Here is a 60,948-nt window from a genome sequence, read left to right as displayed (position 1 = left end):
GCTGGAGCCTGAGCCAGGGCTGGAGCCAGGGTTTTCCTGAAGCAGCAACTCCCTGCAGGCCCAGGTCTGGGGGGCTGCTCTACTCAAGGCTGGATCTGTCTCTCCTCAGCCAGCTTGGCTTGGATAGTTTCCTCAAGTCTCCTCCAACTCCTCTTTGGACCCTCTAAGAGCTGCACCAGCCCTCTGGGGTAGGGACTCCAGCAGCAGCCCTCTGACTCCACCCTGTACTGGCTGCATGGTCAGCCACCACACTAGCTTTGCCAACCTGCCTTGCCCCTTCCTTTTTCGGGCCACTTTAACCTTTTGTGGGCCCTCACCTCATCTCCCGGGCAAGGGAAGGGCATGGCTGTGACTGCCAGAGCCTCAGCCTCAGGCTCACCAGATTTATTCCAATTTAAACACTTCAGAGTAAAAGTGTTTCCCCTGCTCTGGCCTCTGGAGCTGAATATCTGAACGGGAATTTCACCCCTGAGCTGCAGCTAAAATAAGACCTGGATCGAGGTGGTCGCTGGCTCTCGGAGGTGCCGGGTGAAGCCTACACGCTCTCCTGCCCGCTGGCTGCTGCTGTAGCTGGGAGACCCAGGGCTCTGGGCTGGGAGGGCAGCGTGCATCATTGGAAACATGGCAGAAAACACGTCCAGGCTTTGGTTGTCTGGGCCAAGCTCCTTTGGGACTCCGAGGAGATGCCGGCAGCCACATGTCCTGAGTGCACATCATTCCTGGGATGTGACATGGATGTTCAGCCAGGGCAAATTCACGTAGGTTGTGGCTCAGAAGCTCAGGAGCATCTCATGTCTTTGCCACCTGCAGAGAGAAGTGTGTCAGGTCTGTTTGAGGTGAGCTGACAGGTCTGTATCACCCCTTGGACAACTCCCTGCCTGAGGAGCCTGGGCAAGGGGCAGGAGCTGCTTCCCCTGGGCCAGCTGGAGAGGCTCCCAGCTGGCTGGTGCAGGTGCTCCCAGGTCACTGCACAGGGCTTCATAAGCAAGGATGATCTCGGATGAGACTGAAGTGTGTGGACTTGGCTGGGAGTTGTGTGCAGGGGCCATGGGCTGCAAGGGGTGAGTGCAAAGCATGTACAGGATGCAAGTGACACAGCAGGCTGCAGGGGACACAAAGGATGCAGCGGGACATAAGAAATTCAGGAAGGATGCAAGGGGTGTAAGGGATGTACAGGATGCTTAAAGGGTCGCAGCAGGCTATTAATAATGCATGCAAGGAAGCTGCAAGGGATTCAGAGAGTGCAACGGGATGTAAGAGTTGCAGTGGGATGTAAAGGATCCACGGGATGCAAGAGATGTAAAGGATATGAGTGTATGTAGGGGTTGCAGCAGCCTGGAGCCAACCCCTTCTATCCCTTGGCTGGGGCTGCCCAGTTGGCCCCCGTGTCCCTCTGAGTCTGCAGCCTGACTTTGGGCAGGGGCAGGGACCCCAGTTCGTGGGTCCTAGGGTCCCCCTTGCTGTGCCCCTGCAGTCACCAGCTGAGCAGGGGACAGCTGCAGGCTGCACTCCCTTCCCCTCAGGATATTTTCGGGGTCTCCAAGCCCCTTAGGGAGACAAAACACCCGTCCCAACGAGGTGGTTGCGGCTTCTCTGCTGCAGACGAGGAGCCCACTCAGCCCCACGCCCCGACCCCCACCCTGCATCCTGTGCAGCTCCACGGGGGGAGCGCGGCCAGCCCCCAGCAGCAGCCAGGGCCGATCATGTGGCTCCTAATGAAATCCAGATCCGGGCAGAGCGATGACATTGAGCAGTGATTTGTGCTCCCACCCAGACTAAACACGGGCAGGCGCGATGTGGCCGGGAGCACAGGCTGGGGATGAGTCAGGTACCCGGAGCCTCTGCCTGACTTCCGCCTGATTTTTCCTCCTCTCCTGCTCAAAACACTTGGATAGAGTGCCCTCGTTCTTTCCCTGCAAAAATATGGATTTTTCCCAAATGATGCTTGCAGATGCTGAAATAAAGGCTCAGGCTCTTGGATTTGCCCAGCGATGGCTCCGTGTGTTAGAATTCCCTTTGCTTTGTGCAGCTCATTGCAGCCAGGGATTAATTGGGATCCTGGGTCACGTAGAAACACTTCCACTGCTCCATGGGTGAGGGGGAGTCTAAAGTGGAGCCGAGTGGGTTTGCAGAGAGTGAGGCCGGGAGGTGCGGCATGCCCCCCCCCCCCCCGCCCCGATGCCTGCAGTGGGGTCCGGCTGCAGCCCCTCCCTGCGCACACCTGAGCGCGCTCCCTGTGCCCGTCGAGCGCACCTTGATGGGAACCCCATCCTCAGGATGGACGGGCGGGGCTGCACAGGGCCCCTGAGCTCTCCATGAGCTGAAGGTACATCCCCACTTTGAAGCCCACGCAATGCATCGCAGCGCAGGACAGGGCAGAGGAGGTGACAAGCCCTGAGTGCCCATCGGTGGGGACAAAATGGCTTTAGAGAGGTCCTGCTTGAAGAGCCTGGAGCTGCTGCTGGGATGGTGCCGGGAGGGGAAGTTCCTGCCAGACATCCTGCTGCCCTGCTTCCCTGCAAGTCCGTGCTGGAGCCCCCTGAAGCCCAGGTCCCCAGGGAAGGACCCAGAAGAGCACTTGTTGGATTCAGCATTACAAAACCTGGTCTGTGGGCACGGTGTTGAGAGGTGCCTGGGTGGCACTGCCATGATGCCAGCAGGGATGGGGCTGGCACCTGGGTGCTGTGGGCAGGCTTAGTCTCACCTCAATGTCCGCACCTTTGGCTCCTGGAGCTTAGCAAAACAGGTAAGTACATAAGTTTTTGTGTATATATACATACTGTGTTTGTGTGTACATAGATATATATTACCGTATACATAAAACTACAGAAGTATATAAATCTATGTTGTAAATGTGGAAGTATATGTACCATGTACTGTGGGAATATCTAGGAGAGTGTAGGTGTCTATATACAAAAATAAATATAGAAATAGAAAAACATTTACTCCTGGAGTATATAGGAGTGCATACAAATACATTTTTTATATGTTATACTTATATATACATATAAATTATATATAATATATTCTCCTATACATTCCAAGAATAAAAAAAATTATAGAATGTATATTGACTTAAAAATGATGTTTATAATATATACACATATTTTTATGTGAGTGCATATACTCCTGGAGTATGTATTTCTATCTATTTTGTGGCATCTTGGGCACGGGGTGCAGAGACAAAGCACTCCCCACCCCTGTGCCCCATTTTGTCATGAGGGAAAAGGCTGCACATACCCACCCAGAGGCTCCACCATCCCAAGGCAAAGCTGCAGGAGCTGGATCAAGGTGTCTGTGCCATGCCAGGGCTGGTGCTGCAGGGTCCCAGAGCCACCAGCCATGCTCACAGGGACCCCTGGGGCACAGGTTTCTCCTTCCTCCTGGATGCTGATGCTGGAGCTGCCATCCTGCAGGAGCACAGGGCCCATCCTTGGCTCTGCAGGTTTGGTGCTACTTGGGTCAGGAGCTGGTGGGTACCAGGACAGCACAACAGCAGCAGCTGATGGCCCGCAGAAGGCTTCTATTTCTTGCCACTGAAACACCACCACAGCCCTCCTCAAACAACAACTGTCCCCAAGAGATGTTGATGAAGTTGCCGATGGCTGTGCTGAGGAATGGGAAGTGATTCTGGCAGTGATGCAGTGACTGCACCTCTTTGAGGTCCCTCCTGGGGTGATCTGTGCAGCCTGGCAGCGGAGAGCCCAGTGCCAGCTGGGTGGTGGCTGCATGAGGACATCACCCATATGGCTTGGGGACATTGCAGTGTCCCCAGTGTGGCCATCCCTGGAGCCAAGTGTCCTGGGGAAGGCAGTCAGGACCCTGCATCCACTTTGTGAGGCAAAGAAGGAAATGGCCATTTCCCCACCTATAGCATAGCCACAGGAAGTGTCAGCTGCATATATATTTATATTCCTATAATTCTGATGGAGCTGCCTAAACTCCTTCACGTCCCCCCATCCAGCATGAAATTCCCTCTGACACTGCCATCCCCCTTCCTAGTGAACACTGAGAGAGAAATTTCCTATATAGTTTTGAGAGCTCTGGGTTGTCTCCTGTGTGCTTCGTTCTCACTGGAGTTTCCCTTCTGGGTTTATTTTTGGTAGGGCCTGAAACAAGAAATGAATTGTTGGCAGCAGGCTGGCTTTCATTGCTGCTCGCTGGCCAAGCCAAAACACGTGCTGTTGTCCAACCCAACAGCTCCTTCTCTACTTTGGGAAATCAGGAGGAAATGGGAGGAAGATCAGTGTTGCAGTGTTGGTGGAGGAGAGGATAAGCCAAAAGTGCCACTGTGCTCCTCTGATCCTATGGATGATATGCTGGTGGAACGGGGGGCTGGTGGCTCCATCACAGCCACTGCCACAACTTCTCCTCATCCATGGCCACCACGTTGTCACCAAAAGCCCTACCTGTCTGTCAGGGAAGGTGGATCCTGCTCTGTCTCTGAGGAAGCAGAACACCTGATTTCTCCACATTATGACTGGGTTCAGCTGGTTTTTCCTTGAGGTCAAAGTTTTCTGCCTGCCCAAAATAGCAGTGAAAAGCAGCTCAGAACAGCAAGTATGTATCATTTCCTGGTGGAACTCACAGCTGCAGGAAAACTGTTTGATGGTTTTCAGCCTCTGCTGATTTGTAAGCCCCTGAACAAGACCTGCTGACTGGTGTCTATCATGAGGAGCTGTCAGTCAGAGGTATCTGACATGCAGTGGTGGGAAGAAAGCCTGCAGGATGCCTGGAACCTGGAAAAGAGATTCATTAGCCCTTCCTGATACCGAGGTGTGACAGTGCCTCATCCACGTCCTTCTCATGGATGGCATCACAGGACATTACAGGAAGATTCTGAACTGTCTGAGCTGGAAGGACCCTGTTGAATAAAACCCTGGAAGCAACAGAGAACTTCATGGTGGACATCAGCTTATTGTTTTTCCTCAGAGCAAGGCAAAGCCCATAGTGGGAGCTGCTGGGAAGGGCACAGGCAGATGTCTGAAGGAAGTGTCCAGATGTGGTCTCCTTGTTCAAGAGGGATGTGAAGAAACTGGAGAGGCCTGGACAAGGAATATCAACATGCTCATGGGGCTGGCACACATTGCATCAGGTGGAGGGGGCAGGGCTGGGCTGGGGGAAGGATTCTGAGAACAGTCAGTGGATAAGATCAGAGAATCACAGAATATCCTGAGTTGAAGGGACCCACAAGGACCATCCAGTGCAGCTCGTGTCCCTGCCCAGACCCCCCAACAATCCCACCCTGTGCATCCCTGGCAGTGCTGTCCAAATGCTCCTGTACCTCTGGCAGCTTTGGGGCCAGGACCATTCCCTGGGGAGCTTGGGCAGTGCCCAGCACCCTCTGGGGGTGTTAGTCCCTGTTAATCAGCCTAAATTTCCTCTAACATAACTTCATGATAAAGTTGAACCCTTCTTGGTGGTGCTGAATGATGTAATGGGGTAAACAGTCACCAGCTGAAGCTTGGAAGATTCAGGTTCAATCTTGGAATAAAATTCCTCTCCAGGAGAGTGCACTTTTATTGCCTGCATTTAAGTCCTTTACTTCTCTTTTACTAACTTATGAGTGGTTATCAATCTGAGTGTCTTGGAAGCTTCTTCAGTTTGTCCAACCACAGCCTCCGTGGTGGAAGGAGGGGCTTGGATGCCATCCCAGGTCTCATGGATTCAGTGTCTCAATTTCTCTATTGATTTTCTCTGTTTTGTATCTGGCGACATTAAGCTCATTCATCCACTCCTTTTTCTGCACTGTGTGATGTCCCAGGACTAGTTTCAGCCACTGTCCTTCATCTTCCCAAATAAAACCTGAAGGAAAGGGGAAAGAGAGTGAAGGAACTTTGAAAGGTGACCAGAAGCCTGTGAAACAATGCTGTGATGTCATTCTTCAGCTTTGTGTTATGTGATGATGCTTCTCCGGACAGTGTGAGGTACTGTGCTGGCTCCAGTTACACAATGCTGAGCCATGCCCAGGTGTGGGCCAGAGCCCCATCCCCTCCTGAGTGCTGTACTGGGCTGGTTGCAGTCCTGGTTCCATGTGGTCTCATCCCATTCTGGTGTTCACCAGCTGCCTCCATCACCTCTGAGATTGCTGTGGTTGACCTTTTGGTCTGGTGGTCTTCTGGGACATCAACCCCCACTGTGGGAACAGGATGGCTCAGTGGTGGGCACCAATGCCCCCAGGTGCCCCGGAAGCAGACAGCCCCAATTCTAGTGTCAGGGAGAGTCCTGCTTAGGAATCTTGGTCAGAAGCTGTATAGGAGAAGCCTCAGCTTCTGGGCTGCCCCTGGGCTTGTCCCAGCCTTGTTCTCTGGCACCATCCTGCCTGGGGCTGTGTGAAGACCCCAAATGCTGACAGAGCTAGCAGGCCCTGGGCAGGGGGTTACTCCCATGCCCCCCCCCCCCCCCCCCCCCCCTTTGTGTCCCAGCACCCTGAGACCCAGGGGTGGGCTCTCTGCTCTCTTGAACCTCAGGGCCTGACCCAGGCTACACTGAGCAGTGTCTGACCACGGGACCAGTAAGCCACTGGGATAACACTGGATACTGGGGAAGGGAAGATCCTCATCTTGTCCTCAGGGCTCATCTCTGATGGCAGGTGAGCATGTGTAGCAGCAGCCCCAGTGGGGACCTGCCTCCCATTTGTCTGCTGCTTGTTACCACCTGCCTGTACTGCTGCAAGGTCATCCATCTCCCCACTGCATCCCACTCAGGACCAGGTAGCACCCAAGCAAGGCTAGGCATGTTGCCCGCCCACGGGAAGGTTGGGGCAGGGATAGATGGCACCCAGCTACAGAAGAAATACATTTTTATTAGGAAAGCGCTCTGCAGAGGTGCCAGGCTCTCTCATACCAAACTAATCCCTCCAACTCCATTGGATGGGATGCAGGAACCCAAAGGGCGTCCACCTCCATCCATAAATAGTGCTTCCTCCTGGCCAGGAGCAGCGCCGCGGCGGAGGGGAGGGAGGGTAGCATCGGTCGAAACCAGCTCGACCCCACTCCGGCATGCACCGGCAGTGGAGAGCTGTGCCTGGAGGGCTCCGGGGCAGGGGAGCTGCTGCCAGCGATGGACGTGGGGCACATCTCTGGCACTGCCCAGGGCACTAAGCAGCAGCTCCCTCCCTCTCCCGTGCTCCACGACCCCGACAGATCGGAGCGGAGCACGGGAAGCGAGCGTCTCGATTACTGCAGAATATACCGTGGGCACGTCTAGTACAACAAGCGCTGCTTATGCGGTCGATAATACTGCTACAAAAAAAAAGGGGGGGGGGGGGATACGCCAGACACGGAGCCCCCCGGGTTGGCGGCCGGGCCGGCTCCTGGCGGTCCCGCCCCGCGCGGGGAGGGCGGGCGAGCTTAGACCCGGGCAGAGAGCAGGAGCAGGGCACAGAGTAAGGGACCGGGTCCTAGGGCAGGGGGACTAAGGAAAAATGGGAGATGAGTGAGGTGGAGGGGGATAAAGGGAGGATCAAGGCTCTTCCAGTGCCCCCAGCCCAGTCCAGGCTCCCACGTTCGCTGGTTGTGCTGGCAAATGTCTTTCTTCCCGGCGTGCGGCCGGTGCGGGGCCGTGCCCGGTTCCCGGTCACTGCACTGCCTGAGCAGGCACAGCAGCTGCCCTGGGGGGCTCCAGGCTAGCTTCCCGGCTCTTCTTCCTGGGAGGCTTCTTAATGGGGGTTTTCTTGGCTGTCTGCTCAGTGGGGAGAGTCTGATCCTGGCCGCTGCCGGCACTTGGCTTCTCCATCCACTTGGGCTCCCCAGCTGCCGTCTCGGCGGCCGCAGGGATCAGTTTTTGCAGATGGGGAGAGGTGGGCAGCAAAGGTTTGCTGGTCTTCTGGCCGCCGGCGGCCGCCGAGCGCTTGGCTTTCTGCGGAGGGGTGGGCTTCTCCCGCTGGGCACTGACCCCGTTCGCCCGGATGCCTCCGTCCCCCTTGTTGAGGCTCTGAGTCTTTTCCTTCAGTTGGGCGGCCAGCTCGGAGGCCAGCTGGGGATGCAGCGGCTCGGAGCGGGGTTTGCTGGTGCCGGGGCTACAAGGAGCATCCCTGGTGTCCCCGGCCCGCCGCTCCGGCTGGAAGGCGCCCATCTTTCGGAAGGCGTTCTGCACCGCCCCGTTGATGGTCTCCATCGGCTCGGAGCCGGCTTTGCTCCTCTGCTTGGGTTTGGAGGGTGACTGCGGCTCCCCGTAGAGACTGGATTTGCCCTCGAGGACGCCGGGCTCCTTCGGTTGCTTCTGCGCTTTCTCCTTGCTCCGGGCGCCGCCCTTGTCCTCTGCTCTGCCCTGCACATGGGCCGACGTCTCGCTCGGACTCCTCTTCCTCTTGGCCAAACCCTGGCCTTGCTCGGGGCTGCCGGACCGGGCGGCCACTTGCTCTGGGGACTGGCTGGGTGCCGGCAGCGAGTTGGACTGGCCAGAGTTGTACCTGCCGTGGATCCAGGAGATTTTGGGCTTTGTGGCTGGGTCTGGAGGACGGGGCTTGGTCCTTTCCGGGGACGGCGGCTTCCCGGGGCTGCGGGGCTCCGCGGTGGCATCCTCTTCCTCCCTGGACTGCTTGGAGAGGCGGGCGACCCTGGCGTAGAGCGCGGCGCCGGCCGACCCCGAGCCACAGGAGGAGCGCTCGCTGTCCGAGGACTTGAGCAGGGGGGTCTCACTGCTGTCGGTCGGGAAGGCTCTGACAGAGCCCGTCTCCTTCAGGAACGTGTATTCTCCTGCTTCCTCCCCGCTGACTGGGGCCACCAGCTTGTCCCCAGGGCTGGCAGGTGTCCCTCTGTCCCTGCTGTCACCCATGCTCTCTGCGGGAAGACAGCACAGCAGTGTTAGGTGGGATGTGCCTGCGGAGGGGAAGGACTGAGATGCTCCTGCAGGAAAGTGTCCTACCAGTCAGGGTCCCAGTCAGAGATATCCTGGCTCTTAACCCTGGAGCATCAAATGCTGGAGGAGGGAGCTCTGAAACCGTATGGGAGGCATGACTGGAACCTGCACTCCTTCCTGGGGCATCAGGTACCAGGGTGACACGGTCCCCACCATGCAAGAGTGATAGCTCTCCATAGAGCAGGCCCCTGGTATTGTCCCTAAAGTCCCCTGGGCATGCACACTGCTCACCTTCATGGGGGACACAGTACACGGGCCCCTCGTCTGTGGTGTCAAAGGAGGAGAAGGAGCCGCGGGATGACCAGGATGGGGAAGGCTGCTCCACCACAGAGGGTGGCTCGATGAAGCTGCAGTTCAGGGTGTTTTCCAGGTCATGATGGGCCACTGTGAGGGCAAGGAACTGTTGTCAGTGTCAGTTCTGCCAAACCCCCCAGTCCCCGCTGCCAGCCAGGAGGGTGGGAAGCTGCACAGCTCCCCACTGCCCAGCTTCCTGCTGGGTGTCAGGGACAGGGACAGCCTCCAAGGCATGGGGACACTTCTTGCTGCACAGTCCCACAAGGTCCCTCAGCCAAGTGTCCACAAAAGCCATCAATCAGCAGTGGTGATGACCAGTATCCCCCATGCTTGCGCTGTGGGCAGCAGAGTCTGTTCAAGCCTCACACTTCCATCTATCTCCATCTCCAGCTGCCCAAATTGAGGATTCACATGGTGGAGGGACAAGTCACCCAAACCCTGCGTCCCACGAGGACTTGGTGACTGTCTTGGTGCTCACCCATGAGCTGCGCAACCCAGCACAGCCACCCTGCAAAGAGGGTCCTGGCACTGTGACTGTCCCCTTCCCAGGGAGAAAATTAGCTGCTGACTTTAATTCCACTAATTCCCACTTCAGCATCACTGTCTGAATTTTCCTTTTTCATGTGCTTTTGCACATGGATTCAGGATGATCAAAGGAAGCCTGCAGCAGAGGGGTGTGCATTTTCCCTATTCTGCCGTTTTTCAATCCCTTTGCCAGCTTCATCCCTCCTGAAGCTGAGTAGGAGCATCCCTCCCTTCACGCCCTGGCACTGCCCCTCTGCCAAGGGGCCACCCACAGAGAAGCAAAGTGGAAGAGAGAAACCACCAGAGGAAAAACTGTGTTAATAAAACAAAATAGAGAAGATGAGCAGTTAGGAGTTGTCTGGGCTGCAGTGCCTTTTTTTCAGCTTGATATTTTTTAAGGCTTTTTTCTGCATAAGCTCATGTCCCAACACATCCTGAGGTGCTTCCCCAGGTGCCCACAGCTTCAGCAGCCTCCTTGGGTACCCACAGAACTGAGGCAGCACCCAGCTGCTCCCAGAGAGCCATGCAGCAGTAGATGCACTTGTCCCCATTGCCTTCCACTGGCTTTTGTCCCCTGGGACAGTGACAGGCCGCCTCCAAAGCAGAGCAGAGGCTTGCTTTGGACGAAGGGCTGCAAAAGGGTGGTCCCAGAGGGTGCTGGGCACTGCCCAGGCTCTCCAGGGAATGGGCACAGCCCCAAGGCTGCCAGAGCTCCAGGACTGTTTGGACAATGCTCTCAGGCACAGGGTGAGACTATTGGCATGTCTGTGCAGGGCCAGGAGCTGCACTGATGATCCCTGTGAGTCCCTCCCAGCTCAGGACAGTCTGTGATTCCATGAAAACCCCATGCACAGAGAGGGTCCCAGCTGTACATGGGTATCGCCAGGTATTTTTAACCTTTGACTGAACATCCCAATTGCATCCCAGTCATGCTGCAACGGCCTGCCTGGACTGTTTGAACCTTGCAGCACATCCCTGATTTACAATAAAATATCTTTTAGTGTAATTGTGATGCCCACTGGAATGTTTATCCTTTACTAGGGAATCTGGCTTCAGACATGTAGGGCTGTTAAAATGACAGCAGTACTACACACTCACCCATGCATAGTTGGGCTTCTTAGAGCAAGGAGAAACAAAAACCCAAGCAGAGATATTTAAAGAGCAAATGGCCCAGAGAGGGGGAGGCAGCAGCTCCAACATGGCTTTCCTTGTAATAAAAACCAAAAAGAGAAAATTAAAAGCAGCCGTCTGGAAGCAGATGAAGGGAGATGCTTCCTGAGAGGAGGCGTGCCGAGGGCTGGGACTCACAGCCACGAGGCGACTCCAGGACTGCAGGGAGACCCATGACACAGCCAGATTATAAAATAAGGATATGTAGTGCACCTGGAAGCTTTGGGAGGCTTGGGGTCTCCAGCATGGTTGCCAGGGAGTTTTCTTCCCTGGCTGTTGGGGCTGAGAGAAATGTGGATGCTTCCCACATATCTCTACCTGTCACTGCTCCCCAAAATCTCCCAGAGCCACAGCATCAGGATAACAACGCCAGCCCTGCCTGCACAGTGGCCAGTTGGTCTCAAGACTGGGATGAGGCAGAGAACAGCAGCAGAAGAACCATGAGAGAGGGATCCCAGGGTCCTCCTGGCCATCCCCTCCCACTCATCCCAAGCTCCCCATGATCGGCATCACTCTTGGAGCTGGTGAGCTTTGCTGCTTGGGGAGGACACATGGTGGGGTGCTGGGCTCAGGTTAGCCCTGGCATCTTCAGGGTGACGTGAGCAAATCCCACACACAAGGGTCCACAAACGCTTGCCCTATGGCTGCTGGTGCGAGCCCAGGGTGGCCCTGCAGGCTGACAGCTCAGGTGCAATCCCTGGGGAGATGGTGTGGATCCAAAACTGGTGCCAAGGCTGGGGAGCAGTTTTGAGGGAGGACCCTGAGGCTCCAGGCACCCAATGAGCTCTAGTGGGGCTTCAAGACCTGCAGTCCCACCTGGGAATGTTCTGCTATGAGTAGGCTTGTGCTCACTGGTGTTTGAGCCCAGAAGAGAAAACCCACCTGGTGTCAGCAAACACATGGCCAGGACTGTGGGCAGATCCAGAGTGACCACTGCCTGGGCCAGCCAGCACCAGTTTCACTGTGACATCCCCACAAGGTCCTGAGCACCTCCAGCACTGGCTTGACCCTTGGGATGGGGTACTTCAGTAACCCTGGGACCCCCCTGCTGGGGCAGGACCAGCATGGGGAACAAATGGCCTCTGCAGGTGTTGTGGCTTCCACAGCACCACGTGCGGTCATGATGTGGCAGCCTGGTCACTGGGCATCAGGGGGGCAGCTACTACAGGCAACCCAACAGAGCACTGTCACCCTGGGGTCCCCAGACCCTGTGGGGGCTGGAGGCACTGCCAGACATGTGTCAGTGGGACTGGGAGCTGCTGGAGCCCACATGGACTCCACTGTGCCAGATAACACAAGGCAAGTTCTGACCAAAGCCTTTCCCTCCAGGGAGATGCCAACTCTCAGCTCCATGACAGACTCCAGGAACAGCCCCAGCCCTGCTGGGACCTGAGACCATCCTAAGCACCCTCAGCCTTTCCTTGGGCTGCTGCTGCCCTGTGCACACAGAGCAGCTGGACTGCTGCCAGCTGCCTGCAGGCAGCCCCCCTCACCCTCACTGCACACAGGCACCCTCTGTCCTCCCCCAGCCCTTTCCTGGCCCCTTGCACAAACACAGCCTCTATGAACCTCTGTTATCCTTGCAGCAGGAATGTTTCTTGGGCCCTAGCACACCCTGCTCCAGGTAGGGCTTTGCTGTGCCCCTCGTGGCGAGGGGTTATCCCCCCAGCTTGGGTGCTGAAGTAGTGCCTGGTGTGCTGGGATGGGGGTCACCTCTGTGTCCTGCCTGGGATGAGGGATTTAGCCTCAGGCTGAGCCACTGTGTGCCAGGATGTGGCCCCAGGGAGGGGCTGGGCTCAGGAAGGGGGCTGGGGTTGAAACGCATCCCAGCACAGGGCAGGGATTGCTGCCTTCACACAAAGTTTAGTTAATGGGGTTGCAGCAGATCCCCAGCTCCCCATGCTAGGAAGAGTTGCAAGGAGAGTTCAGAGTACAAGGGACAGCATTCCCCAGCTGCTGGGATGCAGGGGGTCCCCAACAGCCCTGACAGTGCCAGATCAGGGGCTCTGCCAGATATGAACAGCTCGCTACAACCCAGTTCTGTGCCTGGGCAGAGTGTGAAGCTCAACCCAAATCTCTGCCCCTCCATCCTCAACTCTGCTGCACATGGCAGGAGGGAGGGCATCTGCCCAGATGCTCTGGCTCCTGGGGTTACTTCAGGATCAAAGCACTAACAAGGCATCTTGCTGCGTAACAGAGACCATTCCTCTCCAGGGGAACCTCAGGAGAATAAACCCAAAACTACTCAGCAGAGCTCTAGAACCAGGTACAGCCTTTGCATCCTCACAAAGCAAAATGTGCTTGGACATCCAGAAGCTGCAGACAGAAAGGGCTGAGCTCCTGCGAGCTCACACCAACCACTGAAATGCTCCCAGGGATCTGTGTGTCCTTGCCACTGCCCTGCCATGCTCACCACCCTGTCTTGGGGCTGCAAAGGCTGCTCTGAGCCACACGTGCTTCCCTGACAGGAGTAAAACCTGGCTCTCTGCACCTTCCCCAAACCCCAGCGCCTTACCCATGACCTTGGGCAGCTTCTGGCGGCGCAGGGGGATGCGTGGGAGCTTCATCCCAATCCGGCTGAACCGCCCACACAAACGTCTTGGAGGCTTCTTGGCTGCTGCTTGGTCCTGGCTGGAGCTGCAGAAAAGGTAATGGCACTATCAGAGGCACTGCTCCCCTCCTGGGGTGGGGACAGCCTTCATGGGCAACAGAGACAGGCAGCAGCTCAGGGATGCTGCAAGTGCAAAGCGGTTTTGGAGTGATAAAGGGGTGGATGAAAAGCAGGAGTGTGCCCAGGCTGAAGGAGTTGAGGACCCACAGAGGCTGCTGCCAGCCCCAGGAACCAGCTTGCATCACACCAGGACGTCGAGCAGTGCCAGGGAAGGGTGGGAAGATTGGATCCAACCACGGCCATTGGCAGTGCAGCCCCAAAATACCTGCAATGTCTGGTCAAGACCCCAAACCTTAAAAAAAAAATCATCCCAACCCAAAGCCAAACGTGTGGCTTCTCTTTATTTGCTCTATGGTTTTGAAGCCTCTTGGGGCCACATTTTCGAGCAATGTTCCGCAGCTACAGGAGTGAGTGGCTTTGTGAGTTGACTCAAGGGAACCTGCAAGGAACCACTCTGGGACAGCTCCATGGGTCACCCAGTAGTCTGAGGACATTGTGGTCTGGGCACCCTGGGAGAGAGGAAACTGTCTGGAGCCACTTCCCCTCTCCCTGGGCCATTCCTCACCTGATGGGTTTGTGCTTTATCTGCAGGATCATTACCTGCAGCCAGCAGGCTCTCCAAACCAGCTGTGCCTGGCTGGGATTGAGCTTGCAGAGCTGCAAGGGGAAGCTTCTGGAAAATTCCTGTGCAGTGGCTGGTGGCACAAGGGGGTTTTCTCTACATCTGGAGGAGTTCCAACAGTCCCCTCATCTCTTGCTGAGCAGCACAAACCTTTCCCCCCGCCTTGAGTCTGTCCCCACTCCTATTATCATGGTAGGATGTTAACCTGGTGCTTCTAAAATGCTGTCAGCATCCCGACCTTGCTGCAGGAACCCATCCTCCCAGCTCTGATCATCCATCCCCATGTGGGACAGTCAGCATCCCCCCTGTCCCCTAGGCCTCATCCCTTGGCCCAGGTATTTGTTCTGAAGGTTTTGGCCGTGTTGTGTAGCCCTTGCTGTATTTCAGGGCCCGCTTTGCAGGTCAGCTCCAGACCCTAGTGACTGGAGGGGACTTGGCAGGTGTCCGTGAAATGATGGCCCACGAGAGAGAAACAAAGTCAGAGCAGGAGGGTGTTCCCCTGTAAGGGCTCACCCTGAGTCCCTCCATCAGCCCTGATGATGCAGCAGGACTGCTCAGACCCTTGTACCCATGTGGTGTCATGTGAGCAGCACAGTTCTGCCTCAGTTTCCCTGCACAACCACTGTCCCAGCATGGGCTCTGCATCCCCCTGTCAATCCCAGGACCCACTGATGTTCCACATTCCCAACCTGCAGAGATCCCTCCTGGCCCCGGCACTCACCCGCTGGCTTCGTCCTTCTTGCGGCACACGCAGCAGCAGCAGAGCAGGGAGAGCAGGAGGATGAGCAGCAGTGCCAGGAGGGCCCCTGCCCCGATCACCCCCATCCTCTGGTTGGCCTCTGCAAGGCAGACCCGTGGCTCAGTCCGGGGCCAGCGTGTGGCAGAGCCCAGCCCGTGGCAGAGCCCAGCCCCAGTGCCTGGCACTCACCCATGTGGCAGGCACCCGTCAGGGGGTCGCAGGCGCCATCGTGGCAGCCGCAGACTTCGGCACAGTTGGCTCCGTAGCGTCCAGGAGGGCAAGTCAGGTTACAGCTGGAGGGAAGGGCTGGATGAGAGTAGTGCATCCCCCACCCCAGGCACAACAGCGGGAGCCACCTGGCTGCCAGCTTCTCCCAAACCCTCCATGTTCCAGGGAGCACGCCTCCAGCTTGCTCCGACACAGCTCCTCCACACCCTGGGGGAACCCTTAATCCACAGGGATCAGGAGCCCATCACCCATGCAATGGCTTTGCCTCATCACTCAAGGGATTTGGCCCAGCTGGATCTCAGACACTCTTACTGCTCTCTGCATGTCACTTCACCATTAGACACAGTAATTAGGAAAGGTCATCAACCCAGCAGTCACATCTAAAGATACCCTGATGTCACTCACTCACAGGGATTTCAGCTCAGCTCAATGGTGATGTGGCCACGACACTCCAAGCCCCACCCCACACCAAGCCAGGCAAAGCCACAGTGGCCACAAGCTGGGAAAGTGCCCAGATTGACATTTTTTTTGCCTCCAAGAAGGAAAAACAACAAAGCAGCCCTAAGACCCTTCCAGTTTGGTTATGCCTGGTGCCAAATCTCCACTGCTGGTAAAATGACTTCCTGATGGTGTCATGGAGATGATGGGGACAAGCATAAATGGGCACCGATCTACAAGTCTCAAGGGCTTGAGCATGGAAAACGTGGTGTCAGCAGATCCATCCCAACCTGTCTCCCCAGCCATGGGCCAAGTACCGCAGAGCAGGACCCAGCTGGAGCTGGGACATGTTGGCAGTGTTGCTGGGCACCAAATCCTCTGCCAGCTGCATCCCAGCTGGAGTGGCTGCAGCTGGACGGAGCCAGTGGGCCCCAGCCCAAACCCACTCCCCTGGGGACACAGCTGCCCCCAGCCCTGGGCACCATGCCCCAAGGCTGCTCAGCCCATTTCACACTCCAACAACTTGCAAAGTGCCACCTTGGCCAAGCCTGGTGCCTGCTGTGTGCCTGTCATGTGCCAGTTGTGCACCTGTCATGTGCCTGCCAGGATGGGTGCTGAGCTCCTGTGTCTGCTGTGCTGCACAGGGCAGCTAAAGCAGCAGAACAGGAGCAGGAATAGTCCCCCAGCAAGGCCAAACCTCTCACCCCACCACTTGGCCCCACAGTTCTGCCCCAGGCTGAGATTTTGGGAGAGCAGAGGAGGGTGATTTTTTTCCAGGAGAGTCCTGATACTTCTGGGAAAGACAGAGAAGATAAAGCACTTTGTGAACACAAAAATATTTTAGCAGCTGCTCCTTTAGCATGCTCCTGACACAGAGCTGAGAGGACATGTTGTATGGCAAGGATGTTGCTTTTGCCTTCATTGCAGAAATCCCCTTTTTAGCAAAATTGTACCCTGCTGACAAAAACATTGGTTTGGATATAGTCGCAGGGATTTGCCTGAGCACCCAGAACGTTCCTGAGCCTGCCTGACTGCACCACTTGGCACAGCCCAGCTCAAGGTTCCAGCACCAAGGCTGCATCCTGAGCATCCCCCATCCCCACCTTCCCAGTGCTGTGCCAGGGTCTCAGAACAGGTTAATCCACACTCTGCCCTCTGGCACTGTGCTGAAAGCATCACCACACCCCCCTGAGACCCTCTCACCTCTGCCTTTGCTACCAAAGGTGGCCATGATGCCCAGGCTGGGCATCCTAAACTGGTGCCAGTGTCCAGCAACTGTTCCAGCACCACAGGTAGTTGTCAAAGCCCCAGCACACCACCCCCCAAAATGCAAATGCTCTCTGTTCTTATGCCTTGAGTGAAATGCCAGCATGGGCAAGATGCCAGCTCTAAATCCCCATCCTCACTGTCACCCTCTGTTAATTACTGGGAAAACCTGAGCACCACGCAGCAGGACCTGGGGGAGCTGTCTGCATGTCCCAGCTGGGTGGAAAATGCTTTCCTCATCTTTTCACACAACATTTCACTCCCATGCTGGGAAAAACTACCCGAGGATGAAGACCCTCGATGGCCCTTGTGCCCCTGGAGTGGGGGAAGGAGAAGCCTGGGGAAGACCCCAGCCAGAGGCAGAGCTTTAAGTGGGAGCCCCCCAGGAATGTCATCCCTGTGAGGCTGTTTGTAATTCTGTGATGTGGTTTTCTCTCTGTTTTTGGACAGAAATTCCACCCTTGACTTGAAAAACCCCAACAAACCACCACTTTTTGTTGATTTGTTTTTGCCAAACAGGCCTTTTCTAAAGCACAACACCCCTTGCTGCTCTGTGAGCTTGTCCTTCCCCCTCTGCTCACCAATCATCCCAGCTATTGCCCAAGAGTGCTTCTGCTGCAGGAAACCTCTCAGCTGGCAATAGCATAGGGCACAAGGGGGCAGGAGGTGCCTGAGCATCACCTGTGCCATGAGGTGCCCCCAAGCAAGCTCACCAGTGCCTCACTTACTATGTGCCATGGGAGCCGGGGTGGCAGAGGCACTGCCCAGTCTCGAAGTGGCACTGGCCATTGACGCAGTCGCTGCAGACGAAGGCGCAGTTCTCCCCATATGTCCCGTTCCGGCACTTGGTTTCACACCTGGGAGGGATGAGGGCAAGAGGCTGGAGCACCTGGGGACCTCCAGCATCCCTCCACATGCACGGAGACGGGGCTGTATATCACTGTGTTGGCTTGTGGTTTCTGAAGCCAGGAGAGGGGTACAGGGATGGACTGAGCCCACTGACACAGCCATGGAACTGGAGGGAGTCTGCGAGACCCCTGCCTATGCCCCTCGGACCCTGGATGGGTCAGTGGGGCTCAGCTCTCAAGCTGGGATGCTCTTCTGCAAACTACTGTGCCCAGGATCGGTTCAAGGGCTGCAAAACCCTTCAGTGACCCTGTTCCCTGGGAGAATCAGGGAAGTCAGGCACTGCTCTCCCAGAACCCAGTGCTGCACTCAGCTGCACTCACCGGTCTCCGATCCAGCCCGGATTGCAGTGGGAGCATTTGCCATTGATGTGATTGCAGGTGTGGCCATCCTTGCAGGGGGGACAGAGCTTTTCGCAGCCCTCTCCATAGAAGCCAGGTGAGCAGGGCTGGTCGCACTTGGTGCCATTCCAGCCCGCCTCACACGTCAGGCAGCGCCCATCGGCCACGGTGCACGGCTGCAGGCTCTTGCACTGCCCACACCTGCAACGAGGGGAACCCATCACCCAGCACAGCCCAAATCCTCCTGCTGTCACCTCCCACCGGTGCCGGATCAGAGCTAGCAGGGATGGCCACTCACCGCCTCCTGCAGCCCTGGCCGTAGAAGCCGGCCGGACACGGCTCGCGGCAGTACTTGCCCCGGTAGCCCGGCTCGCAGGTGCAGGTCCCGTCCACCTGGTTGCACTTGCCCTTGTAGCACTGGCAGTAGCGGTCGCAGCGAGGCCCGAAGGTCCTCTCCCGGCACTGGCAGCGCCCTGTGAACTGCTCACAGGGCGAGTTGTTGCAGGAGCACTGGTTGTTGCAGCCACGGCCCCACCAGCCAGGCTGGCACAGGCAGTTGCCTGTCTGCTGGTCACACTGGGAGTTGTGGCTGCAGTAGCAGGAGCTGGAGCACTGTGGGCCCCACCAGTTTGGCTCGCAGGTGCATTTGCCCGTCTTCTGGTCGCACTTGCCGTGCTTGCAGAGGCAGATGTTCTCGCACTTGGGGCCCCAGCGGTTGAGGTTGCAGGTGCATTGGCCCGTCACATCCTCGCACTGCCCATTGGGATGGCAGGTGCACATTTCCTTGCAGTCGGGACCCCAGAACTGCCGGGGGCACTCTGGGGGGAGAGCCATCAGCCTCAGCACTGCCCACAGGGACAGCCCCATGCCAGGCACCAACGGAGACCTCCAGTCCCCCAAGCACCTCTTGACCACAGTCCTCCCTCTCCTCCCCCCAGCGCACCGGATCTAAGAGGAGACCCCGGCAAGAGGACAATGCCCTGGGAAACAGAGCCAGGGGACAGGCAAGGGCAGAGCTAGAGCATTCACAGTTCCATCCCTGATGATCTGCTCTGGAAAGTCACCCCAGGATGAGCCAGGTCCACCCCGGTGAACCCCCTGAGGACACAAAGGCACCCGCCAGTACTCACTGGTGTCGCAGTTGGCACCAAAGTAGCCGTGGCGGCAGCGGCACTCGCCAGGCCTGACGCATACCTCGTTCTCCTTGCAGGTGAAGTTCCCCTCGCACACGGCTGTACAGATGGACAGACAGCAGCCATGAGTACCAGTGTTTGTGCCCTAAAGCCCCCCAGGCCCCCCCAGAGCAGAAAAAGGGCTGTGCAGTGACCCTCTGAGTGCTGCTGAGCTGCGGCACTGTGCCATCCTGGCAAGCCCCTTTGCAGAAAAATTCCACCAGCCTTCTGCCACCCAGCTCAGCTCCATCTCTGCCACCCAGAGAGGATGCCACCCGTCCTAGCCACCAGTCTCCTGCCACCCAGCCAAGCCATGTCCCTGCCAGAGGCTGCACCCAATGGTGTCCCAGCTCAGCTCCGCATTGCTAGAGGGGAGAAGGGGACACAGAGTAGAGGGGTTGTGGGCACTGTCATCCCAGCACTGCCTCTCCCATGTGGCCACTTGCCCCCAAAGGCCACCAGCCCCTCTCCCGCTGAGGGGATCTCATGCTGAGACCAATGCCTGGAGCCAGCCAAGCACAGGATGTGGTGCAGGCAGCACTCGCAGATCCCACACCATCCTGGACAAGCTTCCTTAGGCACTGGGACAGGGAGAGACAACCACCCATCCCAGCCACCTTACCTGGGAGTTGTTAGACCTACGGTGATGGATATTATAGAAATCCCTAAAATAGACAGATTACACAGGTTAGGAGCAGTGAGTCTAAAGGTTAGAGCAGGTTTGGGGGCAGGAGATGAGAACAGCTCACTGTGGGACCATCCTCCCCCAATTGTCCTGCCAGATCCTGTCCTTCTCCCCTCCAAACAGGCACATCCCGTTCCCGACACATGCAGTGAGTGGTTACAGGGCTCATGCACAGTGGGTTAGTCGGTTATGAGTGCTTTGGTCCCAGCTGCAAAGTGCCACCTCCAGTTCTCCTGGGGTGGGGGAGCCCCAGAGCAGCTGCCTCCATTGTGGTGGCAATGCAGGGAATGATGCTCCCAGGGTTTCATGCTGAGCATCCATGCTGGGCTCACTGTGGCCCCCAGTAAAGAGCTATGACACCTTTTAGGGCCCCAGCCCAAGCTCAGTGGTCTTTGGCAGCCCCAGCAGCCTCTTCCCTCAGGGGAGGGCCACAAGAGACCACGTGCTTGGTGTGGGCAGCTTTGGCTTCACTGCTGGCTTTGGCTCAGGTCCCCATGCTGCTGCAGCATCTGTGAGGAATCTCAGTCCCATCCCTGCAGCTGCACCTTCACCCTGGAGGACACTTCACTGTCCCTTAGGACCCCGAGCAGCACCCCCAAGTCCTCAGACCCAGAGCTGGCTGGTAAGGAAAGAAACCCCCACAGCTCTGTGACTCCTGACACTGGGGCTGAGCACCCATTCCATCCACATGGTGTTGGCCTGGGGCACTGCAGGGAGACAGGACTCTGGCTGCAGGGCTCCAGGACAGGGAGTCCCAGCCACAGGACACATCAAGGTGGCCCCTGACAGTGGTGGTGAGGCCAGGAGGGCTCAGTGAAGGATGGCCAGAGCCCAATGAAGCAAAATGCTGGTGTTTACCTATTAAACACTCGCTCCCTTGTTGCCTCCATCCCTGGCAGCACACGAGAACTGAGGAGCTGCAGGGATAAAAAAAAAAGCATCACAAATAGTTACAACCCTCAGAAAGTCCTGGCCCTTCCCAAAAACCCGCCAGGAGCACTGAAGCCATGATAGTAAGAGATCCTGCTGGGAGTTTCTGCACCTCCAAAGGGGAAGGAGAGCTCTTGGCTCCTCCTCCAGCACACAGAGAGTTAATGGATCTGCTGGGGGATCCCATGGATGCCCAACCAGCCATTAAGGTGATGCTAGGACTAAGAATAGGACCAGTTTTTCCCATTAATGAGTGATGAAAAAGCAAAAGTCATGTGTGCAACCTCCACAATAAAAAAAATCCAAAGATCCTCCCCCACCCCCCACCCCAGAAAAAAAAAAAAAAAAGAAAAAAAGAAAAAAGGGAAGGTTCTAAATGTCCCAAGGGAAAACATGACTTGAATTGCAGGCTAGTGCTTTGTGGCCTGGGGATGGAATCCCAAAGGCAGGTTGGAACCACCTGGCTGGAATAGCTGGAACACAGCCAGCTCCCAGGGAATGTCCCTATGTAGAAGCAGGGGGAGGCCAACTGCAGGCAGCTGGAATGTGTCCCTGAGCTCTTGAGAGTCCTGGAGTGCCATCACCTCCAGGGACTACCAGGCACAGGAACATCAGGCAGGACATTTTTGGCACAAGCTTGACGAGGATGGGGGCTCAGACCCACTCAGAGGCTCAGCCAGGGATGCTCAGCTCTCGGCTGGGAAGGGACACGTGGAGACATCTCACCCACACTTTGTCAAAACCCCCCCCCGGGCAAATGTTTGGGGGCTCATGATGCTGCAATTGGGGGTGGGGAGTACACTCCCCACGATCCCACAGAAATCTCTGTTCATCCCTGGAGCCACCCACTCATCCTTGGGGTGACCCACACCGCCTGGTCCCACAGGGAGGGAGCGATGCTGGAGGGTCGCTAACGGCCCCGGCCGATGCCGCAGTCAAGGAAAACTTCACCCGGGCTGGGCTGGCGCTGCAGCCTGGAATGCATCTGGCTTTTTCTTTTTTCTTTTTTTTCACCCTTTTCCTCTTTACTTGTAACAAATGCAGAAGAGGAGGAGACAGCGAGGAAGTATTCGCTCGAACGCAGCGCAGTCACAGGACCCCGTCTGGCTGCCAGACCGCCTCATCCTGGGGCCGGGCGGGAGCTGCCAGCGGCGCCTCGGCCCGAGCGGCCCCGGGGCCGCAGCCCCGCCCGGCCCCGCCGGCAGCACCGGGTCCCCCTCGTCGGGGCGGACAGTGAAAAGTTGGAAGGGAGGCAGAAAAGAACCACAAAAATGATTCAAGGCCTGGAAAAAATGCCTTGCAGCCGAAGCCCAAAATAGCTCCATCTCTGCAGCCTGTGGAAGCAGCCCCAAGATGCTGCAATGGCAGCGGCACAAACACCCCCCCCCCCCATAGGGACCCTTGAGCTCTGCCCCCGCCGAGCATGCAAGGGGTTAATGCATGGGATTAATGGCAATGGGGGGTCAACCACCAAATCACTTCCCTGAGGGCAGGCCAGAGTCAAGGTCCTTCTCTGCAAAAGGCTTCGGGCTGTGCCCCCCAAAAGTCTTTGCCAGCTATGCTGGGATACTCAAGCAGAGGTGGAAAAGGGACCATGGTGCTCTTGCCCTCCCATGGCATGGCCAAAGCCTCACTGTTGCACCTGGGGTTGCTTTCACCAGTCCATCCTTTAGAAATTCAGTTTGGTGGCTTTTAGAATGAAATCATCACAGGTTTACCAGAGAAAACCCTTCCACCTTGGAAACCTGCCTCCAACAGCTCAGCCTGGCCACCAAAATGGGCATCACCTGAAATGTGCCAAAAAATATCCTTTGTGATGAGCTGATGGTGGGGAGCTGGGAGTTATTGGGACACGGTGGCAGGAGGGGAAAACTTCTGCCATGAGATGGAGGAGGTGAGCAACACCACAACCACTCCCAGCTGGGAGCCAGCCCACCGCCTCACAGGATTTGGGCTTATCTGTTCCCTGATAGCTAATCTCTCCTTCCCTGTGCCTGCTGATGGCCTCCCACACCCTGCTCAGCACCCATGTCATTTATCAGCAGCTTTGACAACAAATAAACTTGCTCCTGTGGCAAGGAGAGGTAGCCAGGATGTGACACTGGAAAACCATTTCTCCCAGTGGGGTACACAGACTGGTCCCAGCACAGCCAGCCCACAGAGGGTCAGTGCTGGCCGCAGGTCACCAATGCTCATCAGGGTGCAGGACTAAAAGGTGTTTCATGGCCTCAGCTCCTTGACAAAGGGCTTGTTCCACATGGCCCTTGACCACTGGAAAAGGATAACTGAGAGATGTGTTTAAAAGCTCGTTCCTGACCCACACGGACATGGCACTGCAAACATCCATTCTGCAAATACTTTTTTTCCTTCAAAGCACTACAAATGCTGAGAAAAAAAACAATGAAAAGCTGCCTCTGAGCTGTGGCCAGGGCTTGAGACCTCAGCTGATGTGGAGGAAAAGGAGTGGGCTGTGTGCAGAGCTGGAGCTGTCACCTGCAGGGACAAGTCCTCCACGCCAGGCTTGCCCCTGCCCCATAGCCATGTCCTGCTCATGCTGAGCATCACTGGGATCTCAGCTAATGATCCCAGGCTTTTCACAAAGGTAGAATATTTTTCTTGTGGATTAGTATCCTACACTGCTCCTGGAAATCACTTTGCCAATGGCTACAGAGAGGCCTCTGAGGCAGGAGGAGTGGCTCCTCAATCAGACCAAGCAATGAGGAGCACTGAACAATGAGGAGCAGGCTCACATCCCTGGAAGCAGGAACAAGACTCTGGGGCTCAGCTGGGAGCTGCTGCATGTGGTCCCATGTGAGACTACCCAGCTCAACCCAGTGGATGGACCTGCAAAGGAGCCCTGCAGACACCCAGCATAATCCTGGTGCTCAGAGAACCACTGGCACCCTCCCCATGCCCAGTGTTTCTCCATCCCCGCCCTACTGCTCCTTCCAAGCATTACCCCAGTGCTCATCTTCCTCTGTGCCACCCAGCTGGCATACAGTGTTCCTGGGATAACTGGGTCCCAGGCACTGGCACTCCCCAGCTGATGCCAGCTGCAGCTCCCTGACACCAGCCTCAGGGTGCAGACAGACAGACAGATCCCCAGGGCAGGCAGGAATAGGATCATGAGCATAAATAGAAACCCTTTGGGCAGAGAAATAAAATTAAAGACCAAAGGAAAAGAAAGTGTTAGCAAGAGAGCAGGACAGGGTCAAAGCAGTTGTCCAGGCTGTCACCACTGGCACCTTTGGTCATAGCAATGGGAAACCAGTTATAAAAGAACTTCAAATTTAAGGATAAGTTGAATTTAGAACACAAAACCCCAAAGAGCCCCAAATATGGTCTTTTCTTCTGCCCTAAATTATTCCTTGAATTTCTACTTGGGATCCAGGTCCCAAGAAGTCACACAATCCTGAGCCCTCTGAAACCCGTGGTGGCATCTCCACAGGATGTCTGGAGGGGCTTTGCAGAGGTAAGGGTCCAACAAGCTCCAACAGCCTTGGGTGGAGGACATTGGGACCTCCTCCCAAAGCCACCTCCAGTCCCACTGCCCCTGGCCTCAGGATCTGCAGCATCAGGGCCTTGGGGCCACTGGGGTGGGATTGGATGGTAACGTATGGAGAGTCCTCCATGTGCACTATACACAGCAATGATGGGGGTGGGTGCCGAGTGAGTGGATGGAGAGGGAAGAAGGGTTTGCAGAAGGGTGAGGGATAGAAAATGATGCAAACTTCATCTGAGCTTCCTAGGGACTGTCTCTTTTCCATCACCCCAGCCCCTAGGCTGCCTGCAGGCCCCAGTCCTGCCAGAAGATGGACACAACCAATCTGTCCCACTCAACATCCAGTGCCTCTTTCATAGCCATGGCACCCACGGGTGGCACAGTGAGTGAGTCCGAGGCCTGTGGTGCTGGTTCCACACTTCCCCCACCTTCACCCCGTGGGGATGAGGGGTCCTTCTGCATGGGGAGAAGCCAGGCACCCCACCCCCAGCACGTGGGGCAGCATACAAGGAACAAGGTGGGGACACTACTCAAGTTCCCTCGGCCACCCCAAGATGCAGTGGCAGCTTTGCGGTGCAGATCATGTCCCCGAGGAGGGACGGCTCCCTGCTGTCAAGGAGCAGCACCGGTGGGAGCTACGGCTGCTCTGGCTCATGTAATGCCTCCTTAGGAAACTCCGGCTGTAATTTGAGGAGGGGGCACCAGCGCCCTGTAGCCCTGCTGAATGGAGCCATTATGCGGCCCCTCTTGCTTGAAGCACATGTTTTCCTTGTGGACTCGTCTGACCTCACAGGCGAGATGTAAAGGTGCATTTATGGCCTGGGCCCCCCATCAAGCACAGGGGATCCAGCTCTCCCAGGCGGGAGGCAGTGACTGTGGGCTGTCTCCCCTCTTGCTGGAGCCAGCCTGGCCCGGGAGCCTGGGCACACCAAGCCTGAATGTTGCAGAGCAGCTCAGCTGAGGTGATGCTGCTCTGTAAAGGGACCTGTGGGACACGGAGACCAGTGGGAGCCGGGAGAAGCCAGTGCCATCTCCCGAGACCCTGCCCCCAGCCCGGCAGGCAGAATATGACCCCGGGACAGCTAGACAATGCCAGCACCCACTTTCTGAAGCCAAACACGACGGTCTTGGGGCTGCCAGCTCCACAATCCCCAGCAGCCTGGGACAGCTTCACCATGATACCCGGAGCATCCTGTATCCCACCAGCCCAGGGTCAGCAGTGCAACCCGATTCCCGGAGACACCCGAGACCGGCTCCCCAGCGCAGATCCTGCCCCAGGGATGCAGGATTGCCCTCCGTCCCTCTCACGACTCCATCCCCAGAGACACCCAAACCCAGCTCCGTACAACAGAACCGGCCCCGGGCATCCAGGACTGGCTCCAGGGGCATCCAGGACCGGTTCCCCGCAGCCCCCCGCGGATCAGGACCAGCCCCCACGTCCCTGCCCCGCTCGGGCTCAGCTCCTCACGCTCTCCCCGCTGCCGGCTCCCCCCGCCTCAGCCGCGCACAGGACGGACTTTGTCTTGGAAGGCGCCCAGCGCCGCGGCTGCCCGGGATGGGGGATGGACCGGCGAGCCCGTCCCGTCCCGTCCCGTAGCCCCGGCCCGGCGCTGGGGGTCCCGTCCCGCCCCGCACACCTGCCCGCCCCCGCTCCTACCCGGCGGCCCTGCAGACGTTCCTGCCGCGGGGGCTCAGCTCCTGGGCGGCTCCGCGGCTCAGCACCGACAGCAGCAGCAGCGGCAGCAGCGCGGCTCCGGCCCGGGCGCGGCGGGGCGGCCGCAGCCCACGGGCCGCCATCAGCGGCGGAGCGCCGGGGCCCAGCCGGAGCCGGCACAGCCCAGCCAGGGCCGGGCGCTGCCCTCCCGCCCGCTGCCGCTGCCGCTCCCCGCCCGCCCCGGTCCCCGCCGGTCCCCGCTGCCGCTCGGCGGGCGGAAGCCGCGCTGCGATCGCTTCGCCGCCGCCTCCCCCGCGCCCCTCTCTGCGGCGGCGGGAGGGGCTCCGCCGCCAGCCAGGAAATTCCGCATTGGTTCCCCTGACGGCGGGCCAGGCTCCGGGGGCCGCCGCCGCCGCCGCCCCGGCCCCGGGCAGCGCCGCCCCGACGGCCCCGAGAGGCTCCACCGGGTGGGCAGCGCCGCTGAAATCGGGGAGGGTCCCCGAGGGGGAATGGGAGGATGCGGAGTCCTGGCTTCCAGCGCAGCCCGGGGGTCCTGCAGCTCCCGGGAGTCCTGGGAGTCCCGTGGCTCGGGGTGTGGATGGCCCGCGAGCCGGTAGCACCGGGGGTCGGCTGTCACGGCGGTTTGGAAGCCGCAGAGCCTCGGGAGTCTCCAGCAGTCTGGTGGTCTCCGGGGTCTGGGTCTCCCGGGATCCAGCAGCTCCAGGGGTTCGACAGCTGTTGGTGTCCCAGAGCTCCGGGTTTTGATTGTCCCGGGGGTCCGGCAGTCCCAGGCTCTGGCTGTATCTGGAATCCGGCAGCCCGAGATGCACAACAGCCCTGAGATCTATCTGACCTGTGGTTCCAGTAGCTCCAGGGGTCCAACAGTCCTGGGTGCCCAAAGACCCCAGGGTCAGCCTGTCCTGGCAGTTTGGCAGCCTTCAGGAGCCTGAAAGCCCCAGCATCCACCTGACCCAGGGATCCAGCAGCTCCAGATGCTGGAGACAGGCGCAGGATCTGGTTTCCCCAAAGGTCTGGTAACCCCAGGTGTGTGACAGCCCCAGTGTCCAGCGGTCCTGCACAGATTCCAGTGATCTGGCATCTCCATGTGTCTGGCAGCCCGGACCAGTCTGTTGGGAGCCATGCAGGACCCATGGGAGCTAAATGGTGCCTGCAGCAGTGGAGCCAAGGACCCTGTACAGTGACAGAAAGGCTTCAGAGCAGCCACTGGTTAACCCACTGTGAGGACACAGTTGGGAATCAGGGGGGACACCCTGGGCACCTGCATGAGTCCCACATTTCTACCAGGGTGGCGCAGTCAATAAACTCCTCAGCCTGACAGTGCAGCAGCACTGAATGAGCCAGGGCTTCCTTGGCCACCAACCTGTGCCAGCTGGATTTTCAGCTTAATGGTCACTTGCAAGAGAGCTCAAGGTTCTTTGAGCTCCCAGGACACCTGATAACAGTGTGGGGGAAATGTGGATGAGGACATTCTGGACATCTCCCTTAAGGTAGTGCAAATGCAGCTGGACAGTTGCATGTGTCTCCTCAATACTGCTGGTTTGCATAGAACTGGGGAAGGTGTACAGACTGTGCATCTCCCAAAGAGCTGCCTCTGAGCACCACACACCCTCCTGTGGATGGGGAGCCTCCATCCCTGTAGACATGAGCTGGGCAGCATCCTTCTGGAGAGGATCAGAGGGTTCTGAGCACCTTGGGATCTTTGCATCAAGCAGAGAGCAAAGGCATTTGGTGGCTTCTCTCCATCTTCAGTATTGGCAATACTGATGCATGTGAAGGCTTCTCTCCTGCTCAGACAGGTGACTCCCAATGGAAAGTCTCTGGTGGTCTTACCAGTGGGAATGTGACCATAGGGTAGCAGCCCCTCTCTCCCCTCCTATTTGCCCTGGCACATTCCACCTGTTTGGGAGTAGCACCAGGGAGTAGCATCCCTTGCCCATCTCCCCCTGCCTCCACATCCCTGTCCCCCCTGCCCCATCCTGCTCACAGGTGCTGGAGTGAGTAGACCATAGGGGCACAAATTGCTTCTTCCTTGGGATGACTCAGGCTGAGCTCGGCATCCCTTTCTGCTGAGGAAAGAGGGATGAGGAGGTTCAGCTCCAAAGTTAGGCAGAACTCTGGGTTTGGTTGTGGTGCCCCCCCGGGCAGTTGTGTCCACCTTGAGCTGTAGCCTCACTCAGGCTGTTTCCACAGCTTCATCCCCCTGCACTGTGCTGAGCAGCCCTTGTGCTCTGCTGTCCCAGTCACAATGAGTCAGGGCAAGATCACGCTGCTTCACCTTCGCTGTCCTGGTGCTTTGTGCGAGGATATGTCAGCTTTTGTATGGTTTTTTGGCTTCCATAAACTTAACTTCTCTTTCTCTTGGCTAGCAGGCAATGCAGCTTGACTGCTCCGTTTCCACCCGTGTAACCCAGGGCAGGGCAGGGAGATAAGCTGTTCCCTCAGAAGATGCTGCCAGCTGGCATAAGAGGCTGGAGAAGCTGAGGATGCTGTGGGGAAGAGGCAAGGGGAGGTTTCACATGCTCTGGGTTGGCTGGTGCTGCCGGGCCCTGGGCACTGCATATCCCACAGGTAGCACCCACCGCTCCCTCCTCTCCCACTGGTCTTGGCCAGGCTGTTGTCCATGCAGAGCTTGGCCCATGCTTCCCATCACAGCATTATTTGCAGTTCCCATTTCTAACCCTGCCAGGTGCCTGTCTCCTGTCTTTCTGTGTTTTGGAAAACATCCCAGAAGAAACTCCAGCACTATAATATTTCCAAACACAAAACTGAGTAAAAAGATGCTGTTCTGTCAGTGGTTCAAAAATCCCCATGGCCTCTTGGATGGGCAAGACTGCACAGCAGGGCAAGGTGGGACCTACAATATGGGGTACTTGTCACCATCCTCACTGTGCCCAGGCTGTCAGGATGCTTTCTGCAAGGATATGGCTCTCTCCTCTTCCAACTCCCCACTGCTGCAGCAGCACAGGGTCCTCCACACACACACCGCCTTTCCATGCTTCCTCCTCTTCCAGGACGAGCAGAAAACAGAGCAGCAAAAGCTAAAACTGAGCAGGATGGGGAACGCCTGGGATATGGGAGTGTTGGTTGGGTCAGTGCACCCAGAAATAAAAGTGGCAGTTGCTATTTTCTGGCTGAGCATGGATACAGCTGTGCCAGCAGACAGTTAGGTGGGATATCAGGGAAAAGCTCTTCTCCCAGAGGGTGCTGGCACTGCCCAGGCTGCCCAGGGAATGGGCACAGCTCCGAGGCTGCCAGAGCTCCAGGAGCCTTTGGGCAGCACTGCCAGGGATGGACAGGGTGGGATTGTTGGGGGGTCTGGGCAGGGACAGAAGTTGGGCTTGCTGGATCCCTGGATCTGACAGGGCCAGGAACTGGATCCTTGTGGGTCCCTTCCAGCTGAGGACATTCTGTGAAAGGTTGTGGGGAACCGCGGATTTGGGGGTTTCAAGGGCATTCTGTGCCTTGGGTGTTCAGGAGGCAGCAGCTGCAGCCCTACACAGCCCCTGCAAAGAGGCGCGCACACCACTGCCCCAGGCTGCAGAGCTGTCCTGTCCTAGGAAGAGGGCTGGGGAGGGGATTATCTGCAAAAATGAGGGCCAAGAGGGATTTCTGCCCTCCTACACAGATGTCTGTGGGTCTTTGCAGAAGCTCACAGTGCTTCTGCATCAGCCAGCCCTGGGTGCAGCTGCAGCATCAGAGCTCAGCCCCCGGGGCACCAGGGCACTCTGTGCCACTGTCACAGCATCCTGCTTGCATAGGCTGGAAGGCAGTCCAGGGCCTAGAACATCTCTTGCACCAGTGCTGTTCTGGTCCCCTGCTCCAGGCAAAGCTCCCTGCTCCCCTCCAGGTTTATTTTTTAAGGCAGAAGAGTCTCAACTAGAGAAAAGGCAGGAGATGAACAGCTCTGGAAAGCTGAAACATCACCCCTTTAGTGTGGGTGGCTCACCAAGTATAGAGGCTGACCCCCGAAAAAAGGAGACACTGCCACAGCTCCAGGCAGGGAATCCCAGAGATGCCTGTGGTCCTGCAGAGCCCGAGAAAAACTGCCCCTAATTTGAGGCATGAAATCCTGCAGGGTCCATGTCCCCCAAAAGCAGGTCTCTCCCATGCTGTCACCCCCTCTTCTGCATGTACAGGGATGGCCCAGGGCTCCCAGCTCCCCCAAACCCATCAGAGGAACTCTACAGCTTCTCCAGTCCCTGTCCCAGGAAGTTTGGCCTCACTCCTTTCCCCAGGCTCTGGCTCAGGCCAAAGCATGCAGCATTAACCCTCCTTTGAGACCACAGCAGTGCCTGGGCACATGTGGCTGCCCAAGAACAGAGAGAAAGAGAAGGGAGCAGGAACAGTTGTGATTTAATCATTTCCATTCTCTACAAATCCAGTGTACAGCAGAGACGAGCTGTGGTCCAGCTCCTGGTGCTCCCACTGCCATGGTCCACATTAGAACCAGGGACTGCGGGCAGGAATGGTACAGGGATGGGGCCAGCCCACTCCCCTCACCCCTCCTCCTCCATTGGATGTGTGCCTGAGGATGGACAACCCCAGGCAGCTTATCCTAGTGGGCTGGGGGAGAGCCTGGACCTCCCCAGCTCTGGGCAGTGCAAAGCCAGTGAGCAGGCAGGTAGCTGTCTGGGACAGGCAACAGGGGCTGATCCTGCCCCTTCACAGGTCTGGTGGAGGCAAAGCTCCAACCCTGGCAAAGGCTGGAGAAGCTTCTCGCTGAGGCCAGCTTGTCCCCAATCACTCAGCCCACCTGGACCCGAGCCCATGGGCACAAGGCAAGTGGATAAATCACCCTGTGCAATCCTGCCAGGGAAAAAACCACCGGGACAGTGTTCATCAAGGCACAGGGCAGGCTGGCAGGAGAGCCCCCAGCATCTCCCCAGGGACAGCTCAAGAGGCCGTGGGATGGCAGAGGGACATCCCTGGAGCAGTGCCAGCGGGGGCAATCCCAGAGGCCACCGAAGGTGTGAGTGGTTCAACAGCAACAAGGACACTTCTCTCCTGGGCAAAGGGGGCTGGGGGAGCTGCAGCAGAGCTGGGCTGGGGAATGGTGACAGTGGTTCAGGGCAAAGGTACAGGAGCCCCAAGGCTGGGGCTGGGGTCAGGGGCTGAAGAGGTTTCCTGAGAGGAGGCGCCTCTTGACCTCTTTCCATAGCAGGTCCCGCTCGCGGTTCGCCCGCTGCATGAAGCCCCGGTTCTCCTGGGCCCGGCGGGACAGGTAGGGCAGCACCTCGTTCACCGGCCCGTAGGGCACGTACTTGTACACCGGGAAACCAGCCTGGCCTGAGGAGAGAGGCTGCGGCTCAGGGAATTGCCGAGAGAGAAAAAAAAATATGTGCAAAAAGGAAAAAAAAGTTAAAGAATCAGGAAAAAAGTGAAAAAATGGGAAAAGGGACAAGAAGAGGAAGATACTTGAAACGGGGAAAAAGGGGGCAAGGGGGAAAAGAGGGGGAAAAGGGGAGGAAGGGACAGAAAGGGGGAGAAAAAAGTGGGAGAAGAAGGGGAAAAAAGGTCAAAGAAAAAGGGTGAGGATAAAAGGGGTGAAATAAAAACAGGGGGGAAAATAAAAAAAGGCGGGGGGGGGAAGAAAAAAAAGCCACTTGCCCTTGCCTGCCTGCCCTCCCATGCCCTGAAGGCTGTGCAGGAGGCTGTGGCTGGGCACTGGGAGGGGCTCCCAGCAGTGGCGGGGCGGGTGGGGGGGCAGCGGCGCATCTCTCCCGGCTCAGCACCGGGAGCTTGGGAAAGCGCCAGAGGGAGCGGGCCGAGGTCACCAGGAGCCCTGGGAATGTCGGCAGCCGGGGCTGGGCCAGCTCAAGGAGCGTTCAACCAGAAACATCAAGTTAACACATTTTTCCAGCATGACCGGACGAGGCTGCAGATGGGCGGCCAAGCCCTGCTTCCAAGAGAACTCCAGGACAGAGCAGCATCTGTGCTGGACAACTGCCCAGTTTGCCTCCTGCTGCTCTGCTGGCCTTGGGACTCTGTTCTGGACATTGGTGTGGGCAGGGGGATCAGTCCCTGACCTGGGCTGGGTACATGGACCCTTGTGTGTCCTTCTGCCCAGGCCCCTGGCAGTGCTGCTCTGCTGCCTGGGCTGGTGGCTGAGGACAAGGTCACACAAGGCTGGTGCCATCCTGCTAGCAGGGAGCCCAGGACTCGGTGTGCACCTCCCATGGAGCCAAGGGACACCCCCAGGCCAAGGAGGTACAGGAGAGGGTTTCTGTCTGCCAGGACCAGTCTCTGCCCCACGCTGAGACCCTAATCTCTGCTCAGATTCCAAAGTGGGAATGTCCCTGCCCAGCCACTACAGGCTCATGCAGCCTCAGAAGAGAGATGTCACTCTTCACTTGGAGCTTAGCCTCCTCATCTACATCTTCCCCAAACCCCCACCCAGGGGTCACAGCATTCCCCATGGCAAGACACTGTGCTCAGCCAGTGCTCTATGACAGGCCGGCCAGCCTTCCTTCCTTCCTTCCTTCCTTCCTTCCTTCCTTCCTTCCTTCCTTCCTTCCTTCCTTCCTTCCTTCCTTCCTTCCTTCCTTCCTTCCTTCCCTTCCTTCCCTTCCTTCCTTCCCTTCCTTCCTTCCCTTCCTGCAGCTGTTTAGGGGTCTCAGTGGGGCTGGAGCACCTCTGCCAAGCCCCCCAGTCCCATCACTCACCCAGGGGGAAGGTGATCTGGTCACACATGCCCAGCAGCTGCCCAAAGCACACCTTCTTGTCCGAGGGATGGATCCCCAGCTCCATCATCCTGCAAAACAAGCCTCAGCATAGGGGGAGAGCAGACCCAGCAGTGTGTCCCACCAGAAGGCTGGGGATCATCTCCAAGTGGGACAGTGTGGCACTGACCACGTCCCAGATGGATGCTGGGATGTAGAGCTTGAGGGATTTGTTTTTACGACAGCCTCTGAATTGGTGATGGGACCAATTCTGCAGCCACTGGGGCCACTGTGCTGTACCTCAGCTCCAAGTCCCATCTAAAGCCCTGAGCACCACGTGGGAGCCAGGATCCCCCCAGGTGAGCTCAGGGGGTACCTGACACACCACAGCACATCTCCCTGCATCTCTGCTGGGCTCCCACATTCCTTGAGCCCCTTATCCCTGCCTCACCACGCCGCCTGCCCAGCACCCACCTGCGCAGGGTGAACTTCACAGTGTCCTCATTGTGAGTCGCCACCATCACACTGGCTTTCCGCCTTTGCTTGATCTCCTCCAGGACATAGTCCAGGCACCTGTAAGGCAAGATGGGCCTCTGGTGAGGCCTCTTCCACTGGGGCAACAGGCAGCAGTGTGGCTGGGGCTGTCCCCTACCTGTGGTACATCTCGTTGGTCTTCTCATAGGTTGGGTTGATGGGATCCTCGTAGCCCATCTGAGCTGCCCTCTCCCTCTCCTGCTCCATGTAGGCACCACGCACCAGCTTGGAGCCGAAGTGCCAGCCCTCCCGGCGGGACAGCTCCACGTCCCCTGTCACGTTGTTGTAAGCCTCCTGCAACCCAGTGGAAGAGATGGCACAAGGTCATTACTCCAGTGCCACCCCTGACTGCCTCAGTAGCCGTGCCATTGCACTGCCATGGCTTCAGGAGATGAGGTCTCCACCCATGCGCTGGAGCAGCGCCCGGGACACGCTGGCCTCACCCTCAGGTAGCACTGGTAGGTGTTGTAGATGAGGGGCTGGCTCCTGTTGAAGCGACGCTGCGTCTCCACCGTGAGGCGGCTGATGGCCGGCTGGAAGTAGCTCTGCTCCGCGTCTACCATCAGCCTCACGCCCTTCTCCATGGCTCTCTGGGGGGTGAAGTACATGCAGGCTGGGTTCATAGGGCTGCCTGCTCCATGTGTCCCCCTCTGTGACTCCCCCAGCCCCAAGGCCCCCTCACCCTTGCGAGGACATCCATGCGTTGCAGCACCCTCTTCATCTGCAGTTCCTCGTCCTTGCTGAAGCGTGACAGCAGAGGCTCCAGCTGCCCAGTCTGAAACAAGAACAGATTTGTGGCACCCTGCCTGCACCCAGCTCTGCCCATGGGGGACACAAACACCACTGGAGGGAACCCATCCCTTGGACTAACTGCTGCCCCACCCCAGTCCCCCAGCCCCCACCAGCCAGCAGGGCATGACAGGGTGCCCACCCTGCCAGCCTGGCAGTTGCACACTGTGATCACAGCATGGCTAAGCTTTGCAGCCACCAGCACCTACTGGAAAGAGCGTGAGACCTTTGTCCTGCTCCCACAAAGCCTCTGTGGGATCACTCTGGGGGTAGCAAAGGTGGGTACCCACCTTCCTGTTGGGGATGAGCAGAGGCCTGGAGAGCTTGGTGCGGCTGTCAAACAGGCTGTTCCAGTCCAGCAGGTCCACAGTGCTGGGAGCAGAGAGCCAGGTCCTTGCTGGTGTCTTGCAAAGGCAGGGGGCTCTCTATCAGCTCCCAACCCCCACCAGCAGGAAGGACACATGACATGTCCCACCCTGTCCTGTCTTGTCACCTCCACCCAAACTTCCCCTATGTTCTATTGCTATGCTGAGCCACAGCAGGCCTTTGGAGACCTCCCCTTGCTGCTGGCCCAGGGACAGGGACAAAGTCCCCCAGTGTCCCTGTGCTGCAGCACCCCAGGCTCCCAGGCAGCTTACCCACTCGTGCCCAGGTTCTCGCCTGTGAACCACTGCTGACTCTCTGCCTTGCTTGCAATGCCGAGGTTAGCCAGTGCCTCCTGCCACCAAAAGAAGCATCAGGGGTCTGTCTGTTTGAGGTGTCACAGCTCAGGGCTGTTCTGGCACCTCTGTATCCATGGCCACCTGCAGCAGTGCATCCCTACAGCACAGCCTCCTCCCACAGGCCTCACCCGCCTCACCTGCAGCTTCTCCACCTGCAGCTTTGTGTCCAGCACTGCCCGCCCGGCCTGGCCCTCCTCTGCAGCCATTTGGTGGAAGAACCTCCGCCACTTCACTAGCACCTCTGAGAAACGCACCTGTGGGGACAGGGCTCCAGGTGAGACACCCAGGCTGGAGCCTCCTGTCCTGCCAGGACTTTGCAAGATCATACCCAGCCCGAGGCAGAGGCTGGCCCCAGAGCATCTGCCTCGGGGCAGTACAGACCCCACATATCCACCTTTAAAGTCCTAAGCTCTTTGTGTCTCCCCAAAAGTTGAGTCAGGGTCTCCAGGGATCTTGGGCTCTCAGGGGATAGGCTGTTGGTGCCCATTCCTCACTGCTTTTACTAGAGATGCCACCTGGCACCTGCCCCAGCAGAAGCATCATCAGCCTGCCCCAGGCCCTGGCCCTGCCCCACACCACTCTGCCACAGCTCTGGCACTCACCAGGAACTGGGGTCTGGCCAGCGCTGTCAGCTTGATGGCAGAGAACCCCTCCTCTGAGCTGCCACCTGGATGGAACCACAAGAACAGCGTCAACCTGACCGTCAGCCCTTGGGCAGGGAGATATGGTGGTGGTGGGACTGAGAGATCCTTGCAGTCCCCAGCACAGTGGGGCTGTTCAGGACACGTGGAGCACTCACTTGAGGCATCAATACAGCGGAGGAAAGTCTCCATGTGCTGGTCACACTTGGCCTCATCTGCATAGAAATAGGTGTGGGCCCCAGTGACTCCACCATGGTGATCCCCAAATCCCTGATGCACTCGGTATTGCTTCTCCCTTTTTTCTGCTCCTGGGGTGGGAGAGGATGGAGATGGGCCATGCCCCATCAAGCTCCTAAAGCCTCCCCAGGAGCTCCCAGTGTGGGTGAAGAGAGAGGGGCTCTGGCTTGGACCTCAGAAGAGCCCCCAGCACTGACATGGGACCTTGCTTGCTCTGTGCCTGAGCAGAGGCCGAGTCTTTGCTGAAGGGCAAGACTGGGCAAGGAACCATGTTGTTCTTCATCCAGCTCATTTTTTGAGGCCATGATACCTGGGTCCTTCCCCCACAACACCAGGCCTCTCATGCCCGGACCTCCAGGCCATCTCCTGTCACTCACCTCCCATCTCCTTCTCGGCTGCAGAGGTGCGGGAGCTAAGAAGAGAAACAGGAAAGATGAGGGCCAGTTCAGCAACCCCCTGCAGCCCTATGCTGATGGACAGGACAGCTCTGAGGCTCCTGTGCTGCCATCCTGCTGCTGGCCCTGCTGTTCCCTTGCCATCCCATCACCAATGGGATCCAGTTGGCAGTTCAGATGCCCAAAACCCACCTGTGGAAGGGAACAGGGCTTTACCATCCATCCAGGGAAGACCTGGGAGCCCTGAGGCAGCACAGTGAGGATGGCCTGTCCCAGGGTTCAGAGCTGCTCTCCAAAAGCCCACACCATGGCAAAGATACGGTCAGTCTGGTGGTACTGGCATGCTCCATCTCCAACCTGCTCATGGTCCTCGCTGTGGTGACACCAAACCTCAACCCACTGCCTTCCCACCTTGATGGCACCAGCAGCCAGACCACAAAGCACAGAGCTCCTCCAGACCCTGAGCACACCAAGCCGAGGGTGCCTGCTGCCCCACACTCCTCTGTGCCATTGCTTTAGCCAACAACCCACAAACAACATCTCGTTTTCAACTCCAGCTGACCTCAGATGTCATTTTAAGCCCAAACTCTCTGCCATGGAGATAACAAGGCTCTGACAGCCTGGGGGATGATGGCCAAGTCACGACATCCTTCCTGAGCTTGAGTAGCTAAGCCTTCTTGCTGACACTCTAAACCCAGCTACAGACCCAGGGTATGACCTGGAACAGGGCCAGCTCCTGGAGAGCAGCCCTGGGTGGCAGCAGAGCCATCCCCTGCAGGAGGCCTCTGCTTTGGCATCCCTGTCCCCAAACTGGCTGTGCCCAATGGTGAAGAAGCACAGTTCAAGGGAAGGAGCAAAGCCACCCATCTGGAGCAAGCAGGCTGGCCAAGAGAGCAGAGAGGCACATGGCAGGGTCCCAGGACACGTTCTCCCATATGAAAACCCTGTGACAGGGATTAGGGGCTGCTGAAAGCATAACAACCAGAAACAAGCCATTCCCTCCGGCCCCCTGGAGCCAGGACCAGCCCCACCCCACTCAAAGTGCCACAAAGCCTGGCATGAGCCAGGGCAGGAGTAGCTGGAGCTCATAGGAAGCAGAAGGCACCATATCTAGCAAGCTCTGCTCCCTGATTTTACTCACCTGAGGGCAGGGAAAGCAGCTTTCTCTCCCCGAGTACAGAGGGTGGAGGAAAGGAAGGAGGAGAGATCATACACTCGGCAATGGGATTTGTCAACAAAGCCCTTGCTAGATGGAAGCTCCCTTTGGAGCTGGTGGCATGGCACAGGGAACAGCTGCAGCTGAATACTGCTGTGACATGAGGGCACACATGGGTCCTGTGGACAGGGAACAGCTCTGAGCATACCCTGAACACCACATCCAAGGTACTGGGGACAAGTGGCTGGAGTGAAGGCACACAGCTCAAATAGCAAAAAGTGCCCATGGAGTTAGAGTGTTTTATGTTCCTGAAGATAAACACACCCTTCCCAGCAGCATTTCTGCTGCATGACTGCACCAGCTGTTCCTTCATCCTCTAGGGGGGCATTCAAAGCAGTGCCACAGTGTTTGCTTTGTTCTTCTGCATCAAGCAAAATAAAGGAAGATGCTTCCAGCTGAAGAAATAACTTTGTCCTGGATATCAGCTGCTCACTTTGCAATATTAATCTTGGCCAGAAAAGCCATTCCCTCACTCACCAAGTGCCACTGAACCCAGCTTATACTTGACCATCCCTTCTACCAACCCACAACAAGTCTCCCAGAGCAAGTCCCATCTCCAGGCACTGTCTAGATGTTCCTGGCAGGCTGTATCCAGATAGGAACAGCCTCAAGGTTCAGTTCGGTGCCTGGGAGCTCACACTTGCCTAAAGCAGGTTGTGAGGACTTACTGGATGGCTGGGAAGGGTAATCCAGCTGACACAGCAGATGGGGCTTTCAGGAAGTTTTGGATCAGGTTAAGTAAACCAGCTCAGGAGCAGCACAAAGGTCCTGCTGTCGGAAATAATCCCTTTGGCCCTGCAGGTTACCTGGAGGGTGCCAGCAGCACAGCATGTTTGCTTTGCTCATCAACAAATGGGTCTGGCAAAGGGGATGAGGGATCAGGGAGAAGCTGTCCTTGAATTACTACATCCAAGGAAAAGACTCATGGTTACATGAAGTCCATTTTGGAGCTATGTGTGGTGCTTAAAATCCCACAGGTAGGAATAAAGGAAAGCTCTTGGCAGAATAGACCTTCAACCTGCTCCATGCAGGAGTTGTCAGCACACAGCAGACCAGAACCACCACAGGCCTTGGAGAGCTTGAAGCCAAACAGAAGCAGCCCCATGATCCCAGGGAACATGCTGACAAAGCACAGGGCAGGGGTGGCAGCTGGGAATGAGCACTGGGAACAGGAGGAGAAGGGGAGGCAGCAGCTCTGGGAGCAGCATTGCCCAGGTTGGGGACAGTGATCCCACACTAGGGCAGGTGTCAGATATCCACACAAGGAATTTCTAGAGGAAGTCAAGTCCACACTCTGCATGGCAGAGCCTGAAGAGCATCTGACAATACTAGGGGCAGGATTGTCCCTCCCCTGTGTCAGCACAACCCCAACCCACGTGCAGTCTTGGGATGCCCGTGTGCCAGCAATGGCCCCAGGGCTGCCAGGAGGTTACAGCCACCTTCACTATGGGGAGGGCTCGCTGCTTCACCCACAGGTTACAGAAGCCCCTGCCCAGTGCTGCTTCTCCACCCCCCACCCAGGGCTGCAGCCATGCTGAAGCCCCCAGACCTCTGCTGCCTGGAGAACACTTATTTTCCAGCTGTGTCACCGTGACCTGGCAGCAGCCTTCAGCACGTGGCTGAGGCCTCCTGGGACAAGCTGGCAGAGTCCTGGATGCCAGCCTGAGCAGGGCAGGCAGGGGCCTGCGGCAGGCAGGATAAGCCGGTTCTTGCCCACGTGTCATTGCTGTTCCCAGCCGGAAGGGCTGTGGAAGAGGTGCCACAGCCCATTCCTGGGGTGGAAAGGGCATTTCCCTGCCATTATGTTGGGCTTGCTCCAGAAGAACAACAGGAGATGGCACCAAGAGCCCAAAACACCCACTGATTGCTGTGGTTGGTAACTCTGCTTCCTGGCTGGCAGCAGCACAATCCCAAAGCATTCACCAAGGGGAAGGACACAGCTCCAGGGTCCAGCAGCCATGAACACAGGACTGGCCACCCCTCTCAACCATGTCCAGCCCAACTCAGCATCAGCCCTGACAGAAGCACTGAGAATTTGGGATTTTACCCCAAACAGAGCCAGGGAGGAGCCAGAGTGATGGTTGGCAAGGGACACCATTCAACATGACCCATCCAATCCCATCCTGGGCTTGGTCCCTGTTCAGAGAATTATAGAACATCCTGAGGTGGAAGGGATGAATGAGGACATCAAGTTCCACTCCTAGCTCTGCAGAGGACAACGATCCCACCCCGTGCCTGCTTGTCCAAACAGTCCTCGAGTGGCAGCCTTGGGACCATGACCACTCCCTGGAGATCCTGTTCAGTGCCCGACCATCCTCTGGGTGATGACCCTTTTCCTGATATCCAGGCAAATCCCACTGGGTCTTGGGCAGGGATGCCTTGGGAAGTCTCTTGAATATGAATGGCCCACACAGCACAGGCAGAACTCACCTAGCCAGGAGTACCACACATGCAAACCCCAAATCTGCAGTGGGGGGGAGCAGCACAGCCCAGCCAGCTCACAAACCACTGGCACTCATCAGCAAGAGGAATACAGCTGCAGGCAGAGCCTGTCTGAAAGTCTTCTATGGTGTCTCACAGGAAAGCCCTTGGCTGAGGCACAGCCAGGCATGGAGGGCAGCAGTGACAGCCTGGCAGCACCAGTGCTGCTGGCCCAGCCCCACGGGAATGCTGAACACTGCCCGGACCACGGCTGTGTGTCCAGGGGAGAAACACCTAACCTTCAAAAACAGTCACATACCTTCAAAACAGCCACCCTCCTGCCTGGCAGCAGCAGGGTGTTTTGAAGCTTTTATAGAAAAAAACCAAAGTTTCCAGCCCACTCTGGGAGGCTGCAGCCCTGCCTCCCCCGGCACAGCTCTCGTGCCCGCACTGCCCTCACCAGTGTCTGCTCCCATCAGACCCTTCACTCCTGGGGAGGAATGGCAGCGGCAGCAGCGGCAGCGAGGGGCAACGCCACCCGCCACGCACATGGGGATCCCCGATAAGCAGTTCCCGGGTGTGGACCAGAGATAAGGCGCCCAGCGGCAGCACCTGCCTGACTCACATCCTGCTCGCAAACCATCCTAAAAAGCCGTTCCCGCTGTGTTTTTGACACCACGTGACAAGCATATGACAGCCGGACGGTGTCCTCAGCTGCCAGCAGCGACTGCCGCCGGGCAGCCTTGCCCGGGGGACGGCGCATCCTCAGCCAGTGTCCTCCGGAAGGGCCACCCTTGTTGTGGGTGGGGGAATACCGCCCACCCCCGTGACCGTGGGGTGCCGGCCAGCGGCCCATCGATCCGGAGAGCGCAGCTGACCGGAACTGGAGCCCGAATAATGGAAAGTTACCGGCAGCTTTGGGCTGGTGCCAGCTCTTGGCAAAGGGCGAGAGGCAGTGAAGGCTGCCTGGGACCGGGGAACAGTGCGGGAAGGGGGGCACCACCCCAGCTTGAGAGGGATGGAAATAGTGAAGGATGGAAATCATGAAACCATGGAATTGTTAAGATTGCAAAAGAGCTCCAAGATCATTGCTTCCACCAAAATGTGTGAGGCAACATTTGTATGGTGAGGAATAGCGGAGGCAGGAATGGGGGGCAGCATCCCGATGCGGGGGGAGGGAGAAGGGGGACTTCAGGCGTGACAGTAACGCTGTGTGTTGTCTGTCTGTGTGCAGAGGGGTGTGGGGCAGACACAGAGCCCAGGGGGTTAGGGAAAATAGGACGTGGCTGGCAGAGGGAAGATGGAATAGGAGGGGGTGGGGAGGGGGTGTTAGCATCCCATAGGAGATGGAAAATAGAGGTGGGAACCCCCTCAGGGTGTGCAGGAGGGTTCGCGGTGTACAGCACCGCTGGAGACGGGTGCACTCCGGTGTGTGGAAGGGAATAGATGGGGACAGAGGGGGTGCAGCAGACAGGGGGGGCAGCACCCGGTATGTGCAGAGGGGCGGGGGAAGCGATACAGCCCAGTGGGGGCTCAGCACTCCAGTGTGCGGGGCATTGTCCCCCCGTGTCCTGGGCACTGCCATCCCTGTGTGCGGGGCACTGTCCCCCCCGTGCTGAGTGGGCGGTGCCACGGGGGGCGAGGCCGTGGCGCACGGCTCCGCAGCCAATGGGAGCGAGGGGCTGGGCAAGCGCAGCCAATGGCAGCGCGGCCAGGGCCCGCCCCACCCCAACTCCGCACTCACCGCCCGTCGCCCAGGTCCTCCTCCACGCTGTAATCCAGCACGGCGCCCACGCCGAAGGCCTGGTTCCGCCGGAGCAGCGGCTTGATGGCCTCCTGGTCCTCCCCGGCCACGAATTGCCCGTAGAACGTCATCTTCATCAGCCGCTCGAACAGCGTCTGCCCCAGCACTCGCTGGCACAACTGCAGCAGCTGCGGGACAGCGGCGGCTCAGCACCCGTCCCGCATGGGCACTCCCGTAGGAAAAGTCCCCACGACCCAGGACTGGCATTCCCCAAAACGGGCACCCGCTGGCCCGGGTCCGAGAGCTCTCCAACACCCGCACATTCAGACCGAGGGTCCTCCCGGAAAGGGAATGACACGTGCCGAAATGCGCACCCCTAGGGTGAGAGCCCCCCAGCCCAGCACCGGCATCCCTCAGAGTGAGAGTATCCCTGGCACGCACCAACATCCTGCAAAACAGGCACTCTCCCGGAGCGAAAGATCCCCCCCCATTTGGAGCCACCCCTGGAGAACCTCCATCCCGCACCGACACGTCCGGAAGGGGCACTGCCCATCCTGGGACTCGCAGTCCCAAAATGGAGCTTCCCGGAGCAAGAACCCCCTCCAGAAGGAGGTTGACACCTCCCGGAGCGGGCGCCCCTGAGCGAGAGCCCCGCCGGTGCAGAGCCGATGATCCCCCGAACGGGGACAAGCCCCGTCCCGGAGCAGCCCCCCAAGCCAGACCCCTTCCTCCACCCACCTGCTGGTTGTGCTGCACCAGCGGCTCCACGGCGCACAGCCCCAGCACCAGCAGGCCCCGCAGCAGCTCCGCGTTGCTCTTGCTGCGGAACGCCTCGCGCGGGTCCCCGAAATCCACGGCGGGCGGCGGCGGGCCCCGCTCCGCGCCCCGCGGGGGAGGGGGCGGCCCCGGCCGGGGTCCCGCGCCCGCCGCCGCCGGGGAGAACCCGCGGGGGGCGGCGGCGGCGGGCGCGGAGCGAGGGCGGCTCGGGGGATCGCACCGGCGAACGGCGGCGCGGAGCACCCGTGCTGCGCTCGGGAGAGCCATGGGCACGGCGGGGCCGCCGCCCGACGCCGCCTTAAGTACGGCCCGCGCGGGACCGCCCCCGGGCCTCCAGCACCGCGGCCCCGCTCCGCCCCGCCTTTGGCCGCGCTCTGCTGCCACCGGAACCGGCCCCGCGCCCCAGCACTGCCCCGGCACCGACACCGACACGGGCACCCGGGACGGCGACCGGGACTGCCGCTGATTCTGGGATCGGCACCGGGCCCGGCAGCGGGACTGGGAATGGGACTGGCACTGACACCGAGACAGGCATCAGCACCGCCAAGGGGATGGGAACTGGGATCGGGATCGGCGCTGGCGCTGGAACTGATCCCGGGACTGGCACCGACACGAGGACAGGGACCGGTAGCGGAACTGGTCCCGGGACTGGCACCGACACGAGGACAGGGACCGGTAGCGGAACTGGTCCCGGGACTGGCACCGACACGAGGACAGGGACCGGTAGCGGAACTGGTCCCGGGACTGGCACCGACACGAGGACAGGGACCGGTAGCGGAACTCGGCACCGGTACCGAGACCGGCACTGAAACCGAAACCGAAAGCAGCACCAGGACTCGGACCTGGACAGGAATCGCGATCCGCACCGGCACCGAGATTGGCACTGGGACCGGAACTGCGAGCAAGACCAATGTTGCGATAGGTACCAGGTCGGGGATAGGAACTGGGACTGGCCAGGTCACCGGGGCCAGCACCAAGACTGGAGCCACCCTGCCCAGCGCACCCCGCTCACGCAGCCTCCTGCCCGGTGCCTTCCCCATTCCCATCCCCTTGAAGCAGCCGGTCCCAGGGGCACCTCCCTCCCCGGAAGCCCCAGGAAGGGCCTGGAGGGGCTCGAGGGGAGCCCTGGGCGGGCCTGAAGGGATCTCTGTTCTTGGAGCAGTGCGGGGAGCGGGGCAAAGAGGACCTCATGCCCTTGGAGGAGCCGTTGGGAAAATAATGAAGGTCCCAAGGGAGCCCTGAAGGGGACCTGTGGGAAGCACTGGGGCCAATCCTGCAGGGCCAAGGGGCTACTGACTGCTCAGGCAGCCCCAGGGAGGGCCAAAGGATGCATCAAAGGGTGCTTGCTCCCTTGTAGCCATCCCTGGGGCAGGCTCTGGTATGTCCAGCCTGTGGAACTGGAAACACTTGGAGGAGGGATCTCAGATCTGCGGGACCTGTTATGGGAGAGAAGTTTCAAGCCCCTGTACTTGATCCTCTCCTCCTGATGTGTGTGTGAACATTTTGGTGGGGTCCATGGGTGCTTGGGTTGCTTGAGGCAGCAGACTTGGCTCCCTCGTCATGGGCTGGGGATGTTGGGCTTTGCCTGCTCCGCGGAGCACCAGAGAGGGCTGGCAGGACCTCGTGATCTTCCCAGGCAGAGTGAGTGCCTGTCCTGCTCATGGCAGGCGTTTGCCTGAGGTGTTCCTCCCCGGCACACCCAGTGCTGAGCTCCAGAGATTACCGAGCACATTCCTGACACCCTGCATCCAGGAACACTCCCGAGACTTGGCCTGGGAGATTGGGTACCTCCCTTCCTTTTCGCAGGATTGTTTCACAGCTGCATCACAGCTGCGTACTTTCTCTGTGCCCATGTTCCTTCTCTGTGCTCTCATCCCTTCTCTGTGCCCGTGTCCTCTCCCTGTGACCATTTTCCTTCTCCATGCCCTCCTCTCCAGCCCTGTTTCCAGTGGCTCCCGGAGGATGAGTCCGGACTGATGAAGAGCTGTCCAAATCCAGCTCCTCAGTGACATCTTGTGCTGGAAATGCTCAGCGCAGGCAGGAGATGGAAAAATTAGTTCCTGCAATTTTTTTTTCCTGCCCTCCCCAGCACTGACATTGCTGTAACCGGCAGTGAAACCACGGGGATTCCCTGAGCTCATTTGTAAGGTTTTCTTTGGGAACATCTTGTCCTTCCACGGAGACAGCCAGGCAGTGGCATAGCCTCTGACGGGGCTGGGTACAAAGCTCTGGAAAAGCATCCACTTCCTTCAAAACATTCCCTGTGCTAACTCTTTTGTGCCATTTAGAGATAATAATAATTCACCCAAAGTTCCTCGCCGTGATGAGACTGCACATATGAACACTTGGGATGCAGTTCAAACCTTGTTTCTCAGCCAATTGCCACAGAGAACATTCCCTTCAAAGGCTCTAATGGCACCAGTCACCCCTGGGAAACACTTGCCTGGTCTTAGCAGGGAAAGCTTCCAAGTGCTGCCTGCTGTGCCAGCAGAGCTGCAGCCCTGCAGCATCCAGCTGGGTGCAAAACCAGGTCTGAGTTTCTGAAGAAACTTTAGTTTCAGACCCAAACTCAGGGATAAAATGTTAAAAAGCCACTTTTGATGGAAGTGAAATCTGATGAGCTTTCTCTCCGGATGGTGGTGCCTGAAGCAGAGAAAATCCCTGAGCTGACAGCCCTGCCAGTGGCAGGGAGACCAACAAGGGATGCTCCAGGCTGCCGTGGGGATCATACCAAGCCCTCGTGGGTCACTGTGGCCTTGCAGAGAACTGACCCCCCAGCTCCCAATCTCCCTTGGCTGTGACATTATGCCCTTGAGGTGCCTGTCCTCACCATGCCCAGGCAGGTGCTGCTGGCACAAAGGGGCTGGTCCCTGCTCATGGTGGCTGCAGCTGGCATGGGAAGCTCAGTCCAGCCCATGGCTGGAACACACATCACAGACACAGCCATGCTGCTCTGTCCCACATGGGGAGCATGGCTGGATAACACAGAGCCAAATCCTTCCTTGGGCACTCTCACCTGCAGCAGCAATGGGAATAAATCCAGGAGAAGCTGTTATGGATGGCTTGAGGAGCTGTAAAATGCGAAGAAACATTTGAATGTGAGACAAATAGGTGAGGAGGGAACTTGGCACAGGAGGAGATGCAATTTAGGAGAGGCCACACCATGCATATTTCATGGGCCAGCCCTCAGTAGAGGCTCCTCTGACACCACAAACCTCACAGATGGAAAGGAGTAACAGCAGCCACTCCCAGCATCTGGGAAGGAGAACAGTGGGATGATTGCTCCTCCTGCCTTGTGGTAGAAGTGGGTCAGGACACAGATCCTGGAAGCTGCTGGCTCTGCTCCCCAGGTGTGGGACCAGCCTTCCTCACCCTCCTCTTCCTCCAGCCCAGTGCTAGGCTAGGGGCAAGCCTACCCCATCCTTGGGGCTGGGGCTCTGTCCTCACTGTCCCACAGCTCTGTGAGCCCTCCAGCCCCACTGCCATGGTACTCTGTGCTTCCAGCATTGCTCCTCTGAGGTTTCCTTGGAGAGTGCTGACTCAGGTCCTCCTCTGTCGGGTGTTTCTCACTGACCATATGCCTGACTTGTGCCCAGCACCTGCGCTACCAAATCACTCCCAGCGCAGGCCAGCCTGCAGGAGGGACACCTGCAGCCCGTGGGAGCAGGCTGGATCCTCACCTGGCATCTGGCTCTGCCACAGGTGTCCCTTGGAGCAGCAGGTGCTGGGGTGGCAGGAGCTGGGTGGGTCAGAGTCTGATGTGGATTCACTAGCAAAACCCAGGAGAAGGTGGACTTCAGGACAGTGCTTCCCAAATTGCAGCCACGTGGGTTCTCATCTTGTAGGGGGTTATTTTTCTTCACAAGAGACTTCATCTCCCTCTGTGCAACTCTTCAGGGAGAACTCCAGATCAACTACTGCCCACTCTGAGGGGATAAACCCCTGTGGGGAGCACAGGAGCTCCCAGCTCCTGTGGGTCTGCTTGGATAATGAGTTGGTGCTCTCTGACTCCGCCCAAGCACCCTGTCAGCCTCAGTGTCACCCTCCTGGGCGTGAATCTGACTTGTGCCACAGTACAGACCACACTCCAGCAGCAGGATGGAGGATCCAGCCTTCCTTCTCACAGCTGGGGAACCAGGGAACTGCATCCTTCCCCTTGCACTTGGTGCTGCAGAGGCTGCAGGAGGTTCAGCTGCTCCAGCAGGATTAGGGGTGATCACTATCCAAGCGTAGCACAGGCAGGTGAGGCTGCAGCACTTGGTGTCCTGCCTCCATGAGAGCAGAGTAGGAGTTTGGGAACTGCTGGTCACCTGGGGAGTCACAGGGTGGCAGCTCCAGGTCCTGGGGCATTCCTTTGGGTTGGGGGCCCTGGAGAGAGCAGCTGAGAGCTGCCACAGACCCTGCAGAAGAAGGAGATGCTGGGTAGCTCCTCTTGCAGCTGATCTCCTGGCCAGCCCAGACCTTGCTCTCTCAGCATGGTTGGGATTTTGAAAGCTGGGCTGTGTTCTGATCCCTGGCATTTTCCACTTGCATCCCAATGGTTTTTGGTGAATCACTTGCAGCCTAAGAAATAAATGTCTTCTTGATTTTTCCTGTGACCTCCTGGGTGCAGCTCAGCAGCCATGAGAAAATACCCAGGTGAATTCCTGTCTCCATAAAGGTCAATGCTATTAAAAAACAATTGCCTCTGAAAGGGACCCTAGGAAATATCCAAGGCAGGGAAAGACACATCAGACTTACCACATCAGTTAATTGTTTCTTTGCACAGTCTTTCTCTTTTTCCATCCACTGGCAGAAGGGAGTCATGTGAGATGTCCCCAAGTGTGCTTGGGGGAAAAGGAATGCCAGTGAAGACCTGAAACAATTTTGCTGCTCTTACAGCTGAGAAAGGATCATGCTGGAAGGTTTCTGTGGAAGTGGGGCCTGGGGAATGGACACGAAAAGCCTTTTTTCCCAGCTGACTCCCTTGGCGGGTGAGTTGTTTACAGAGCCTGGATGCCAGAGTGCCTGGAAGGGAGCCAGCTCTATTTTAGCCCTTTGTAAATGATTTAAAACACCTCATGCTGGGGAAACATTCCAGGAAAGGGGATGCTTGGCTCTTCTTCCTGGGCAGACCAGGGGTGTGCAGGAGATGGCGGGAGGCAGAAGGAGCCAGCCCTGGCAGGAAGAGCAAGAGTGTGTGGTGAGGATGGCTGTGCCCCTCCTGTCCCCCAAGAGCTGCTGCTGAGAACTAAATCAGCTGCTCCTAATCCAGCTGGCCAGAGGCATCCTCCCAAACCCCTCCCAGGTGATGTTCCTAAGGAGCCCCTGTATTTTTTGCAGCCTTTGCCTACCAGGAGCATCCCCTGGGAAGGCCAATGGAGCCAGAGGTCCCAGGTGGCCTGTGGGATCCCAGAGGGTAGGGACAAGGGGCAGAGCTCCCTGCAGCACCTGGGGGCAATCACCCATCATGGGACGGGGACAAGCTCCTGAGGCTGGAGCAGGACAACTTCAACCTCCTTTACCCTTGAGGAGCTGGCTGCTCCTTATTGATTAACATGGTGGCTCATTTCTCTAAAAATAGGCTCTTAATTACTGAGCTTCTGGAAACAGAGCTGTCTCAAAGCAAAACCTGATTGATTCAAGGGCAGCTGTGGCTCCGGTGAGGGCCTGGTGGCCACAGAGCCTGGATGGCCCCTGCCAGAGACAGCTCCTGGCCAGGGAAGGTTTTAGACCTGGTTCAGGTCAGTTGCCAGCTCACAGCTGATGGATATTTGTTTTTTCCAAGTGTCACTTGGTTTTGCTTCTTAACTTTCTGCGTATGTAATTGCAAGCATTGAGCACTGAGAGGCACTTGGACTTCTCTTCCAGTGGAACAAAATGGGAGGAAAAATGTTCACTTTTCCCTAGTGCTCCTGAACTGTGTGTAGAGAAGGGAAAAAGCTTTTCTGCTTTCTTAATTTCTTTTTTTTTTTGGTGTTGTTTCCCACCCTCTTCCTTTACATGGACAAATACTTTTTGGGAACTTTCATGATTTTCCCTTATTCTCCTGTCCCAGAGAAGGTGAGCAAGATCCCAAAAAGGCTGAAAAGAGAGAGAAAAAAAAGAAAATATAGTTGAAAATAGATTTATTTTCTGGCATTGTTTCATCTCTCTGAGTTTGTGTTCTTGTGTCAGGAGTGTCTTGCCATGTCCTGGAGATGGAGAGGGGATATTCAAGAGCCCTGTGGTCCCCCACCCTCCACAAGCACCACAACCTCTGTGCAGCTGAAGTGAGGGGAATACAGGAGCCCTCTGAGACAAATTAAGGAAAAAAAGGGAAGAGAAGCTGCAGTTGCTGGCTGCCAGCACTGCCCCTGCCTCCCTTCCTGGCCAGTGTGAAGGCCATGTGTCACTTGACAGATCAGCTGGACTCTGCTCTCCATCTGCTCTTGTCCAGGCCCATATCTGCTGAGCCTCCCTCCTGCTCCATGTCCCCTGTGGGCTCTGTCTGTGATCCCACCAGTCCCTGCCCCAGGCTGGGATGGGCACCAGGGGATGCTTGGAGAGCTATGAGCATCCAAACCCATGGGTCCTTGCTTGCTGCATGGGCTGCAGATCCTTGCTGACCTACTCATAGGTTTCTTTCACCCTTTATATTTTTATTTCAAGGCTGAATCTTTCACTCTGGTGCTTGTGTGGCTTCATTTTGCACATTCACAGTTTCTTCCAGTTGAAGTTTTACAGGTAATTGTTGTTCTATTTCTAGAGTCCCATACTGTTGTTATCAGTTTTCTAAAGTCCATACCTCCTCAGTGCATTCTTAAGGCTGCAGATCTTCACAGCACAGACTCCTTCATCTGCACATTGTTCTTTCTCAGTTCAGGGCTCCTTCAAGGCTCTCCCTGACTGGCTAACCCACCCCCTTTTATCCCAGTTATCTTCATTAGTCACAGCTGCAGCCCATCAAGGACAACCAGGACCTCCCAGGGCAAAGCCTATATACAGATCTTCAAGTACAATACATTTCCCCCATTTCTTTTACTTACAGAACCAGGTTTTACAAACAATACTTCAAGTACAACACACATATTTCCCCATGACTCAAAGGCCATGTAAAACACACATAGCTCCTTGCTCAAAGGCCATACTCTTTCACAGCTCCTTGACCCAAAGGCCACGTTCTTTCGCAGCTTGTGGAGGCCTTATCTTCTACCAACTATCCGCGGCTCTTGGCAGCCTTTATCTTCTACCAACTATCCACGGCTCGTGGCGGCCTTATCTTCTACCAACTATCCGCGGCTCGTGGAGGCCTTATCTTCTACCAACTATCCGCGGCTCGTGGCGGCCTTATCTTCTACCAACTATCCGCGGCTCTTGGCGGCCTTATCTTCTACCAACTATCACATCAGGGTCACCAATTGTTGTTTTTCTATTTCTAGAACCCCATACTGTTGTTCTTCTATTTCTAGAGTCCATACCTCCTCCGTGCATTCTTATGGCTGCAGATCTTCACAGCACAGACTCTTTCTTCTGCATGTTGTTCTTTCTCAGCTCAGGGCTCCTTCAAGGCTCTCCCTGACTGGCTAACCCACCCCCTTTTATCCCAGTTATCTTCATTAGTCACAGCTGCAGCCCATCAAGGACAACCAGGACCTCCCAGGGCAAAGCCTATATACAGATCTTCAAGTACAATACATTTCCTCTACTATAGGTAATTTTTTAATTCTTTACCCAAGGAAGTATCAAAGGGAGCATCCCTCCTCAGAGGGATTCATGCTATGGCATCCACAGGGAAGGTTCACCTTGAGGAGCCCCATTCCTGCTGTCCCACAGCTGTGACAGCCACCGCAGAACGGGAGAGCACAGGACACAGCTCCTCCAGAGCTCTGGAGGATGTTCCACCAGGAACAGCCAGGGGACACTGGGCCTAAGGACAGCAGTGCTGGCAGCTATCACCAGAACTCACACCTTCACTCTGTGAGAACTCCAATAACTTTTCAACATTACCAGCCAAATTTCAGCAGATTTTCTAGGGACAGGAGAAGGCAACACTCCCAAGTCCCTGTTCCTCAAGCTGGCAACACAACAGCTTTCCACTGGAATGACAGAATTTTTTTTAATGCAGGCCAAATCATTTTCTCTCATTAGAGCTGCTGATACAGCTGGAAGAAGTGAGCTCTCTCCAAAACTTCATCTGCCAGTGAGGGGCAGCAATCCCCCAGAAAATCTTGGGGTCTTTGGCTGCCCCAGCTTCTTGTCCCTCTGACTGTGGCTCTTTGCACTGGAACTTGGAAAGAAAAATATTCTGGGATGGAAAATTTCAAACCTAAAGGGTAAAGTTGGACAAAATCCAGGTGAGACTTGGCAGAGAGACCCAGCAAAGGTTGTTCCTTGTGCTGACATTTTTGTTCTGTGCTTTGGAGAGCCTCCCTGCAGCTCTGTTCTGGCCAGGTCAGGCTCTGCTCGTGTAAGAGGTGTTGTTAACACATCACATGTGACCTTCTCTGGGTTTTCCCTATTTATTTATTTATTTATTTATTTATATTCTCTGGAACTGTGAATATTTCAGAAGCAGACACTGCAGTGGTCATACATCCTGTGGGGATGGCTGTCCCATCAGCCCACCCCACTCCCAGAGGTAGCCCAGAGGCTTTGATCCTCTGGCTGCCTGTCCACAGCAGACACTGCACATCTGTGGTGGCACCAGAACACCCCGACACAGCCCAGCTAAATCACCTGATGGAAATGAGGAGCTGGGATCTTGTTGAAGCTCTGGTTATTGGAAACCAAAAGCAAAGAGTGACTCTGTATCTGTGCTGGCTCTGGGGTGCACATGAGGGTGCTTTGAACAAGGGACATACTGGAGACTGCTGTGACTCCTCTCTCCTGTGAATTCTTCCACTCAGGTCTTGCCAGAGCGTGCAAACCCATCCCTGCAAGGTTGGAGGAGCTCTGCAGAAGGACCTTCAAGGGCTGTGCTGAGTCCTGGGCTCCCCTGTACCAGGAAGGACCCCACAGCACTCCTTGGGGAGGCCATGAGTCACTGAGAAAGTCTCCAGGTGCTGAGGCCAAAGGCCTCAAAATTCACCTGTGGAGAAACAGGAAGATTAGATCTGACTCATTCCAAGGGTTTAAACCATTTTTGTGTTACTAAAAAGATGTCTTTATGCTCTAGTTTTTGTGGTTGGTTTTTTTTTTTTTAAGAAAGACAGCAAATTCAAGGTAAAAAAAGCAATTTGAAGACAATCTGCTTTGCTGTTGTCCAGGTTTAGAGCAAATTTGGGAGAGAATCCTCCAAAGGAGCTCCAGTAGGAAAGCAGATCCAATCGGCCCCTCCCCCCAACTGGTCCGGGAGAAAATACCTCCTTGGAGAAAAGTGGAAAAAACCTGTTTATTAAACAATAAAACCTAAACAATATCAAACAATAAAATCCCTTGCCACTCCAAAAGAGATGACAAACTGAGAAAGTCCCTCCCCGGGTTGCAGCTGAGCTCACTCAGTCTCTGATCAGTCCCTCCGGTGCTGGAAATGTCGCAGGCCAGGCCCGGCCCGGTGGGCCACAGGTGCAGCTGCCGATGCTCCCCTGGGTGTTCAGTCCAGAGCAGGTTTCAAGAGGTCCAAGGAAAAAGGAAAAAAACAAAAGTCTGGGGAACTTCTTTGCCTCAGCTAGCTAAAACTAACTAAAAGCAAAGGAGAGCTCTGTCCCGTTGTCTGTCCATCTGCAGGCAACCACAGTCCAGGAGCAAGAATGTGGAGAAGTGAGTGCAGTGTCTGAAAACAAACTGCCGCTTCTCCTCTCCCCCCACTTCACTCTCTGGAACACTCTTAAAGGTGCAAAACTTATTATTAAACATAAACAGAATGAGACAATTGGGGATAAAAGCATCATATAGTCAACCCAGGACAGCTGTAAATTTGGAGAAGTTATCAGTAAATTTGATGTGGGGTTGCTGTCCTCTCCTTCCCTCCAGGGAGCACTGTGGCATCTCCTTTCCCCTGGTTTTCTCTGTTCCAGAGAGAACGGATTTGTGTTTGTTACCCAGAAACAGAAATAAAGCTCCAACAACCTGCCTGTGCAGGTCTCTTGTTCCCTGCTTTTCTGTGTGTTCCTTCCTCAAGAGGATGATGAGAGGCCAGAAACACACCAGGGCCTGTGCATGGTCAGGAAGGGACTGCTCATCCCTAGGCAGGTGGATGTGCTTTGTTCCCAGAGCAGAGGTGCTTAAAGCACTATGATGCAGAAGCGATCCTCATTAGATGGTCCTGCCCCTCCATGGGTCACATCACCCACCCGTGACAGCAGCATAGCTTGGACATGACTTTGGGTGGAGCATGTGGTGGTGGTAGCAGTTCCTGCCTGTTCTGTGTTGAGGGGACACCGGGAGGGTCAGCTGGGGCTGGCTCTGGGTGGATATGCTGGTGGAGCTGCTGGAGAGAGTCCAGAGGAGGCCCTGGAGCTGCTCCAAGGTCTGGAGCCCCTCTGCTCTGGAGCCAGGCTGGGCTCCAGAGAGAGCTCAGAGCCCCTTGCAGGGCGTAAAGGGGCTCCAGGAGAGCTGGAGAGGGACAGGGGACAAGGGATGGAGGGACAGGACCCAGGGAATGGCTCCCACTGCCAGAGGGCAGGGCTGGATGGGATATTGGGAATGAGGAATTGTTCCCTGGCAGGGTGCACAGGCCCTGGCACAGGTGCCCAGAGCAGCTGGGGCTGCCCCTGGATCCCTGGCAGTGCCCAAGGCCAGGCTGGACATTGGGGCTGGGAGCAGCCTGGGACGGTGGAAGGTGTCCCTGCCATGGCACGGTGGGAGGTGTCCCTGCTCGGGACGGTGGCCCTGGGTGGCTTTGCGGGCCCTGAGGCTTGCCCGGGTCTCGTGGCGGGAGCGGCGCGCGGAGGGGCCGGGGGGGGGGGGGGGTGAGGGCGCCTCTCGGCCGCTGGGTGGCGCTGCGGGCCCGTCCCGGGAACGCCGCGAGCTGCGGCGGCCCTCAGGCCTCCGGTCCCGCTGTCCCTGCCCCTCAGGCCCCTCAGGCCCCTCAGGCCCCTTCGGTCCCGCTGTCCCTGCCCCTCAGGCCCCTCAGGCCCCTTCGGTCCCGCTGTCCCTGCCCTTCAGGCCCCTCAGGCCCCTCAGGCCCCTCAGGTCCTGCTGTCCCTGCCCCTTCCCTTTGGGGGGTCTTCATCCCCAGCCCAGGGTTTGGCCCACTCTGGAAGCGGCTGCTCTAGTGAATTTTTCCTGCCTCAGCCCCGCAGGCTCCTCCAGCCTTTGCCCCGCTCTCCCCCCACCCCACCCCTCCCCTCAGCACAGTGCTGGGGGCCCTCCAGTTCTCATGAAAACTCCAGTTATGCAGCTGCTCTCTAAGAAACTCCAGTTATTCAGCTGTTCTCTAGCCGAGGTGTCCTGGCACCTATCTCCCAGCCTGAGCCCAGATTCTTCAAGCAGCAGGGTGACCAGTGGGCAGGGGTGTTCAGCTGTCCCACAGTGTGGGTGGAATTTGTGAGGTGTCAGGGACTGAACAAGGTCCCCAAAGAGCCCCAGGATGGGTGTCCCAGGTGGGTGGCACTGAGGTTGCCTTTGGGTGCCTGCAGCAATTCACTCGCTGCCTGCCTGCACCAGGACTCCTGCAGGGTGCTGGGAGGGCCAGGTGGGCTGGGGACATCTGGGTTGTCCCCTATTCATATGCTGTGGGACATGGCAGCTCTCTGAATGAGCCCTCCTCCTCTGCCTGTTGCTGTCCAGCCCCAGCAGAGCCAGTGCCCACGGGGGATGGTGGGGGTGCTGGGGAGCAGGGTGAGCACATGCAGGGCTGTGCAGTGTGTGCGTGTGCGTGTACCCCTGGAGGTGCATGCCAGGGGGATTCGGGCAGAGAAGGGTGTTTATTGGGGTACACAAGTGTCCAGTGGGTGGCAGGAGGAAGGGGTGTGTGTGTGGAGCAGTGGTCAGAAAGACCAAGGTGGGTCCACCAGCCCTGTTCCTGCTCTACCCCAGGAGTGCCCAGCTGGTGCTGGGCTCCCCCGAAAGGCTCCTCTCCAGGTTGACCCCTCAGACACCTCGTCCTGGCACAGCTGGCAATGGAGTTTTATTGCTGCTCTTGAGAGCTGCTGTGGAGAGATCCTGGGAGGAGCTCCCAGCCCATCCGTCACATACTGACATGGCATTTATGGAGAGCCTGAAGCAACAAATTCTCCCTGGGACATGTGTGGTTGTCGGTGTCAAGGATGGGCAAAATTCCCTTAACCCCTGCAATGTGCCTGCTTCCTTCTGGCACCCACAGGACCCCTTTCCTGAGAAGTGGACCCCAGAGTCCCCTTGGCCACACTGCAATGTGCCCATCTGCCAGCTGGCCTGTGTCTCAGATGGACAGGGGTGGGTGCAATCATGTTTGAGTGTCCGCCAGGACAGGCACAGCTCCCTCCCACAACCTGGCTCTCTGGTGCCAGAGATTAGTGGGGCAGCAGTTTGCTTTTACAGACAAGGTGGTGGCATCTGGAGTGCTGCACCCTGCTGTGCTCCCCAGTACCAGACAGATGCTGGTTACTGGGCTGACTCCAGGGAAGAGCTGTGATTAAACCACTCATGAGAGAAGCTGTGCTCTCTGCCCTTGGAGGTATCCCAAAGCCTGTGGGCTATAGCCCAGAGAATCCAGCTTTAGGTGACCCTGCCTGAGCAGGGATGGCACTGCATCATCTCCAGAGGTCCCCCAACCTCAGAGAGCTCCGAGTCAGTCATGAGAGTGTTGAGGTGTGGAACAATGGGGCAAATGTTCAAGGCCAGAGAACAAAGAGAAATAAGAATCCAGCTTTTTTTTCTTTTGGAAGCATCTCTAGTTGCAGAGGATGGACAGCAATGAAGGGAAAACCTAGATGGTGGTGGAAGATGGAAGAGAACTAAAGTCCCAGACCTCCTTTAGCTGTCCAGCATCACCAGAGGAGACCAAAGGGAAATGTGGCCTGTTCCCAAATAAAGCAGCAATTCAGGTGCAGTCTCATATTTCTCCACACATAAGCAGATCCTGGCAACAAAAAATATGATAAACAATATTTGTTTGTCCAAAATTTGGCAAATTTTTCCATGAAGGGTGTTGGGATTCTGATGAAACCTGGTTTTATCATGACATTTTGCTCTGTGAGAAAGCTCTTTTTGGCTGTGCCCAACACTGTGTGTTGCTCAGTAGAGCACAGACAGCCTGACAACAATTTGGCTGCTAAAACTTCTAAAAATAAAAGCCATCCTTTTTTCTTTCTTTTTTTCCTCTCTGAAGAAATGTTGCAACATCACACCTTCTTCCCAGTACAAACTGTCAAACCTCTTCAGGCTGAGGGGCTGTGCATGACACTGAACTCCGAGATTGTGTCATTCTGGTTTTCTGCAGTATTTTGTTCTCAAAATGGGGTATTTTCTCTGGTCTTGGCAGAAAAAAAGGAGGAAATAAAAGGTCATGGGGTGGATTCAAACACTTTTTGCTGTTTGGGGCTGCCCAAAGAGGAGCATTCGGGGGGCTCTTCTGGAATTGTCTGCTCTGATGAGGAGGTGGAGGTGGAGCTGGAGCTCACCCCTCTGCTCTCTGGGGTAGGGGTGTTTCCTGGTGGTCTGTGCTGAACTGGTTTGAACTGGGAGCTCTATCCTGCAGCATGCCCCCTCACTGCAGCAGGGCAGCTGCCCAAGGCTCCCCTCACGCTGTCCCAGGGCTGAGTGAGAGCTGACACTGCTGCTGGTCATTGCTCAACAGCCAGGAGAATTCAGAGTGGGGCTGCAGTGCATGAACCAGAGTTAAATAACAATAAAAGACCATTTTCATCTGAATATGTATCTGTATATATCTATATCTATATCTAATCTCTATATCTATATCTATATCTATATCTATATCTATATCTATATCTATATCTATATCTATATCTATATCATCTATCTGTATCATCTATCTATATATTTAACAACACTTTACACAAAGCCATGCACCTCCCATCACCTGAAATATCCAATTAAGAGGAATTGCTTTCACTTGTAGATGTTTTGAAGAAGCCGCTACCCTCCTTCCCATGGGAAATGTGGCACTACTGAGTGTCAGACTGGGGTTGGAGGTCCCTGGTGTCTTGGGCATCCACAGAGGTGTCACCCCTGTGTTTGGACATGGACATGGCCACCAGTCATGCTGTAGGAAAACAAAAGGCATCCAGACCACGAGAACAGCCCTGCCACCCCCCACGCCCCTGCTCTCACCCCCCTAGCTTTGCTTGGAGCACCTATTGCTCTCAGTTTTACCCATTTCCCATGTTTTCACTGATTGTACTTCACTGCTTGTTCCTGGGAATGCACCAGGGTCTTTGCATAATGAATCATATCCATAGTTTCTTCCTCCATTAGACCAAATACCCTGGCAAGGAGGGAAATTAGATCACCCTGACATAATTTTTTCCTGGTAGAGTTGTGTTGGCTGGTTTTTATTCTTTATTTTTATCACATATTGGTACTTACAAATGGATTGTTCAATAATTTGTTCCTAAATTTTTCAAGGAACTGAAGACAGCTTGGCTGATCTGTAACTCCCCAAACGCTTAATTTCCTTTATTTATGTATTTTTATTTTTCACAGAAAAAATGCTTTTCCTGCACTTCCCCAGGATTCCCTAAGCCTTCAAAATTTGTCACAATCTGCTACTAATTGTTCAGAGGTTGCTTACATTTTCCAGGATGATTTCTCTTGTCTCCAGACCAGTCAGTGCACTGAGCTTCTCTTGTTACTGTTGATGGCTCTGGGCACTGGTTAGAGGCTTGCACTGTGCAGTCATGGTGAGGAAGTCACTGTTTGTATTTCTGTGTCATCCCTTTGGTTCTTTCCATCACAAGACACGAATGCTGACTCATTTTTCTTTTCATTGCACTTCCAGTATATTTTTGGAACTTATTTCCTTTCCTTTTATGCCCCTCACTGTCTGTAACTCTCTCTGCTCCTTACCCTGTCTCAGATTCTGCCCCCATACTCTTGAGCTTTCCCTTTATACTCACCCTTATACCCTCATTCCCATTTTTATAGGATTCCTTTTTGATTTTCAGGACACTAAAGTGCTCTTGATGCAGCAATATTGGCCTTTTACTGTTGTCCTGTGGTTCCTCTGCAGCAGGAAGTTTAGCTGCTGTGCACCTCATATACTCTCTTTTAGTAACTTCCCCCAGTCCAGTACTTCGGAATTTTTCCTTGAGATGTCCTCCTGAAGGATGCTGCTGGTGGAAAAGCATCCCTCCGAGTTTGTTCTGTTCATGTTTGTGCAGCCACCTGTCTTTTTGTGGATTCTCTTTTAATTTCAAAACTGATGAACTGCTGTTGGTGGTGGCTCTGCCCCACAGGGCCCAACTGGTCCTTCCATACTTGTCAGAGGCTGGAAAAGCTGCTCCCATCCTACCTCCCCAGGACAGCACTTTGGAATAAAAAAAAGTATCCAGAGAACTTTCCAAATGATCTTTGGGTGGGCTGTGTCCTCCTGCATTTGTTTGTGTGATGGAATGTCAAAATGGGGTGGTGTAGACATAATTATTGCTGTTTATTCAGCCAAATACTCACTGAATGGAGCCTTAACTTGAGAATAATTGCAGATAAAATGAAGCTATATTTTTGATGAATAAATTGTTCTTCTTTCAAATGTGCTCAATTTGAGGTTTAGTGCTATGATAAATCTTCACTAACTTCTCTTCCTGAGAGAAGCAGCAGCAGGGAGGGAATGTGCCCAGCCCAACGTGGGACAGATGGTCCAAGCAGTGATCCTGCAGGGAAGTGAAGCACCCTCCCTCTGCAGGGAGCAATGGGGACCTGCCAGGTCTGAGCCTGAACATGGGAGGGAGAGTGGGAGGGCAGGAGGGACGGGTTAAAGAGTGGTTATCACCACAGGAAATGTAACCCAAAATGCCACACTTCTTCTCTAGCCAGAGTCAGTCTGCCCATCCATCCATCCATCCATCCATCCATCCATCCATCCATCCATCCATCCATCCATCCATCCATCCATCCATCCATCCCTCCCTCCCTCCCTCCCTCCCTCCCTCCCTCCCTCCCTCCCTCCATGAACTGCGTTTGCATGGCCAGGTTTTGGTACCAGGGAGGCTCCAGGGGTGGCTGCTCTGAGAAGCTGCTGGAAGCCTCCTCCATGTCCAGCAGAGCCAATTCCAGCTGGCTCCAGGATGGACCCATCACTGGCCAAGGCCGAGCCCAGTGGTGACAGTGGTAGCAGGACTTGTGACCCTGTGGGTGACCCTCAGAGAGCAGCCTGATCCTGAAGGACTGACCTGGTGGAGGAACCCACGCTGGAGCAGGAGAGCAGTGGCGGGTCCTCCCCCTGGGGAGGAAGCGGTGGCAGAGGCAATGGGAGACCCAGTGTGATGGGGACCACAACCCCCTCCACCTGCCCTGCTGGGGGGAAACAGGTGTAGAAATTGGGTGTGAAGTTGAGCCCAGGAAGAAAGGAGGGGTGGGTAGAAGGTTTAAGATTTGGATTCATTTCTTATTGCCCTACTCTGATTTGATTGGCAATAAATCAGATTTTCCCCAATCAAGTCTGTTTTGCCTGTGATGGTAATGGGTGGGTGATCTCTCCTTGCCTTTGTCTCAACCCAGAAGCCTTTTGTTGTATTTCCTGTCCTCTGTCCAGCTAAAGAGGGCAGTGATGGAGAGGTTTTGGTGGGCACCTGGTGTCCAGATGGAGGCAACCCACCACAATCTGCTGCCTGTAATGGTGGGAAGTGGGAAAAGGGACCGTGCATCCTGCAAAATTCTTGGAGGCAAGGAGGCACTGTTCATCTGCAGGGCTGTGGGAATCCAGAGAGGCCACAGATGCAGCCCTGTGTAGCAGGCAGGAGAAGGTCAGCAGGAGGCTGGATCGGGACAAGGACTCAGCCATGGGCTGGGAGATGGAGGGCAGCCAGAAACTGCAGGCAGTCGGAAAAACCAGAAGACAATTTCCCATCCTAAAATATGAAACCATGTTCTGTGTTATTTTGTGCAAATTTTTCTGCAAGTTTGTGGCCTCTACAATTGATACTTAATGAATACCTCAGGAAACATAATTGCAGTAGCCCACTGGCTACAAAGTCATCACCAGGCCTGCCATGCCCTCGGGGCGCTGGGGACTGTTCTGATGGGAAGGTTCTTCAGCCTTTTTCACTCCACATCCTTGTTGGTTCTACCCATCCTCTGTGACCACTGGATCAGGACTGGGAAGCAAAGGCCAGGCCCCATGGGGACTGTGCCAGCCTAGAGAGGGGCTGGAGGGGACACTGCCCTGCTGGCAGAGGTGGCAATGCACACCATTGTGAACTGTCATGTCCTACCCCTCACATCTCTGACAATCTCTTCTCTCTGACCTGAGAGAAGAGCAGGCCCTACCCTTTGTCTGGCACAGAGTGGACAGCGTGGGACCCAGGGCCACCAGTATGGACCTATCTGGGGACATCTGCCTGTGCCACCAGGGAGGGCAGGAGTGGCCCCTGACCCAGTGGGCTGCGAGGGCTGCCCAGTCCTGCTCTGGGAACAGCAGTGGCTCAGAGAGCCACCCATCATTTATGTGACCTCAAAAGGGAAACACTAAGCTGCTCTGCTTTGAGAGAAGCTTAGCACTTAAAGCTGATTTCAACAGCTTTTGCCTAAAGTTTTAAGACCTGTCACTAATCAGCAGCTGGTTTATGGCTGTTGTAAAAGATCAGAAAAAAATAAAGAAATCTCCTGAAGTTGGGGGAGCGCTTCCCAGCTCCTGCATCCATCACGGCTGTGCCGACATTTACGAGCACAGGGAGCCATAAATCCACGCGGGGCCGACATTGGCCGGGACTCGGTGCTGAAGGGGAAGTGTTGTGCCTGAATCTGTGTCCTGCCCTGGGAGAAACTTTATTAATGCTTTGCACGGTGAGACAGCCAAGCCCTGGGACATTCATCCCCAGATTTTGCAGGCTCTCCTGCCTGCTCCTGCCACAGCCTGGCACTCCTGGTGAGGTTTTATGCCCCTGAGCCTCCTTTGAGACCCGGGTGTTTTTTTGGGAGGGGAACAGGAGGTGGCACATTTTGCTGTGAGTTTGGTTATTCTCCTGCCTCCTCTGGTTTGTGGAGCAGTAGTAGTGCAAACTGCCTCTCTCCTCAGACTTGGAATTGAATGGTCCAGGGGAGTCCTTGGTGCATAACTGCTAGATTGCTGGACAGAACTGCTCTGGCCCAGGTTCTGGGATGCTCTGCAACATGAGGAAAATCACCTTCAGGAGATGGCTGTGGTCTGAGGTGTCTCTTTTCAGACTACAAACACTTCTGTGGATAGCAGGTGCAGGCACTGCTGCCACTGGAACTCACTGGGGAAGGCTCCTGGCCCTGCACTCCAGGCCTGTGGTAAAACTCAGCCCAAGGGCGGGTGTTGTGGGCAGCAAAAGTGTCCTGGCTCCTGTCTTTGGGCACAGCTGGGGCACTGGGTGCTGCAGCAGGGAGTGGAGGAGCTGGAGCAATCTCATCCAGCCCCTGGTGCTGGACATGTCTGTGGGTCTGCTCAGCCTGGTGCAAACCTGAGATGAGTCTGTTGGCAGCAGAGACCAGAGCCAGCCACCTCCCCTGCTGCTGGCAGCTGTCCCAGAGCACTCTGTGTGTGCACAAGCCTTGTTCATAGTTGTTATCACCTACCCTGGCCAAGCCCCCTCTTTGAGTGCAGCAGCTTGGTCCTTTCCCTGCCAGCCACAGAGCAGGAGCAGGAATGAGCATGGGGCAGCTGAAGTGAGGGGAAGTCAAGGGGATGCTTCATCCCCAGCCTGGTGAGCACAAGCAGAACAAGGTGTCTGTGGAAACCAGAGACATGTGGCAAGGATACCTT

The 60,948-nt window shown here is 56.4% G+C and overlaps 2 protein-coding genes and 2 long non-coding RNA genes across 16 annotated transcripts; 1 reads left to right on the top strand and 3 right to left on the bottom strand.

Moving 5' to 3' along the window:
- Window positions 1-369: 369 nt before the first annotated feature.
- On the bottom strand, window positions 370-6,378 carry LOC143695441 (uncharacterized). Its single transcript, XR_013184614.1, has 2 exons — window positions 3,241-6,378; window positions 370-804 (listed from the first exon to the last, which is right to left on the bottom strand). It is a non-coding gene; the product is annotated as an uncharacterized LOC143695441 (long non-coding RNA).
- Window positions 6,379-6,785: 407 nt separating this feature from the next.
- On the bottom strand, window positions 6,786-26,926 carry SCARF2 (scavenger receptor class F member 2). 3 transcript variants are annotated; one of them, XM_077187680.1, is made up of 12 exons: window positions 26,009-26,086; window positions 20,778-20,836; window positions 19,857-19,899; window positions 19,193-19,294; window positions 18,361-18,880; window positions 18,045-18,263; window positions 17,544-17,672; window positions 15,073-15,176; window positions 14,866-14,983; window positions 13,367-13,488; window positions 9,094-9,246; window positions 6,786-8,783 (listed from the first exon to the last, which is right to left on the bottom strand). In XM_077187680.1, the coding sequence occupies exons 5-12, from the start codon at window positions 18,840-18,842 to the stop codon at window positions 7,579-7,581; spliced, it is 2,532 nt and encodes an 843-aa protein (XP_077043795.1). In that variant the 5' UTR covers window positions 18,843-18,880; window positions 19,193-19,294; window positions 19,857-19,899; window positions 20,778-20,836; window positions 26,009-26,086; the 3' UTR covers window positions 6,786-7,578. The 3 variants fall into 3 exon arrangements, with proteins under 3 accessions (XP_077043795.1, XP_054501956.2, XP_077043796.1); XM_054645981.2 differs by lacking the exon at window positions 19,857-19,899 and having other exon boundaries at window positions 26,009-26,926; XM_077187681.1 differs by lacking the exons at window positions 19,857-19,899; window positions 20,778-20,836 and having other exon boundaries at window positions 26,009-26,027.
- Window positions 26,927-27,986: 1,060 nt separating this feature from the next.
- On the bottom strand, window positions 27,987-42,443 carry PRODH (proline dehydrogenase 1). 10 transcript variants are annotated; one of them, XM_077187682.1, is made up of 14 exons: window positions 42,123-42,443; window positions 41,385-41,572; window positions 35,986-36,020; window positions 35,530-35,586; window positions 35,333-35,397; window positions 34,868-34,984; window positions 34,647-34,726; window positions 34,299-34,380; window positions 33,902-33,994; window positions 33,663-33,809; window positions 33,338-33,513; window positions 33,160-33,258; window positions 32,689-32,777; window positions 27,988-28,512 (listed from the first exon to the last, which is right to left on the bottom strand). In XM_077187682.1, exons 1-14 carry the CDS (start codon window positions 42,426-42,428, stop codon window positions 28,298-28,300), a joined length of 1,749 nt encoding a protein of 582 aa, XP_077043797.1. In that variant the 5' UTR covers window positions 42,429-42,443; the 3' UTR covers window positions 27,988-28,297. The 10 variants fall into 10 exon arrangements, with proteins under 10 accessions (XP_077043798.1, XP_077043797.1, XP_077043799.1 ...); XM_054645982.2 differs by having other exon boundaries at window positions 27,991-28,512; window positions 35,530-35,679; window positions 42,123-42,394; XM_054645983.2 differs by lacking the exon at window positions 27,988-28,512 and adding an exon at window positions 30,363-31,312 and having other exon boundaries at window positions 35,530-35,679; window positions 42,123-42,382.
- Window positions 42,444-42,566: 123 nt separating this feature from the next.
- LOC143695440 (uncharacterized) lies at window positions 42,567-52,213 on the top strand. 2 transcript variants are annotated; one of them, XR_013184613.1, is made up of 2 exons: window positions 42,567-50,476; window positions 51,029-52,213. It is a non-coding gene; the product is annotated as an uncharacterized LOC143695440 (long non-coding RNA). The 2 variants fall into 2 exon arrangements; XR_013184612.1 differs by having other exon boundaries at window positions 50,692-52,213.
- Window positions 52,214-60,948: the final 8,735 nt, after the last annotated feature.

This window comes from Agelaius phoeniceus, chromosome 18 (assembly GCF_051311805.1).
Source record: "Agelaius phoeniceus isolate bAgePho1 chromosome 18, bAgePho1.hap1, whole genome shotgun sequence".
In the NCBI taxonomy this organism is placed as follows: domain Eukaryota; kingdom Metazoa; phylum Chordata; class Aves; order Passeriformes; family Icteridae; genus Agelaius; species Agelaius phoeniceus.
This window is presented reverse-complemented; position numbering and strand designations above follow the sequence as displayed.

Coding starts and splice junctions, on each gene's coding strand:
- PRODH (XM_077187682.1), bottom strand. CDS start 42,428: ATGGCTCTCCCGAGCGCAGCACGGGTGCTCCGCGCCGCCGTTCGCCGG. Junction 34,985..35,332: donor TGGCCAGACCCCAGTTCCTG/GTGAGTGCCAGA, acceptor CTGTCCCCACAG/GTGCGTTTCTCAGAGGTGCT. Junction 34,727..34,867: donor TGCAGGTGGAGAAGCTGCAG/GTGAGGCGGGTG, acceptor TTTTGGTGGCAG/GAGGCACTGGCTAACCTCGG.
- SCARF2 (XM_054645981.2), bottom strand. CDS start 26,148: ATGGCGGCCCGTGGGCTGCGGCCGCCCCGCCGCGCCCGGGCCGGAGCC. Junction 20,837..26,008: donor AACGTCTGCAGGGCCGCCGG/GTAGGAGCGGGG, acceptor TTATCCCTGCAG/CTCCTCAGTTCTCGTGTGCT. Junction 18,264..18,360: donor GGCCAGGGCTGCAGGAGGCG/GTGAGTGGCCAT, acceptor CCCTCGTTGCAG/GTGTGGGCAGTGCAAGAGCC.